The following is a 72,089-nucleotide window of genomic DNA, read 5'->3' on the forward strand; positions in this document are numbered from 1 at the left end:
CTAAAATTAACAATGAGGGGATAAAAAAGGAGAATGAAACAACATACTTAAAGCTACAAAAGTTTAAAATTATAGAAATGCCATTCAAATTTTAAAATTACAAAAATGTCTGCAATCGAAGTTTATCAGAATGGAATGCAAATTCAAGTTGAAATAGGTTGGAACGTGGAACGAAATAGAACGGGAAGGGTATGGCGTACCCGTTCCAACACCGGAATTGAATAGAAATGAATCTATGCGTAGGAGACTTCGGTCTCGTTTAGTTAAACAAACTATTTTATCTCATTTAGTTATATAATTTGTTCAAACTCGCACAAAAAATATAATAAAAAAATTAATTTTTTAAATATCAAAATAAAAATAATATTTTATTCAAATTTTAATTAATTTCATCTCATCTATATAACTAAACGAGTTTTTGTGGTATGCTCTATTCAGATCTAATGCTCAAACAGTTAAGTGCAAAGAATCTTTATAAATTGCCATTAGACTGGGGTAATTTTCTTTAAACTAATCAATGATGCTAATGCAGTACTTGTGAAAAATTCTCTATCAAGAACTTGTGCACCCTTGAGATGAATCAGGATTTTGTTCCTGGGCAACTTAATCTAATAATTAAAGAAAAAAAGGTTGACAATTCAGAATGAGTTTAAATTATAATTTTATATATATAAATATATATATATATATATATATATAAGAATGAGTCATTCCCTTTCAAGCTAGTGAGAAAACCATCGTACCTCCATATGATCCGATGAAGATCATCAAGATAAACTCTAAATTAAGCAAAAGGACATATGGAATCTTTCCAAAACAAAGAAGTCTGAAAACAGATGGAATATTGAACAGAGAAAAGTGATCAGGATACTTAATTAGAAAGCGTTAACCTGCCATTTATTTTTCTTTTAAAAAAAAAAAAAAGAAAAAGAAAAAAGGACTTATGTTCTCTGGAGGATGGATGTGATGTTGGCCGGCCGATGCTTTCGGTTCGCTAATCACCCCGGCCCGTACGCATGATTAATTGATCGAAATTATATATATCACTCAATGGCGTCGTCCTTCTTTATCATGATTAATTACAGAGTAATCACCGACGTTTAATCATGCACTCATAGTCTCACCACAACATTGAAAGCTTTTACTGCATATAAAATAAGAAAACTCGCTTCAAAATAAGCTTTTTCGACTATTTTGAATCGCCACAAAGTGATCGCAATAGACGTTTTGATCTTAAATATTACATTGCGGCGAGATGATAACCCGACAATTTATTATATATGCGGATTAGATGGAGGAGTTCAAAAAATGGTATCTTTTTGAGGCGATTTTAAAATAGCCGGAATTACCGTAATTAATTAGCTTTTCCCATTGATTTGTACGTTGTTGCTTGTTTGAGTCTTCTTTTTTTGCGCTTTTAAAAGATTTCTTAGAGGAGCTTTAAAATCAGTACGTATATAGTTCAAAACCTAATCCGACAGTATGATCTGCATATTTTTGATGTTTTATATATGTTGTGGTAAAAGAAAAAATATTAGGAACAGTTACTATTCATCACTGTACACCACACACCTTATAAAAAATATCTATATATTTTATAAAAAGCATCTTTACATTCTATAAAAACTTATAAATATGTGGTGTGCAACATGAATAGTGGCTGATATATAATAAATCCCATGGTAAAATCTTATTACCCAAAAGTTTAACTAATTGTCTGAGAAAGATACGGTTCGTGACCATTACTTACAATGGACTCAAACTGAAATTGACTGGCCGGAACCTAATAGTTATATGATTATCCCGTCCTGATAACATCTCATATGTTATAAAATCATGAAAATAGATAGAGAAATTCAAAGATAGATAGAGAGCTCAGAAACGTTGAGAGAGAACGAGAGAGAAAATTCTCTTATTGATCTGTTATTAAACTGATAAATTCCTTAAAGGATACGGCGATATATATAGGAGTACAAAGGGAACTATGCTAGCTTACTATGCTAGTACTATGTTGACACTATGCACTGTGCATATGTCGGCCATTTACTATGTCAGTACTATGCTAGCACTTGCACTATGCATTTGACGACTAGATAAATGTGGTCATACAATTCAAGATAGTTTATAACACTTCCCCTTTGGATGACCATATTTAAAGAATATGCCTCGTTAAAACCTTGCCAAGGAAAAACCCTGTGGGAAAAAACCAATGGCGAAGGAAAAATAGTACAGTATTCATGTGTATCGCCGAGTGCTTTATGATTGCCTCATTAAAACCTTGCAAAGGAAAACCCAGTAGGATAAAACCTTAGCGAAGGAAAAAGAGTACAATCAGCACAAGTCTTCAAGACATTACTTCCCCTGAAAAGTGCATGATAACAGGTCTTCAAACCTCCGCATTCCAATGTTCTGCATAATCTTCTTAAATGTTGAAGTTCGTAATGCTTTAGTGAATAAATCTGCCAGATTTTTACTTGACCGTACCTTCTTGATATCAATTTCAACTTTCTTCTCATGAATTGCAATGATCTTCTTGTGTGTATCTGAAAGATAACTCGCATCTGTACATCCAACTAACTGTGGACTTGATCCATGTTGATAAAATAATCACAATGGATCTTTCTGGTCATCACTACTCTTCTGGAGTTGTACTCTTCTGGAGTTCTTGTAAATAACACAGTTAGTGGAGAATTCATCAATATTAAACCGCTAACCTCATTTTTTAATAAAAACGGTGGCCAGCCTTTTTAAGATCAGACAAGCACCGCGGATTTTCAACTCCTCTGTAGGTGTCAGGCGTGCTGTCAGGCACCGCAGCTGTCAGGCGCCGCAGAGCTATGAAGCTATATTCCATCTCTTTTCTCTTACTTCACGAGAGATGCTGTATCATAATTTTCTCTATAAAAGAGATATTCAGCTCATCTTCATTCGCATCTCATCTTCTTCACTTTTCTGTAATCATACTGCATTTTTACTCTGCAATTTCTTTCTGCATTGTTATCCTGCAATCTCTCTCTGCAATGGCTCAGCAATCTTCTCAGGGTCAATATATGAGGTATTCGGCACCTCGTTCATCAGTTGTTCCTGCTTCTACCACAGGTGCTATCATGCAATATAATGATCTGACTCGTAGGGCAGATAATGAAGCTATCTATGAGCTTGTGAGTCTCGGTACCCGATACTCATCATCCATTGTCGCATTTTCACAGCAACTGCAATCCAGAACTTGTGGAGTTGACGATCTTCACGAGAATATTACTATACTTCAGTGACTTCTTCTGGAGTCCAACATGAAAATAGAATCAATCAAGCAAGAGAATAGGAATTTAAAATCCTTGCTTAAATCTTCTTTTCGATTGCCCACCGCTTTAGATAGGGATGCCATGCAGATTCTTGAAGAACAAGAGCATTTGAAGAATGAGGCAAAGTGCCTTAAATTTCTGTAATTCTTGCTTCAAGATAATAAAATAATATTTCACAAATATTTATATTTGTGTTTCTATCTTTTAGTAAATGTTCTGTGTGCTCCCTTTTATTTCTTCTTTAATAATGCACACTTCATATCAAACCCATAATATGAATCTGAAATATTAATTGTATTAAAAGATGGTATTTCATGACTAATAACATCATCCATCTTCCCCTTGAAGCCGCAAGGGTTTCAGATTTATATTTCAAATATGTGCAGTTTCATGAGCTCTTCTGGAGCCTCAATGACATTTAAATCATATATATAAACTGCAATAATAGCTTGTTTTCATTTACGTTTGGATTGCTTTAGATCATATAAGAATCTTTGAAATTTGATAGAATACATATTTCTTGATGTATTCAGATTAGAAGTTTCAGACATTTTCTATCATTCAGGGATTTTCATATATATATATATATATATATCATGATTCAATGATCTATATAAATATGCAGTTAATCATGCATATCCAAACTCTCGGTAACTTTCAAGCTAATAAAAATCTCAATATGATTTCAACCACTTTAAAATCATATCAATATTGTTTCTTCGAGAAACTAACTTGTGATTTCTATATCACATTTTCATATTAAAAGTTTCAGACTTTTTTATATCATGTATATAAATATCCACTAATATTTAACAAAAATCACCTCTTTAGGTGTTTGGACTTCAAGTCCATATTTATCACATTTTACTGTGTGATATCAATTCTGCAGGAATTGAGAAACTGACTCGTGATTTATATATCACATTTTTATTTCCTTTCTATAAATACCCACTGACATTCAACAAGCATCACCTCTTTAGGTGTTTGGACTATAAGTCTCGATGCATCATATTTTACTAGTGAATCAATTCTGCAGGAATTGTTTCTTTCAAATTTGGCCAATATTTTACGTCGTATTCTTCGACGATTCTTGATTCACTTTCATCATTACTTCTGGTAATGTCAATTGCCATCTCATATGGAAATACATTGTCGACAACAATTTTATTTCTATCCATAATTTCTCCATTATTCATGAAATGTAACGAGATCTCATTATTTTCAGGTACCTGTCCCTCTTCAAGGGAAGACATTTTCATGAAAAACCTCTTCAGGAGGCACTCTTCAAGAGTTTATATAGGAGAATTTTATTTGGATGAACTTTATTGCTTGTTTTGTGGGTATGGCCTCTTCAGGAGCACCAAATTATTTGTATCTTTCTCTTTTGAGATGTTCTATCTTTTGTATCAATACGTCTCACATGCCTTTAGACATGTCTTTAGACTGCTGAATTTCTTAATTGTCCTACAGGGACTTCAATTCTCGCTGGGATTTTAGCAGCTATAATATGAGACATTTTTATCTTATTGCATTCAAAATTTAATTATCATCCGAACTTCTGGTTCACATATGATAATCAAGATAACGTCGAATAATTTCATCTTATTTGCTTCAAGCAAATTTTTCTTTCCACTTCTGGTGGTAAAACTTTATAGTAAAAGAATCTTCTGGTTCTTTTATGGACGTCCATATGAAAATTATTCGACTTATCGTAATTGATTTTAGATGATCAAGATAACCATGAAAAGATACAAATATTTTGAATCATATCACCTTTTGATGCATCATAATATTTGATTCAATAATTTGTATAATATCATCTCAAAAAGAAAGCTTACAGCTTTTCCAATACGAGCTTCTGGCCTGAAAAGATATTCATTATCACGTTCAATCTCTTAGTTTCTTTGAATGAAACGCATAATTCTTTTCACTTCAGGGAATAGAATGATATAAATTCATTATCATTCACTTCAGGGAATGATGTAGATCTAGTAAGACGTGATTAATTATTCTTATAAAAAACTCATTATTTTGCTCAGTTACTGAAAGACTTGATATAAATTTAGAATATATTGTGAACGTTTACATTTCATATTGCTATTTCAGGAGCACATTCGAGACGTTCATTCAAATATATATTCTTTCCACAATTTCAATTATGTAACTTCAGGTGCATAAATCATAATGAGCTTTACGTATCACTTATTTACACAATTTCAATTATGCAACTTCAAGTGCATAAATCATAATGAACTTTTGGTACAAGTATCACTCATTTAAACTATGAGATACTCAAAAGCTGTTATTGATTCAGGACAATCCTTCAGGGATGCTCCATTCTCATTCCAAGATGAATCTTATCATCAATAATTCATAACAAGTATAAATAAATAAAACTTGTATATAAACTATGTGAATAAACATAGAATTTATCAAATAATAATAATGAATATAATCATTAATATTTACCTCAACAATTACAAATACTATATTAAAAACTTACTTAAAGTTGACGATTACTAACTTCAGAATTATTAGAATCTTTGTGACAACTTCCCGCTAGTTTCAATACAATACAAATTAATTTATAACCATAAACATTTATAAGCAGTATTAAGAACATCCGCATCCTTACTTTCAACAACTGCACCCTATTGTAGGCCTAATTATAAAGAAGAATTTTCAAGTCAAAAGTTCATACCTACTCCTGCAGCTTTTCCACAAAGTATGCTATGAAAGTCCAAAAACTATAGCCTAAAATGTATTATGTTTACACGTAGCATTGAAGTAGTAGAAAGATTGATGATTAGTCATATAATTAAATATATAAGATAAAGGTGGAGGGAAGATAAGCAGAAAATTCTGAGTCAAAGGTTTTAGTCTAGGACAGTAAATTAAAGTTGACGTGCTTACCGAGATGTAAATTGCAGAGGAACTGACAAAGGTCCAGCATCTATTGGGGCTGAAGCACAGCGCGTGGATTATCCATCCATCTCTAAACCAGGAAAGACTGTCCTTGAACTAGTCAGATGAAAAATCTCCTTTATCTCTACAACTGTTAATCGGCACCAAGAGGCTTCCTGCAACTCACAGCCACCATAGATCGACAAAAACAGTGCCTATAAAAAAAAATCGCCCTTCCGAAGCTTAAGGTAGGAAGCGTCCTTTCTGCAACTGCAAGTCCCATACAGGTACAGTTGATTTAGGAGCCATAGATCTTCCTGAATTAACTTTGTCCGTGCCGGAAGCAGAAACAAAGCCACTGGAAGTACTGGAGCTTCCCTTGCTAGCTAAAGCCACGATCTCCCTTGCCTTGTCGGCCTGAAAGTCTATGGTGGAAGAAACTCCATGGGTTGCGCATTTGAAGTAGCCACAAAGTTCTGTCTAAAAGCCTCGATTGAATTGATCTCCAATTTTGTTAATAAATCTTTAGTGGTTGCCGCCGGAAGAGATCTTTCTGGATTTTCTTTGGGTTTCGGTTTCCGAGTGATTCCAAGGCTGAGATCTTTGAGATTTCCTCTCTCCGATTCCTTGCTGGATCTAGATCGAAAAGAGAAAGCAGAGTGCTTTCAGAGCTTTCCAAGGCCTTCATCCGGCTGGGGACTAGCGATGGTGATGAGAGGGCCGGAGAGTAATCCATGAGAACAATCTAATCTTTGGGGGAGAATCGGGACCGTATGAATCGTGCACAGAGCTGTCCACGCCATTGATTTGGGGGTTGAGCTTTTTCATCCAGCCCAGCATGTGGTCGAAGGACCGATTCTCCATCATGAGCACTATAATAGTTCTGATCGGACTCGTATCAGAGCTAACAGGCATCGTTATTTTCCCGTTTGGCCTTGGAGAGGCCGGAAATCTTATGCTGAGAGAGACAACTCGTGCTGATAACGTGTTATAAAATCATGAAAATAGATAGAGAAATTCAAAGATAGATAGAGAGCTCAGAGAGGTTGAGAGAGAACGAGAGAGGAAATTCTCTTATTGATCTGTTATTAAACTGATAAATTCCTTAAAGGATACGGCGATATATATAGGAGTACAAAGGGAACTATGCTAGTTTACTATGCTAGTACTATGTTGACACTATGCACTGTGCATATGTCGGCCATTTACACTATGCCAGTACTATGCTAGCACTATGCACTATGCATTTGACGACTAGATAAATGTGGTCATACAATTCAAGATAGTTTATAACATCATATATATTTATATACCTATATATATAATTATGAGTAATGTTAGATACAAGTTTAATATGATGTGCATGCAACTCTCGTATAAATTATTTAAAAAAAGTGTAACCCATTATAAAAAAATTGAGTTTTTTCACATGAAGTTTACAATTTTTTTTCAAAGGCTTGTATAGATTTTAACATTCTAAATTTGTTCATATCATTTCTCAATAGCTCTATGCTCATATGCGTCAAACAAACTAAATACTACTAATACTTAACAATAATGTTTGCTGATACTTAGCATGGCCGGGCTAGCTTGAGCTTAACTATGTACTTTTATGGACTCACAAATGAAAATTTCTATTTTATCATTTTTTTTTTTTTTATAATTATCATACTCTCAACATTTTTTTATGCAGTATGATCGAATGATTGATCTACAAGTAGAATATAACAAACATTTTTCAATCATTTTTTTTTTTTTGAAACGAAGCTTGCATTAATATCTATGAAATCATAGCTTGAATACAAGGAGGGATGTGTACAAAAGTCGTGGTACTACCACTGAAATTAAAAGCATCCCTACTCAAGGAATGAGCAACTTCATTGGTTGCTCTTACAACATGCCTCACTGACCACGAACTAAACGTGCTGAGAATCTCCCTGGCATCTGCCACAATCTGGCCCACGTAATTGAGAGCAACTGACTGAGATTTTAGGCCTTCTACCACCAGCAAAGAGTCTCCTTCCAGAACCACATCCCGGTGACCAAGAGAACTACACAACATAACTGCCTGTAAAGCTGCGTATGCTTCTGCCATGTGAGGGTCAGGGAACAACTCCTGCACCATACGCAAAGAAGCTACCACTTTGTCATTCCAATCACGAAGAATGACCCCCACTCCGACTTTGCCCGATGCTTTATCTACTGATGCATCCCAATTCGCTTTAATTTTGCCTTGAGGGGGAGCCTCCCACGCTTGGTTGGTTTGTTGTTTCAGCACCCCTGCCTTCTTGCTCACTGACAGCTTGTGTAAGTCGTCTACCATTAGCTTTGATTGGCTTGCTACTACAGATGGATGAGTGAGGTGACCCTGGAAGATCACTTCATTCCTCCTCTTCCATATGTTCCAGGCTGTAACTGCAAACACTTGAAGCTCTTCTGGCTCCTTAGCTTCTATTAAGCCCTCTAATTTCTCTGCAAAGGAAGGGGAGTCCATGCTGGTTTTTTGAAGCTTCCTACTGCTCATGGACCACACATCCCTTGCTGAGGGGCATTCCCACAGCACATGCTCAGTGGTTTCAGATGTTTGGAAGCAAATGGGACAAGCTGAATCTGCCACTACCTTCCTTGCCTTTAAATTTGCTCGGGTGGGGAGTGCATTAAGACATGCCCTCCACAGGAAAATTTTTGTGGCGTTTGGGATGTTTAAACGCCAAATACCAGACCACGGGCCCTGTTGAATGGTGGCTCTTGATGTCTGTCCCCTTTCTCTATCTTCCATATCATTCTTCAGGTGGTAAGCTGACTTTACTGAAAAGGTGCCTGTAGATGAGCATCTCCAAAAAAAGCTGTCTGGCTTTAGCTGTGGGCTGATGGGGATTTTCAGAATAGCCTCTGCCTCCCTTTTGGAAAACATGGTGGTTACTAGGTCCCTCTTCCACTGAGCAGTATGCTCATTTATCAGAATAGATACTTTGGTACTCTCATACTCTCAACATTTTTTTATGCAGTATGATCGAATGATTGATCTACAAGTAGAATATAACAAACATTTTTCAATCATTTAATACCATATTATAATGAAATGGTGGAATGACAAATTATAGTTTTTTATTGTGTAGAATCAAGGATATACGGAAATTCTCACCAAATTATTACGGTCCGGCCCTACCATCACCATATCTATGTTTATATTCTAAATATTATATATATATATATATATATATATATAGGGCTCTCGATTGTCGCCTCATGTAGCTATTGGCCGGCTGCCGCTGCGTCATTCGATAAAAGATGTTCGAGAACACTTAAAACGGCAAATGTAGTTGGATTTACCTAATACATGCTTTATGCTTAAAACGACAAATGTAGTTGGATTTACCTAATACATGCTTTATGCTTGTAAACAAACATAACAATGGCGTGATCTCTAAGCTGATCACTCATCCATATTGTCTCTCCATTTCAAATTTTTAATAAATCGTGTACAAGCTGCTAGCTGTCCCTTTCTAACGAACCTAGAATGAGAGAACCCGCAATTAATCCAAGGAATTAGGTAGAAATTGGGGTGTAGTTTGGATTCTCCTCTCACATACGTACGTGAAATACGCATATCCGAATTGCAGATTGGAAAACGCGCTAATTGGGGCGCGCATGCACGAACACATGCAAACACCGACAGGGGAACACGTACGGAAGGTTAAAAATAAGTTATGGATACACGGGGAATGAGATAAATGAAAAATCTGTGAATGGTAGTTAAATAATGAGATAAATGAAAAATCTGTGAATGATAGTTAAATAATTTGACATGTGATATTTTATGAAGTTTTGAAGAATGAGAGATTAGAAGAAATTGAATAAAAATATTATAAAGTTAAAATATTATTATAATATAATTCTTTTAGTATTGTTTTTGTTTTGAGGTTTGAAAAAGTTGATTTTTTTTTTTTGTTTGGAAGTTAGGAAAAGTTGGAATGATTAGGTAATGATTAAATGAAAAAGTGAATAATTTGAAATTGAAAAATGTGTGTTTAAGTATTGTTTGAACGTTGAGATGGAATGTGATGAGATAAAACCATCTCAACATGATCAAATTAAACAACCCCTAATTAGTCATATATAGTAACTTTATTTTGGCCTTGCTCACGTGTTCTCCTTTACGTGTTTGAACCCACTATACATATAGTTGTACACAAATCTTGTCAGAAAATGTTAAAGATCCAGCTCGTTCATTATTTACCACCTTCATGCATGCATTTCCAAAAGCGATCCAAATATGTGTTCAATATTCAACAATTAGATAGGAAAGATTAGTAACCCATAAAGATGTGTATCTTTCTTAACTTGTCACTGGCCTTGATTAGCTGTATCATGGGCATAAAATGTCAAATTCTTAATAAAGGTATTCCTCGATACTCCAATCACCACAAATTTTGCCAAACCCTTGAAAAGACGAAATGCATGCATGCATGCACATCTATTTTTAGGATGTCAAATCCTCGCTAAGACAAAATACATGCATGTAAATCTTTCTATCTATCATTAATTCCACATTCTCTGGGTACTTCTTTTTCCTGCTTAACAGTTTATTTTTTTATTGGTCAAGGGCATGAAAAAAGTAGCACCTGGCCTCCTATTCAATAGTTTGAAACAATTGCTTTGTAATGGCTCAAGGAAAGCCCAAGCCACATGATCAAAATCTTCATTCTGAAAGAATTAGGCAATTGTATATATATTTGGAGCTCCATTAAAATTATTATAGAAAGATTTAAGTATTGTTCGAAACAAGACCTAGATCTCTCATCTGATGGGGCTGAAATTGGCTTGGAATAAAAGGGAATTAATTAAGCAGCGCACTAGCTAGTCTGGATTCTGTGTAAACAGAACTGGCACCCAAAACTTGGTCATGCTAGATTCCTTTTTGATAATCCTAAAGTATCTTCGATCTTCAGGGGAAAAGATTTCCAATCTTCCATCATTACTCATATGAAATATTAACATGCATGCATGAGTACGGTGGAAGCTGCTTTAATTAATGTCCAAACTTTTGAGTCAAAAAGCTTTCGAATTGTATACAGTACTGGAATTTGGACAACGAATCAAGTTCTGTGTACGTCCAATAACATATATATGTTCTCCCTTTTTTCAACCCCCATCGATCGTTCTCGATCTGCGCTGTAATAATCCAAATTACGTACTGCGCCTTGCTTGTAACGTTTACGATCAAGCCAAACCGTGGCTGTACTACGTGCGAAGTCGCATGTGTATATTTGCCGCTACTGATCATATTAGGTTAAAACTTAAACATTATAACACGTGTGCATGTGTGCTGACATGTGTTTATTTCTACTATCCAAATGCAGTGGCTTTGAGGCCCGAGGGTTCATCTCATAGAGCATAACATTTCTGTATGGCTACGGCCGCCGCAGGAGGACATTGAATATTTCCTTGCACCTTTTGAAGGCTAGGGATAAAATATTAAGTTTCATTCCGTGAGTTCATGCACTTTTTGGATGAATAGGTTCTTGTCGCGCGATGATCTGGTTATAATATATTTGAGCACTGCATGATGCAATTATTGTGATGGGACCTTTGTAACATATATATTTCATATCTCATCATGTTAATGTTCTGTGTTAGATCATTATCAAGAACATCAAGGGATATTGTATCCCTTTCCTACAATGAATTTGTTTGGAAAAAACAAAAACTAATGATTTTCTACTATTTGAGGGCATGGGGAAGTTGAATTATATACGAAACTGCTTAACAACCACCGTTAATGATTCTACACTACAACAAATATGGCTTTTAGTGACAGATTATAAATAGTGACGGTTTCCAAACTGTGACTAAAACGTATTTACTGTGACGGTTTGTGAGAACTGTCACTAAATGTCGGACAAGAATTTCAAAACGTTCGGACATTTCCCATAATACGTTCGAACGTCACAGTAACGTTCGAATGTTATGTATATTTACGTGCGAACGTAAAAAAATTAGCGCGAACGTTCGAACGTTTTAACTATTTACGTGCGAACGTGAATATATTAGCGCCAATGTTCGAACGTTAATGTGATAAAGTTCAAACGTTATATGTAAAATTACATAAATTAACCATAATATATATTTTTTTTAATAGTAAGGTTGAGTAACGTTATATTAAAAAAAAAATTAAGAGTAGAAATTAAGCTACACAATATATACATTAAATATTTGTGTCCATTACATATGTCGAAAATAAAAAACGTTCGAATGATAAATTTTTACAAATCACTTTCAGAACTGCTGATTTACAAAAGATCGAAACTCCTCAGTCAATGTCTCAACCTTATTGTTTAGCACATCTACATGATGTGCAAGATGTGCGACAGCCTGATCTATATGTGCAATCTGTCTATCGATCTGTCGGTCTATATGCGCCTTCATATCTGTCATCATTGTATCAACCCAAGCAGGTCGCACATCCCCAGCAGATGTAACTCCCGGCTGCTGACTAGTACTCGCCGACGGGCGAGCAACATCGGCCCCAGACTCAGTCGGGGGAACAAGATCTGGCGTAGGACCAGACTGACGCCGAGCTGAGCCTCTCCCCTGTCCAATGCTCCGGCGGTGTGTGGTTATGTCGATAGGGCTCATCTGGTTTATCACCATCTCCTCCGCCTGGAGTGGCACTCCCCGGGCTAGTAATAAGCGGCTGATGATGACTCCGTACGGGAGATTATCCGTGGTAACGATGCTGGCCTCGTAACGGATCCGCTCAAATATAACAAGGGGCAAGTCAATGGACTCACCACTTGCCAAGCCAATCAGGAACTGTGCACGAGCCCGACTGAATGTGCTCTTATGTGCCACCGGGTTTACATTTGTTGCAACAAAAATGTGCAACATGCGAAAGAAAGGCAGCAGCTGATTCTGGCTGAAGGAGTTCGGCCTATCGAGCTTTGTGCGGTCCATGCCAGTGAGGATGTAGAAATCCTGGTCCCGCTCATCGTCACCAACCTCAGCAGCAATAGGATCGCCCTCGGGTCGATCTTCTTCATGACTGGGCATAAACTCAACAGGGCCCGAAGATGAAGCAGAAGCAGCTGGATCTGCCTCGAATATGCCTGGGGAAAATGCAGCTGCTATGTCATCAGCCTGAGCAGCTGTCGACTCAGGTAGCATACGCGGAATCTGGAGCAAGTCGGCGAGAACATCCGCCGAGAACTGAAACTGTACACCGCGTACACTGAGAGTATGGGATGATGCATCGTTAGGCATGGTGGCCATCCCAATGTAAAACTCTCGAACCATTGTGGGGTAAATCTTTCCCCTCAATGTGCATATGGGGCCCCAGCCTCTGGTGACGAAGACGTCTCTCAGCGTCTTTCGCTCCCAGCTGAGCTCATCAAACTCATTATTGAGGATTTCTCGTTCCCCCATAACAGTTCGTGCCCCCAGTCGAGCGATGTCCGGATTGCCTCCATCCCTCCCTCGCTTCCTTGTCGTCATATACTGAGCCATATCCTGAAAATAAAAAAAAATATATAAGTTATAACATTTTAAAAAAATGATTATAATCACATATACATACGTATTATGACATATATGGATTATACTAAAAATTAAAATATCATCCTTATAAATTTACATAATTTTGCGAGTAAAACTTTTAAAGAAACTCACTTTTTCAATATATAAAATAATAATACCTAAAAGAAACAATATAAAAAAATTTTATATTGTAAACGTTCGAACGTTAATACAATGTACGTTCGCACGTTAAAATACGTCCGAATATACAAAGATGAAACGTTCGGACGTTTTTATCGAACGTTTCATTCAAACGTTCGATAAAAACGTGCGAATAAGTTCATTACGTCCGAACGTATTACCTAAACGTTCGGACGTAATGAATTTGAATCGTCATACGTTAGGACGTTCTTACTAGCCGAAGAAGACCAACGGATTACGTTCGAACGTTTTATCCAACGTTACGTTAAAGCGTTGGATAAAAACGTTCGCACGTAAAACTAATACGTTCGCACGTAACAATATAACGTGCGAACGTATTGAATACAAAAGGTCACACGTTCAGACGTTGTGTCATGACGTCCGAACGTTACGACACGGAATCGCTGAGTCGACTCAGCCATTACCGAAAGCTTCGAAACGCATGTTTCGAAGCCACAAACAACCAAAATATGAATTTCAAAAGATGGGAAATGTTTCTACGGTCCTATTCTATCATTTTACTGCGAATGGTGGCCGGAAATGCAAGTTTTATAACCGGGCTACGGTGGGTTTCGAATTTTTGAAACCCACCGATTAAAAGCAAGGAAATAGAAGAGGGAGAGGGCACATTACCTTTTAGTGACGGTTGCGGTGGCGGATGGCGACGGTTGTGGCGGCGTGCGTGGCGGAGAGGATGAGAGAGTTTGAGTTTCCGGACCGGTTTCGTACAAGTTATGGCCTGGAAACCGTCGTGCCTGGCCTTATATACAGTTAACGTCCGAACGTTAATTAATTAACGTTCGGACGTTAACTCCACATGCGAGCGTGCGTCTATTATGTTCGGACGTCAATCAAAACGTCCGAACGTTTTGGTTATAACATTCGAACGTTGTTACACTATATATTATATTATATATATTATATAATATATATAATGTAATATATATTATATTACCTATATATTACTATATAATATGATATATAATATATAATATTATATATTATATAATGTATAATATTATATACGTATAATATACGTATATTATATACTATATAGTGTTATACTATATAATATATAGTATATTACACTTATGTTCTATATAGTGTATACTATATAGTGTTATAGTGTATGTAGTTTTAATACGTATATAGTGTTATATACGTATTATTGAAACCGTTATTATATAGTATATATTATATAGCACTTTATAATGTTAATATATATAGTATATATTATATAGTAGTATTATATAGTTATTTAACACTATCCAATACTATAGTGTATATACTATAGTATCTATATAATAACTATAGTATATTATATAGTAATTATATAGTCTATAATATATATATAGTATATACATATAAAGTATATGTATAGTATACTAAGTATTACACTATATTTGTAGTATATATACTATATTATATACAAGTAGTATATATAACATAGTACTAGTACTATATTATATCTATAATATATTTACTATATAATATATTATACGATATTATATAGTTATTATATATAGATAACATACTATATAATACTTATACTATATTATAGACTATAATATAGATAATATAGTATATAATACTTATACTATATTATAGACTATAATATAGATAATATATTATATAATATTTATACTACATTAGTATATAACTATATTACTTTAATATAGTTATTAGATATACTATATTAAAGTATACTATACTAGGATAATATACAATTTTTCCAATATAATATATTATAATATACTTGTTATAACTATAATATATAATAAGTATATTATATATTATAGTTATAATATAATATATATTTTATATATATTATATTTATATAAAGTTATATAATATATATAGTACATTCTTATATAATATTTATGTTATATATTATATAATTGGTACAAATTATATATTAATTAATATTGTATAATTTATAATTTAATATATAAGTATATTATGAGGAATATACTAAATATATAATATGTAAATAATAATATTAACGTTCGAACTTAAATTATGACGTTCGGACCTTATAATAAATTCGGAGGGAAATTTCCCGCTTAAACCAAATTTGCACAGTACGTTCTAACGTACTATTTTAACGTTCGAACGTTACTGACAAATACGTTGGATGGACGTACATACGTGCGAACGTACTGTATAATTATTGGGCGGGATAATTTTACGTTCGAACGTTAATGCATAAACGTTCGAACGTAAAATCAAACGTCCGAACGTTCATTAATGAACGTCCGAACGTTAATTGCATAACAAGCAGAAAATAAAACTTTCACGCACGGGAAAGCAGATTCATTTCTGCTTTCCTCCGTGCGTGTTAGAGTGAGAGACAGAGAGAGTTTTAGAGAGACGGAATACTAAAGGAAGTGGAAAGCAGTGGGGAGAGAGAGTTTTAGAGAGAGGAAGAGAAGAAGTGGAGGGTTATAGTGAGTATATGTTTGCAAAGGTATTTTTTTAAGCATTAAGGTAAATGGTTTTTCTCATTTTTTATTTGTAATATACATGATAATTATCAATATTTTATTTCATATATATTTAACTAACTAGTATTGTGTATTTTTTGAAGGATCATTTGTTGTGAATTGTTGAGAAGTTGTGATTTTTGAAGAAGAATTTATTTAAAGCACAAGGTATATATACTAAACTCTATTGTTATATTTTATTGTGGATATAATTTGTGATTAAGTTTGTGTTGTTTGGATGAATTAAAAAGAAAAATTATTGTTATTGAATATGTTTATTCTTAATGTGATAATGTTTTAGTATAGTGTATGTTTTTGAATAATAATTATTTGTTAGTTTATGTGTCTATTTTAGTAATTTGTTGTTATAAAAGAATATATATAACAATTTATTTAATAAATAAATTGTTATATTATTTGTGTAAGAATAACAATTTTGGTATATAATTTATTGGATGATCATAATTATAAATTATAATATTACAATTATAACTATTATATATATAATTAGTTAAATAACTAATATAATAAATTATCACATGACCCTAAGTATCAATTATAAGGCATAACTATTTAGTATATATAAAAAATCGTATTACTAAAATTATAATATAAATAAGTATTATAAAATAATAATACTTATTTATCTAATAGCTCAATAATCCTAAATATTTTATCTAATAATATATAGTATAGAGTATATTAGTATTAATCCATAATAATAATTATCATGTAATGTATAGTATAAAAAAATGATTAATAAGAAATAGATAAGTAATTATAATAATAGTTACTTATTTAATAACTATATTTTATTATAATAATTATAATAATTTTGGCAATAATAGTAATAATTATATAATAACTGATATTGTTTAAGTGTTATCAATAATAATTTTGGCAATAATAGTAATAATTATATAATAAGTGTTATTAGTAACTTATATTTGTAATTATAAGATATTTTATAGTAGTGTTATATATTATATAGCTGATAAATGACATATAATATAATAAATAAGGAATTATATAAGTCTACAAATAATTTCTAAGTGTTATCAATCATTAATAATATAAATATTATTAGTACATCGGAATAATTCAAACAATGTGCGCTAATTTATTGTTGACTTTTTTGTTAGATATTGTATAACATTGAATAAATAACCTTAGACCCGTTTGGGAATTAGTGTACATTGAGGTGTACATTAATTCCTGAATTGTCCAGTGTGGACAGTTTGAGATTATATTATCTATATTGCACATAAACGTTATTCATACTTTGAACGTTTAGTATGAAATTTCGGTGTCTTCCTCATTTGTTCTTTGGGTATACTGTTCTTAGGGTCATAATCCCTATATGTGAACATGTATACTTGGAGAACTATGGGGAAGTGCTGCCGAAATTTTTACTAACATTCAAAGTAGTAGAGTGACGGGAATTGTGCAATATGGAGAATATAATCTCGAATGGGATAGGACCAACTACCTTGAGAAAGAGTACTTTGAACATGATGTATCATGACATGCATGTGTATTTAACTTTACCTTAATTACTAAAAAATTAGATGTTTTTAGAAATGGATAAAAGTTGGATGCGTCTACGCGATAGACTTGGAAAAGATTACATACCCTATGCGCGTGGAGTAAGGGCTTTCATTGATTTTGCAAAGGCGTCTGCTGATAGTCGTGGTTACATTAAGTGTCCATGTCGAGGTTGTAAAAATTTGTGTGCGATCGGATTGGATGAAGCTGAAAGTCATATATTTGTGAATGGTATGGATTTGGGCTATACTCGATGGGTACTGTATGGTGAGCCGTATGCTGAATCAGCGGATGACTTATTCAGTCAGCGGGAAAATTTGCACAACGTGGATGATGATTATGAGTGAGATGAGATGGAGGAGATGTTGAGTGACATTGGAGCTGGGATGTTTATGGATGAGGTTGACGACAATGGCTCAAGTGGGCGACGGAATGATTCAGATAATTTTCCAGAAATGTGGGAAGATGCAAAGCATGAGCTTTATCCAGGTTGTACAAAACATTCTAAAATGTCGTTTATTGTGCGGTTGCTTCACATAAAATCATTGTGTGGAATGTCAACCAAAGCAATTAACATGGTATTAGACTTATTTAATGAAGTGCTTCCCGAAGGATCTGCATTGCCGAAGAACTTTTATGAAGCGAAACAATTGAGAAAGGGATTAGGATTTGAGTATAAGTCCATACATGCGTGCAAGAATGATTGTGTTTTATTTTGGAATGAGAACGAGGAGAAACAAGCATGTCCTGTATGCGGAGAGTCGAGGTGGAAGGATAAGAAAAGCGTTCCGGTTAAAGTATTGCGATATTTCCCATTGAAACCCCGGTTGCAAAGATTATACATGTGTAAGAAAATAGCTCACGATATGAAGTGGCACAAAGAGAAAAGAGTTCAAAATGATGGATTTATGAGGCACCCTGCTGACTCACTTGCGTGGCAATCTTTCGATAATCAGTATCCAGAGTTTGGGATAGAAGCAAGGAACGTGCGTCTCGGACTCACAACTGATGGATTCAACCCTTTTGGAAATATGAGTACAAGTTATAGCACTTGGCCTGTAGTGTTGATTCCGTACAATCTTCCACCATGGAGGTGCATGAAGGTGCCCAACTTTTTGTTAACTTTGCTTATCCCCGGCCCGAGATCACCTGGGAATGACATTGACGTATATTTGCAGCCGTTGATTGAAGAGTTGAAAGAGTTATGGGAAGCAGGCGTCAGAACTTATGATGCATCCACATCAACAACTTTTCAGATGCATGCTGCGGTAATGTGGACGATAAATGACTTTCCGGCATATGGGAATCTTTCTGGCTGGAGTACTAAAGGAAAGTTAGCGTGTCCGACGTGTAATAAAGAAACTACTAGTGAGTGGTTAAAATATTCTCAAAAGTTGTGTTTCATGGGTCATTGACGTTATCTACCAACTAATCATGCATGGAGAACAGAATCCGCTAAGTTTGATGGACGCGTAGAAGATAGAATTGCGCCAAATGAGTTGTCTGGGGAAGAGATCCTGGAACAATTGGTACATGTGGCAGCGAACAATTTTGGCAAAGGTCGGGGAAAGAACAAGAGAAAACGAGGCGTAGTAGAATTGAATTGGACAAAGCGTAGTATTTTTTTTTAGTTGCCGTATTGGTCGTCCTGCATGTTGCGACATAGTTTGGATGTAATGCATATTGAGAAGAATATTTGTGATAATATACTGGGTACATTGATGAGCATCAATAAAAAGACGAAAGATACGATTAAGACAAGGAAAGATCTTGAGAGAATGAGAATTAAACATAATTTGCATTTACAAGTGGATGGTGAGAGGGTGGTCATGCCACATGCATGTTTTACAATGACAAGGGAGGAGAGGATGGACTTCTGCAAATGGTTGCAAGGTGTGAAGTTGCCAGATGGTTATGCTTCAAATATCAGTAGATGCGTAAGTCATGATGACTGGAAAATTGGTGGATTGAAAAGTCATGACTGTCACGTATTTTTACAGAAGTTATTACCGGTGGGAATTCGTGGGAAGCTAACATCTCCTGTACGTGTTGCCATAACTGAACTGTGTATGTTTTTTAAGGATTTGTGTGCTCGGGTAGTGAAGCGAGATATGCTGCAGAAACTGGAAGAAGACATTGCTACTATACTATGTAAATTTGAGCAAATCTTTCCACCGTCATTTTTTGATGTCATGGTCCATTTAGCAATACATTTACCTCGGGAGATCATGTTGGGTGGACCAGTACAGTTCCGTTGGATGTATCCAGTTGAAAGATATTTAGGTCGACTGAAGCGCACTGTTGGGAATAAAGCCAGAGCTGAGGGTTCAATAGCAGAGGCCTATATACACGATGAATGGTTAACATTTTGCTCTTTATATCTTCGTGGTGTTGAGACACGATTTATTCGTCAAGAACGAAATGCTGATCTTGCTGCTCCGCCTTCTCGTGAGCTATCAGTGTTTTCTCAGAATGTACGACCTTTGGGTGCACAAACGGGTTACAATTTACTTGATACAGAGTTGGGTAAAGTTCGGTGGTACGTACTAAATAATTGTCAGGAGATTGATCACTATCTCAGGTATGTCGTTGTACAAGGTTTAAATAATTCTAAAGATTATATACAACTTTAACTATTGTTATGTAAAATAATATGATAATATATACTATACAGTGAGCACATGGACAAACTTAAGATGGAAGGCGTCGAGGATATAGTGGCAAGACACGAGTCAGAATTTTCTAGATGGTTTGAACAACGTGTATGAACTAAACTCTATACTATATGTTACATGATGAAAGTTTTAACTCTAGCTAATATTTAATAAATGACATTATTTAAATTGTTAGATATTGGAACAACGTGCTCGTGATCCCGAATCAATCTCTTTTGAATTGTATGCATTGGCCCGTGGTCCATCAAACAGAGCACTTCAATACACTGCATGCACAGTTCGAGGTTATAGATTCCATACTCTGGACCGTGAACGTAATAGAAAAACTCAAAACTGTGGTGTCTTGGTCGAGGGGAGTCATGGAATAGATGATATTGATTATTATGGTGTCATTCGTGATATTATCGGATTGAAATATCTGGGTGGGTCTATAACATATGTCTTCAAATGTGATTGGTGGGATCTAAGCGGTGGTCGGGATTCGATATATAGGGATAATCATTTTACGAGTGTCAATACTGCATCTAAATGGTACGAAGATGATCCATTCGTACTGGCTTGTCAAGCTACTCAAATCTATTACTTGATTGATCCAATGAAAAGTGCTGATGAAGATAGTGGAGAGATAACTTGGCGAGTTGTACAAAAATTTGTCCCTCGAAATATATATGAAGTAGGAACGAGTGCAGATTACGATAATAGTGGAGATGAAGATGACACTCTAAATGTAGAGGCCTACCAGGAAGATGGAGGAGGGGGTATTAACTTATTTGTTGACCTCGGTGCACTCGAGTTGCTCCCCTTATGTAGAGATGACGTCCCACTCATCCATCTCGACCCGTCTTCATTAAATTATCACTCAATTGAAGAAAGTGAGAAAAGTACAGAAGAAGAGTCAGAAGAAGAAGACGAACAAGAATCCGGGGGGGAAGTGGATAAGGATGACGAACAAGAGCTTGATGATGATGACGAAGATGTTATACAGAGACATTCTAAAACAAACATGGAAAATACATCTGAAGATGAAGACTAAAAGTACTAAAAAGTTTATTCATATACAACCATTATAGAATTTTATAATAAATATAAATTTATTCTAATAATATTTTTTTGTTATATATAATCATTTCCAAGTATGCCGCCAAAAAGACAAAGGAGAAATGTGCCTCCTCCACCGAGTCCAAGTCCTGAACCCATTGAGGACTCCCCACCTGAGGAGTTTGTTCCCGAAGATGAAGTTAACATTACAGAGAACGATGCACAGTCGACACCTACCGGTAAGGAATGTTTACGTTAATACTATATATACTTGAAGATGTTTGTTTCAATAAATAATATATATAACCTTCAAAATTATACTATCATCTATTAGTTGATGAACAATTGGCTCGTCGCGGTCGTGGCTATACACGCGGCATCTCACTTGAGAAAAATCGAAGGCATGGTAAATTGAAAATCACAATTCCTGATAATTCCACTGGAGGAGTGAATGATAGTGAAGCAGCACTTTCCTCCTATATTGGCACAGTAATTCGAGCTTACGCTCCATTTTATGTGCGCTCCTGGAGAGATGTGCCGAATGAGATTAACGAACACATTCGGAGTCGTGTGCTGGTGAGTTTACTTATTATATCATTTTTTTCACCTACATTAGTTTATTATATTTTTAACGTTCCTAATTTATAATTAGGATGAATTTGACCTCGACTTTGGTCGTAGCGAGGATTTGAGAACTGTGAATGAGTTAATGGCTACACTATTCCGACGTCACAAGGGACGATGTCACGACCATTTCAAGAAATTTGAGACGTTTGAAGAGGCTGCACAGTCCCCTTTCCAGCAGATGAAATTAGATGACTGGATAAAGTGTTGTGATCTTTTTGCCTCTCCAGAATATCAGGTATTCTAGAATTATTTTCTATAATTATTTACATTTATATTTGTTGTTTATATTATATGTATGTACATATATTACAATTAACGGTGAGAATTATTTTTGTAGCACTTAAGTTCTACAAATGCAAATAATAGATCTGCTCTGACTATTCACCATCGTGCTGGTTCAAGATCATTCCATCCTCTTGCTGAAAAAATGGTAATTAATAAACGTAATAATTCATATTTTTTCTTATTATTCTTTTATATAAGTACTAATATTGTCTTTTTCAAATTGCTAATGTCATTTTCTTAGAAACGTGATGATCCTGAAAACTTTTCCCTCATTCATGTCTATGCTGCTGCTCACACTAATGAGCATAGTGAGTGGATGGATCCTGCAGCTGCAATTAATTATGTAAGCGGTGTTCCTTTTGTTGAATAAATTATGTAACATGTGATTAAATTATTTTTTATTTGTATTTCTTTTAATATGTTACTTATTGTGTGTTTTGATCTCTCAAACTGCAGGGAAAAATGATGGAGATGCAGTCAGCTTCTGGGGATTCCTCTCCTAGTGACTTGGACATTTTTTCACAGGTGTTTGGGCCCAACTCTAGTATGGCAAGAGGTTTGGGACGATCTTTCAAGCATTCCGGTTCATCTTCCTCAACCTCATTGACATCATAAATTAATAATCTTACCAAAGATTTAGAAGCTGCACGACGCGAGAATGAATATATGAGGTCTAGACAGCAAGAGTTGGAGTCCCTCTTAGAGCGACAGTCTCATTTAGAGACGAGTTTGCAGGACCAACAAAGAGAACATGAGGAAAGAATCCGTAGTGAGGTCCAAGAGCAAGTGCAGCGGGAGATGATGCTGCAAATGGAGCGTGTTATGTCATTGCAACAGAATCGTGCTGGGCGAGGAAAGAAAAAGAAATGAATCTTATTTCTGTATTACGTTTTTTACATCTAATTTGAAAACAGTTTCAAACAATATTGGTTGTGAAATATGTACTGTAATGTGAAACAATTGGTTTGTTTATTAAGTGGATGAGTTTAGCATTTCTGATATGTACGTTCGAATGTAAAAAAAATACGTTTCAACAGTATTAAACGTTCGAAAATACGTTCGAACGTAACCTTACAAAATAGTAACAAAACGTTCGAACGTTTAACCCAATTTAAAAAAGCGTTCGAATGTCAAAAAAGTTTAACGTTACAAACATCCGAACGTACACTTTACGTTTGAACTCTACTCACTTAACATTCGAATTAACGTCCGAACGTCATGATACAAACGTTCGGACATTATTTCATTTTCGTTGGATTCGAGATTCGAACGTAACGTTCGCACGTATAAACGTTCGAACGTTTACATTATACGTCCGAACTATAATCAACTAACGTTAGCTTTTCTCGTTCGGATGTCAGCTCCTCCTTTTTACGTTCGAACGTATAATTTTAAGTTCGAACGTTATATTCTGTGACGGATTCTAACCGTCACAGAAAATCATACGTTCGAACGTTATTTCAAACGGCACATCTCCAACCGTCACTAAAAATATTTTTAGTGACGCTTGTACAGTAAACTGTCACCAAATGTAATCTGTGACGCACATTACGTGACAGTTGTTGTGACGGTCAGAAACCGTCACTAAATATATTTCGTGACGTTTTTTGCATTTCTTGTGACAGTTTCATCTGTCACTAAAACCTATTTTTGTTGTAGTGATCACCATGTGAGCTAGCTAATTGGAAAACAATAGAACCATTGTATTGATGTAAAAATGCAAAGATAGAAAAATATCTGTCAACATTACATAATTTGCATTGCACCGACTAATTAGATACACGAATTAACCGTCTTCCAATGATGAGTACTAGATATATGCGACACGTACGTGATAATACAATGATGTTGTTCCAGTCATGTTCATTTCACCAGTACTAGAGATCATATGCTTCCTTACATTAATTATGGGTTTAGTTATAGTTTTCATACACAGAATCCAGATTACTAGTGGGTGGTTGTTTTTTTCTTTAAATCCAATTTCGATCGAATCGTTTTGAGGCATCTATATATATATATATATATATATATCTATCTTTAGATCAATACACAGATGTACGTACGTACAAATCTTTGATCAGAAAGAAGGAAAAAGTCAAGTCCATTAATTTTGGTTATTGGTGAAAGAATCAAAGGATCGAGCTTAATTGTCATTTGGGTATTGGTGGTCCGGGTACTGGACCATGCAGGTTATTATGGACGAAGAAAAAAACAGAGAGAAATTGCTGATCGGGCATGCAGATTGCAGATGGCTAGAAGTAGTTAATTTGTGGTCCTCAATATTGAAGTTTTGAAGAGTAATTTCTGAATGATCAATAGCTGAAAAAAGACTTGAATTTGGTCAAAGTCTTTTGATCTTTAAATATCAAAGAGATATTCGTTTTTATTGCACTTATTATAAATTAAAGATGCTGAGTTCTCTCACAATATCTATCCAATAAAACCACCACTTTCTACCTCTAATATGGTGACAAGTTGGATGATAGTTCGGGAAGCAAACTTTCGTACGAACCATAATATAAAAAATAATGATTAATTATGATACTATTAGGAAAAAATATCTCCAAAAATTCTTGAACGTTGTTCCAGTTTGGATAGTTAAAATATTTTATCTCATTTTATTTCTTTTTATTATTATAATTTTTTTAAATTTTCACATAAAATATAATAAAAATTTTAATTTTTTTAAATTCTAAAATAATAATAATATTAACAAATAATATTTTATTTAATTTTCATCTCAACTCCTCTGTTCTTAACTTACTATCTAAATGACACCTAACTTAAAGAGAAATAGTAAATATTTATTACTTTCCATGTAGATTTTTTAAATAGTTTTAATTTTTAATAAATATTATAAGATTTATTCAATTCTTATATTTATCTATCTTGTATCTAAAGTTCTCATCAAATTCTAATAAGAAATTAAAAGAATGTCGGCTCAATTGCTAGAGTTGTATTTAGAATATAAACATAAACAAAATTAAAAATTTGGTAAATGACCATACCTTATTCTCAAAAAGAAAACTAAATAATGGACTACTAAATGTACAGTTGTACGTCATCCATAAAGCGATTAAACTTCTTTATTGGTGCTTTCATGGTATGTTTGGTGCTTAAAACATGTATTTTGATGTTGGAGGAATATTAGCAAGAAGACATTAAAATGATGTCAAGTTACTATTAAGTAAGTCCTTATCTTAGAACAATAGAGAAAAAATCTTTATTTAACAAGAACATTTTCTCAACCATATGATCTACCATATTTTAATTATTATAATTACCAGCAGATATGGATAAAACTATTTTTAAGACAAAAAAAATTTGTATCCTTCACCATTAACTACTATAATCATTTCTTAGAAATGGTTTAATATTTCATATTCAGATAATCTATCTATATTCCATTCATATAATATATCTATTGTAAAAATAAATTTTATTATATATTCCTTTTCTTCGAATTACATATCAGGTGGGGCAAGCCTCAGATGATAATATATATATATATATATATAATGTAGGGATATACAAAGTGGAATCATTCAAATATAAAAGTCCCCGTCATGGGTATAAACCAAAACTTCACCTATCTTACCCAGTAGACTGTGCCAAAGAGCTAGCTAGACATTGGGGCCTCTTCACAAGAGACAAGCAGCATTAATTTTGACCGGTTGTGAAGATTGTCCTACTAATTATAAAAGCACATGCACGGTGCACATAGATAAGAAAAGGGCTTGTCCCGAAACGTTTATAACGTGTCGTTAATTTGTAACTGGGTCCAGCTTTCATTTTAGAAATAATAATTGATCGATTTATATCTCATATCACATTTATTTTTTAATTTTTTTATAAAAAAATTATTTATAGAGAATAAGTAAAAGAATGTAACTAATTTAATAAAAATAAAATAAAAAATAATAATAATATTAAAATATATGATATAAAATGATGAGAGAAAGACACGAGAAATATGGTACGTACCATGCATGTGAAATAATAATAATCAACGTGGATAAATAGAAAAGTTAGGCCTGGACTCCAAAGCTTTTTCGGCTGGAAAGAGCACTATTTGTTGTTCACATGGAGTGATAAGCACAGTTTTAGAACAAGAAATAATGCATGTGATAGGAGAGTGCCCATGGTCTACTACTAGATCATGATCGAGTAGCAAAGTCAAGGATTAATTTATCTCTGTAGAGGATCGAGGTTTTGTTGTTATTTGAATAATTTAAATGACAATGGAACCTAGCTAGCTAGCTAACATTTATATTGACATATTCCAATATTCCATACATACAACAAATGCACATATGAACACCCTCAATCTCACATAATCAGCATATAGTTTGAGTAGCTAGCGCGCGCACACGTATATATATATATATATAGAACGAAATTAGAACCAGTTTTTGCCTTTATTTTGTAGCTTAATTAGTTAAGTATACGCTATCTAAATATTAAGAGTATTTTAGATGATCTATAAATAGTAATTAAAATAATAATAAATAATTTATAATTAAAAAAATATGAGAATAGTTCAGAGCAATTGCGTTCTCAAAGGATCAAACCCTTAATATCTCCATTTTGGACTCCAAAAGCACTTGCCTACACACACGCATATATATATATATATATATTAATTATACTTTTTCTCCATAAAAAAAAAAATTATACTTTTTCATAAGAAGCAAAAATTAGTCAACTCACTACAAGAAAAATAGATTTTTACGACCAAAATTTTGTAATTAAAATGATTATTTTTGATGAAAACGTAAACTCATTTCTCTTGTAGTGGTCACTTGTCACCATCTACAAAATCAAAAGGATGATGAGGTTGTTCGGTATATATGATATCGACTACTGATCAATTAGTGGTCGTTCGTTAGCTTATGAAAGATGAGAAAGGTTTATAATCCCTTTACATATTATATAGATTTGGACATGTCAGCCACTCATGATCACCACTATCAATTAGTGGACAACTTATATATTAGTGCACAAGTTGTTATAAAATATAAACATGCGCTGATCTGTATATATAACAAAAAAAAAAATGTAACAATAGCTATATTAATTAAATGCTTATTAAGTTATATTCGTTTAATTTTGTTGGAATAAAAATGAATTTCAAATTTATTATTGAGTTCTATTTTATATTTACTATCGTGAATTCTTTTATTAATCAGAAATTTTTTAGAATTCCTTAATTGATTTCTTCTCTTTCCAATTAATTAACGATTAGTTATTTAATTAATAACTTCAATATTATATCATTTTAGTTAGTTATGCAAAATTATTAGCTCGTATTTTGTATTAAATCACATATGAACTATTTGTAATTTATCTAATTAATTATGACTTTATGTTCAATATTTGATTCTACAGACTTGGAGTATATACACATAACTAAATATAGCTTATATTATATCAACAAAACTTATATTGCAAATATTTTTTTTTAAGAGAAACTATCATCATTCATTCATTAGAGAAACTTATATCTATGATCAGATACCTTCTTAGATGTCCTCATATCAAACATGACATCATAAACCAAAATAATGCATTTGGAGCTCTACAACCACAACTTTCCTAACGATTTTTAACTTGTGAATCTATTTGTACCGTACATGTCCCTCGAGAGTTGCCAAAAAGCTGTAGTATGTCTTTTTCGACCTTGAAGAAAGCAAAATAAAACTAGGTAAAAGAAATATTAAAATTTTACCCATTGCAAAGAATTTAAATGCCATATATTGCATTAATTGAGAAAATTGTTTCCTCAACTCCTTAAATAATTTTGATATTCTCATTATAAATTATAAACAATAATGAAATTTACGCATATCTATACAAACTGAGTCAAGCCAAACCAAGCCAAGTATATATGCGCACGTTAGACTCCTTCAATGAAAAGAGCGTAGATTATGTACAAGTTGCTTTCTTCTTTATTAATTATTAAGAGTATAATCTCACATAGTTTGTGTATAGTAATAATATTTTATAAATAACAGCGAATAATGGTAAAAAGTCTGAAAGCATCATAGAACAATTATATTCTCAATCAGACCATGACATGACTTATCGAGCTTGAGTATATTAATTCATTTACACCCTAATTATTTTCTTCCAAATAGATTGATAGAAATTTACAGTTGATTCCTTCTTCTTCTTCTTCTTCTTCTTCTTCTTCTTCTTTTAAATGTTTAAATGAAAAAAGGTCCCTATTCCTGAGGTCATTCATGATGTGGCCTACTAACAAAAAATCCTGAACTGTGTCTAATTAGACATTCAAACAAAGAAATTTCTTTCTTTGAATGTCTACGGGACTTTAAAGTCCGTAGACATGCATGTATATGGTGCAATATCAATATTATTGACTCAGATGGCATATATATAGTGGCTCGAGGAGTCTTGGTTGGAATATGGGCTCATCTGTCTTTGTCATGTGCGGTCATCTAATTATTTTCAGAAAAGAATATATAGCCAAGAGCATTGTTTTTTCTACTTCGTGTTCTATGGCCACAAAATTAGTGTTTTTTTTTTTTTCCAAAGACCCTTCGATATTACGGTACACACACGAGGTAGGTGTCGGCACAAACTTCTCGTCTGTATTCTCCACAAGGTTTCAGAGAACGGCCATGATCAGCTGCTAATTTCCTTTATTATCATCGATTGGCTACGTAAGAATCGATGGATAAAAACATCACATGATATTATAAAACTTATTATAGTTATCTTACAGTACTTACTATTTATATATCTAACTTATCAAAAGTGATATATATATATATATATATATATTATACTTTATGTAATCTAACTATAAAAAAAATAAAAATAAACAAATTTAAAGAACTTAGAATATCGTAATAGAAAATTACTACAGTTACAAATTATAACAATCAAGTCACGTCAGTTTAATTTGTCAGTTTGTAAATTTAATTTTATAAAAATAATTTACGGCTAAAGTATTTCTCGTCAAAATAATTCTCACTAATGGATCAATAAGATGCGGGAGTGGGTCAAATTCTCAGGAATTTTTTCATTGATAATAACAAGTTACAACGAAGACAGACAGACATGTTAACCATTATGCTGCAATTACGGCAGACAGAAAAAAAAAAAACTGAGGCTATATACAGTTTTCATTTCACATTCCGTCTTCTGTTTTACTGACTTTACAAGACAATGGGGTTTTACCTAATTAATTTATGTTTTCTTTTTCTTTTTCTTCTTTTTTATGATGTGTAGTCGGGAAACGTTCGTCCACCACATAGATCTTTGGGTTGCTTGCTGAGTTTCTGATCGATAAAAAAAAACAATTCTCAATAGCAGACGAAATCTTTCAAATATTTGGCCGGTAGAAAACTTAAAATCATAAGAAAAGGAAGCTATGGTTGATTAATGCATGGTTGCTAGTTTTGTAATCAAGAGACCAATGATTCCAAAAAAAAAAAAAATCTTTCTTATTTTGAAATCCCCACATACGTTCCTGTTTGTGATTTTCTAGTGAAGAAATCTGCCGGAAAGACAATATTGTAGAAGAAAAAAATGAGAGAGAGAGAGAGAGAGAGAGAGAGAGAGAGAGAGAGAGAGAGAGAGTTTGCAAATGCAATATGCATGGTCATGCAGCTTCATTAGTTGAAGAATGTCCTGATCATCAAAAAATGCGTTTCAGATCAAGAGAAAGGTTGTTCCTATATATGAATGATGTGCAGTACTAACGATCGAACAACCACGTATACGTCACTTATGAAATTTTTTTCTTCCTATTTCATTCAAAGTCCTGGACATGACAGCTTGGATCAGTAATATATATGCTGAAACACGATTGTTGAGATGATCAATTGCACGAGGTTCTCGTAAGACATGACTAGCTAGCGTTAATCAACATCATAGATAAATATATACTCAACTTGACTCGCTACCAATAATAATTATGAAGACCTCTGATCCCGACTACTTCTGTTTGATTTTTTCAAATTTGTAGTACTTGCAAAAACTCGATCCTTGGGTCGCCCAAATTAATTCTTTGATCCTGCCCATCAGAATTTGACCTTTAATTTCTAGCTCAATACACACACACACACACACACATATATATGGTTGGAGTAGAAAGTTTTGATCATTTTGTAGAACTAATAAACTATTCGGTCAACAATGGCATGATCATGATGCGTACTGATCTACCTATTGTAACAAAGAAAATATTGTAATGCATGCGATTGCATAGGCTCTAAAAATCATTAATCCAGTTGAAAGAAATTAGTAAGTAAATGATACGTCTTACACGACTACTTTTATAATTTTTATACTATTTAATACAATATTATTATTTTTAAATTTAAACCTATTAAAAGAACTCAAAAAATAATAATATTTCATTAAAAAGTTGTGCAAAAGTTACAATAATTTTGTTGTCTTGTATATATTGTTTTGGAAGAAATTATCTGTTGTAGACTTGATATATTACTGCCTTGACATATATATAACATAGTTTAGAAACTGAGATAAAATAAAATAAAACTCATGATTCTTAGAAGATCTAAAAAACTCAAAAGTAGGGGTGGGCAAAAACTCTAGCAACTCCAACTCCAGCCAGAACCCGCTTTGATTCTGACTCCGTCGGATTCGGAAAAGTTGGAGTTTGGAGTTAGAGTCATAGATGGAGAGTAAAAATAGTCAAAGTCAGAGTTGGAGTTCAGATTTAAACAAGACTCTGGACTAACAACTCCAACTCCGATAAATATAATTAATATATTTAATATTACAACATAAACAAATAATGCGCAATTAGCCTAAGGGTTTCTCCTATTTTTATTAATCTTCATGAGTAGAGTTCGAGCCCACAATGCTTGATAACAAATTCTTTTTAGGCTTTTTAACTAAATCGGCACTATACCCCAACCCCAAACTTATTTCACTATTTCCCACGAAAACAATTTCACTTTCTTCCCCAATAACACCTAGTCACCCACCCTTCAAAGTCACAAATCCAAATAAGCTTATCTCAACCTCTTCAATTCCCACACCATTTCACCACAAGATACTCCCTTTTAGAGTGTTTCTCAAATAAGAAGCACTTTTAGGAAACTGTGCCATTTTGGGGTGGTTAGTTGCTCCTTTCACCTAGTGGAATCAACCAAGAAGGTGGTCGGGATGATGGGGGTGGCAACAATGCCATTAATCGCATGATTAGCAACGGTTTACACGTGGGTTTTCCCTCACATTTTTCAGGCCTGGGCTCAAACTTCGAAATTCCTTGTCCCTCTTTCTATATGCAATCCTCATTTTGTTAGTGACCATGTGTTTGAAGTTCTTTTTAACACCCATTGCATTCACACCTAGAACGTCACCTAGAAGCCCCCATAGAGCCTTCTTCACTTTTCGCCTTTTTGGTGTTGAGAGTCGAGAGAAGCATGGTGCAACAGAGATGGTACGTGCTATTCGACGAAGATGGTGGCTAAATTGAGATCAATCAGATTTATTGGCAGAGGTGAGATTGGTTTTGTTAGGTCGAGAAAACGAATGAGATAGATTAGATTTAAGTAAGATATTTCTTTAATCTTTGTTTGAATGTTGTTAAATATTGTTTGGATAGTAGGAAAGTGGGAAGAAAAATGGAAAAAAAAAAAAAAAACCCTAATTCCGAGTTGGGCTCCAACCTCTGATCGGACCGGAGTAAAACTTCGACTCCAATCGGAGTCAGAGTTGAAGCACATTTTGACCTCCAATCCTAATTAGAGTCGGAGATCAAAAGTGGGCATTCCAACTTTGTCAAAGTCAGAGCCTACCCCTACACAAAAGAAAAAGCCTTCTTTGTCAATCTTGTGCAATAACATAGATAAATTCGATGAGCAAAGTATTAGAGAGTATATTTTTGCATAGAGCCTAACCATTCACTCATGTCCAATTGATCTAGGAAATCATGATGATCTTCGACCTTTTGAGTTTTAGTCCCTTGTTTGAGGTGAAGCTTTAAATTTTACGTACCTAGATGTTTATACTAAATAGAAGTGTTAAAGCGAAAGAAATTATATAAAAATAATCTCTTAAATTAATGTAAGTTTATATAATACGTTAAATATATTTTGTGTATAAAAATAATTTTATAATGAGGAATTGTCCTTTTTTTTTTTTAATCTTTTTAGACATAAAGAAGACATTTCCTTAGAAATTAGAACTTATCATGAGATCATCTTCTCTTTAGTCACTAGTTCCTATTTAAATCAGTTGTAATCTTTGTAATTAGACTTGTCGGCAATGAAAAAGAAAAAAGAAAGCTAAAATATTAACCATTTCTCAAACAAATAATTGGCTTGGAATGCTACTGTAGCTTTTGCTTATGCCTTTTGAGGTAAGGATAATGCTTTATCTACGTAAGGTGGCCACCGATTGTATTTTTTATTTTTTTAATATATATTTTTATATTTTTTTATTTAATGATTAAAAAAATATTTTTAAATGATAAAATATATATTAAAAAAAATTATTTTACCTTTTTCGGTAGTCATCTTAGATGACGTTTCTCTATAGACGTAGGAGCGTCCTTTGGGGGAAATATAAGAAACAGGACCACGCTGTCTATTTCCTTTGCCATAATTTGCAGAAAATTAAAGATTCCGATTTACTAATGTCGATTACTTTTAGCCGCAAAATATATACACAGAAATTGTCTTTTACTCTGATCGTCTCTTTCTTTTACCATCTCCTCCCAAATTTCCAAACCACGTATTGTCAGGACTGAGCTGTCCATAAATCTGTTGAGAAACAAACATCGTATCAATACCAAAAAGGAACTTAAATAAAATATTAAGGCATGCCCAGTTTTTCTCTGCAAAAAGTACCACGAATCCAAATTATTTGCTCGTGAGTTGTGAGCTTTTACAGCAAGTTCCAACCCAAGTCTTGTCTCGTTATGTTCATTCCTTTGCTCCTTAACTATTTTTTTATTTAATTGTTTATAATATATATTCTAAAAACAAAGAAAGAAAGGTTTAAAACCAATCAATGTCTAGGAAATTTCAACTCTTGAACTGTGCGATGCAGATTTGATTTTGATTTGACTCATCCTAACTAATGGATTCCTTTACCATTTATCTGCTAACTGTTTATAAATATATATATATATATATATTTTAGTGCCCCATTTCAGTTGTAGTTGCAGAGTAGTCATCCATTGTGCCTAGCTTGTCATGTGGTGCCAATGGCATCTCATGATATGGGTCCTCTCAACCCATCCAGCATTCTATCTAACCATTTTCTTCAACTAATAATCATAATTACAACGTCGATCACTTTGAAAGATTTCATTCTCTACTCGAGAAGAAAATTGAAAAATGCAACTTTTAATTGATTTACATGTATATATACATATATAAAAGGAAAAATGCTTTAACTTTACAGTTTTAATTTTTTCTGAACTTTAGATCAGTCTAGATCAATAAAAGAGATAGACATATAAATTATAAAATGTGTTTGATTAAATTTATGACGATTATAATAAATTTCTCATACATCATTAAATGCTTTATAAATGGGATCCACTATATATTTTATTTTTCATTCAAAATCCTAAAATTCATATAGAAACTTTAGGGGATGTAAATCAAAGAATATACCAATCTATGATCATGAATGGACTTATTTTGGATTTTTTTTTTTTTTTTTTTTTTTGGATCTCTAAAAAGAAACAAAGAAAAGAAAGAAGAAAACATATAATTTATGGAGGGGTTGCAGTTGATGCAAACTAATCATGCATTATGCTTATAAATGCCATAAATTATGGGTAAAGGTGCTTATGAGCATTATAATCGATTTGGGTCCTCGTTCCAGTGAAAGTATATATTCTCCAAAACACATGAAATTTTCATTTGAATAATAATTAGAGTTATAACACCAATTTCCAAAATGTCATAATATTCTCAACTTATCTAGAAGAAGAGTAGTGAAAATAAAATATCTGAGCCGTCGACTTCAAAAACTATATGAGCATCGAATCAATCCACCATCTTGGTTATAGTGCTCTCTTTGTCACAATCTGCCTATCTAGGCCTAGTGGCAGACTACAGCTTGGTGATAGTCAAATGGAGGAATAGTGGTTACCATCATCTATATATGTGAGAAATGATCAAATTTTCAAGTGATAGCAAATACTCAAGTGATCGACTGCATATTCCAACGTAAGACTAAAAACAAAAAAAGAAAGTCTTCGAACTATACTTACGAGTCGGTAAGTAATCATAAATTATTTTTTAGAAGTTTGTGACAGTTGTGAAAGGAAAAAGAAATTCAAATACCATTAATATTTTCTTTGTCTTAATTATTGGCTGATCGAAAGGTTTCATATCAGCAGCATGCATGTTTAATATGTTAGTCGATAAACAAACTAGCTAGTGAATCACGTGGAGAAAGTCTTCGATCTGTACTTACGAGTTGGGATGCAGTAACATAAATTATTTTTAGAAGTTTGTGACCATTCATGTGAAAGAAAAATGAAATTCAAAATACCATTATTATTATTTTTTTTATCTTAATTATTGACTGATTGAAAGGTTTTCATATGGATATGTCAGTCGATAAACAAACTTGTGAATCGCATGGGACATGCAATCATGTATTTCAAACTTCAAAGCCTCATCCCAAAGGAAAAAGAATCGTACGTTGAGGTCTACATGAGTTTTGATATATCATGATATAGTAGTTCTTGATCACGAAGTGCATGATTGCATGCATGATCTGATAGGTCGAAACCAGTAGTACTAGTACCACTACTTATCAATTGTAGTGTTAGTTGAAACCAGCAGTACACCACCCATACCTTACCTTTTTATCCTTCCATTATTTCTGGTGCTTTTCCAAAACTTATCCATGACCCACGCAATAATTTAATTTGATTGATCATCATGCATGAAACACCCTAGCTAGGCCTCGACATGCCATATATCTATATAATCTAAATATAGGTTTAGCCTTTTGTAGAAGGCCAGAGTTCTAGTACGAATTAATCAAGTCACATATATATGCTATAGTTGATGAACCATTTTCCTATATGTATAGATCGTAAGCATGTCCTTACCAGCAGCTAGAGGAAAAAACTTATTTCAAGGAATTAAGAATATCCAAAGAGAAGAACCTTCTTTGCTAGCTTCCAAAATACTCCATCATTAAGTATATGTCTTGAAAAATAAGGCAATGAAAATAAGATATATGATTAGACCCTAGTTCAAGCTTCCAAAACTTTGAAGTTAGGAGATGATGATGACGGTTTTTTATTTTATTTTATTTTATTGAAGAGGATGATGCAGATCATTATTTGACCTTATATAAGGTCATATGTAATATTTAATAAACTTCAAATTTTGTTGAGTTTGGAGATCAGTATCAACAAGTTAATTCTAGAAAGAGTAATAATATCTCTATATCTCTTTTACTATTGTTTTATTATCCAACTATATTTTTTTTTTATTCTTTTGCTATTTGAATTTGGATTAAAAATCCAAGAAAATTACTTTCTTTTCTTGCATAATCTAAAAGAAAATAAATTCAATCAACTAACTCAATCATGCAATTTAATTAAAAATAAATTTAATTTTATAGAAATTGACTCATAGAGCAAAAACAAATAATGTATAATAAACTATATAAATAGTAAATGAAATATAAGGATATCATTGCCCCCTCCACAAAAATGAGGTATGAACGAGACATGAAAAGAGTATAAAGAGTTTTTTTTTTTTTTTTTCTCTGACAGATAATTAAGCAAGGACACAACAATCTAGCAAGACATTATATGCATATGCGAAATGTTATTTTTCATCTATAATCATACCAAATTAAAATGTGTCATCTCAAACGTTAGTGTGATTGAAAATAACAACATTTAAGATAATAAATAACATTTCTCATAAATTATTATAATTAATGTCACCTTTTGTACTTACCATTCCATTAACTTGAATAGAGTACTTTCTTTTGAAACTACGATCATGTTTGAGATTGTGGTAAGTAATTTAGCTTTTAGTTGAAGGTTATAGTTATAGAGTTTAAATAATAAGCTCTACTATTAAAAAGATATTTACTGCTTATTAACCATATATTTAAAATACTTTTGTTATATTTTTTTGGAAACAATATAATATTCTTTTGTCCACATTATTCTCCAACAACCCATTTTGATTTTATATGAGGTAATCAACTAATGCTATCTAACATTAATTAGGGGTTGATTGTTATATATTTACATGACTTGCGAATCATTGCAAGTTAATTAACTTATAGTTAATGAGTTGAGATTGAAGGATTTGATTGTTTAATTAAATAAGTTAGCTTATGATTGGCTCCTATACAACTTGAGCTTAATTTCAAACAAGATTAACTTAACATGTAACATTAAAAAAATGATTATTGTCACGTAACCAATATAAACATAATATGAGAGTAGTGGGTTAGGGTTGAATAATTTGAACCTTCCAATTATATGGTTCGAGTTGGGGTAACATTAAAAAAATGATTATTGTCACGCAACCAATATAAACATAATATGAGAGTAGTGGGTTAGGGTTGAATAATTTGAACCTTCCAATTATATGGTTCGAGCTGGGGTTGACTCATGATACACAACCCTAATCCGACTTGAAATAACACGAATCGAATATGAAAATGCGAATTGCCAACCTTAGCAATCACTACATATTTTGCAATTATATATCATTCTTCTTAAGAAATATCATTAATTCCATTTATGGAGGTGCTTACGAATTTCAGTGAAGTGAATCTAAATGTAGATGAAAATCTAGATCGAGCATCATCCCATTTAGATAATCATGGAAATTGAAAATGATAAGTAGAATAATAAAAATAATTATATTCAGGCATAGCATTAACTCTATGTATGGCCGGAGCATTTAGATAGACATTATAAGTGGAGGGAATCCAAATGTCTAAAGGCATTTGGATTTCCATCCCATCCGGATACCCATAGAACTTGACAATGACTTGAAGAATAATAAAAAAACAAATCTTATAATAATAGGACATAGCATTAATTCCATTTATTTTGCATTTGATTGGATGAAATCCTAATACTCGTAAGAATTTAGATTCGATCCCATGCATTTTGATAGCTTAAGTGGAGGGAACTTAGATGCTGATCATGGCAATCCCTTATTGAAGGGAATGTGGATTCCCTTCTAAAAAGTCACTACAAGAAAAATGACTTTTCATGTAACTTAAATTGGATGCGAAAAACATAAAATGGTTGCCAAAGTTTTTTTTGCAACTATTTTATATTTTTTGCATTCAATTTAAGTGACACAAAAAGCTATTTTTCTTGTAGTGAGTTTGGAATTCACATCATTTTCACCTCACTAGCTTGGAATATTTTAAATGAAAAAAAAAAGCTTATTACTTTCTTAATTAAATACATAATTTTGTTTATAAAATTTGACTTACAGCCGATTATAATATTGGTTTGATTATTTTGTTTACGTTGCTTGATGACTACAAATATAACTATGTATTCAAGTGCTTGCAAATACAAATGCGAGTTCATGAAATCTTTGTGACATTAATCTTTGGTTAATGAATTTTTTTTTTCTTTTTTCATGAAATCATTTGGATCTTTTTTATTGGATACTTTTCTGTTCGATGTTATTTGGTTTAATGAATTTGTTATGCTACTATTTGGTTAAAGAACTGTATGTTACTTTTTTAACTTGTTGAAAACCAAAATAGAAGAAACATTTGTAAAAGCTTTATATAATGTAGAGGAATATAGGGATGTTTTGAAATAACTCCTAGGATATTTTTAATGAATAAACCAAACATAGATTCTTGACAAAGAATCAAAAGTTAAAGCGTTTGTCGATGGAGATAGTAGTAACGAGAATGAAAATGCTATCAAAGAGATATTAACATAAAGAGTGATGAGGCTAAACAGGTTTGTAGCATACCTATTAGTGAATTGGGAGTCAAAGACAAATAGATTATTGGGGCCACACAAAATCAAGGACTTATTCTGTCATTGGTGCATACTATATGGAAATCAGATCAAGAAGAAGGAAGGCAAAGGGAGAGTCATCAAGGCAAAAATCTAAAAATGCTGGTTGGAAAGAAATGTGAAATATCAATTAATGTGCCAGGGGTGGTTAAAGATTTTGTATGGAAAGCAAGCAATGACATTCTATCAACCAAGAAAAGCTTATTTCATAGGAAAGTTACTGATCATAATCCACTATGGCCAATCTGGAAAAGAGATTAGGAAATAGTGAGTCACTCTTTATAGAGTTGTGTAGCAGCAAATGATGTATGAGAGAATCCCTCTAGCCCTGTTTTGGAATGGTCAAGCAGGAAGGAAGACTTTTCAAGTATATGGGAGAATCTGATCAAGAATCTACAATAGAAGAAGCTAGAATGGGTAGCAACTATAATGAGAATAATATGACTCAGAAAGAATGCACTCATATTTGAAGAATTTGAAAGCCGGAGAATGATTGTTAAAACTGTTGGTTAGGGACTTGAAGATTTCAACAAGTTCAGAGTGTCCTCAAGGAGAAACAAAGCACAGGAAGAGTTGCAAGGGTAATAGTAAGATCAAAAAAGCCAAAGCATAGAATTGTTAAAGCAAATTGGGATACAAGTCTTGATCTCAAGATAAAGAAAATAGGTACTGGCATATCATTCAGAAACTTGGAGGGGGAGGTTATGGCATCACTTTCCACAAATAAAAGGAATGTGATAGAACCTCCTATAGTTGAAATCAATGAACTATGGAGAGCAATGAAATTATGTTGTGAGCTAGGATACATCAGTGTGGTATTCTAAGGTGATGCTCAATCAACAATGAAGAAAAAGACTGGTCTTGATACAGGCAGCTAATAGATGATGTTAGAAACGTACTAAAAGGAAGACTTGATTGGAAGATTCAATTTACTTATAGAGATTGTAACACAGCTGCTCATCAGGTTGCTAAACTTGCTCTATCTTTTAACGAGGAACAACTTTGGATTGCAGATGGACTAATTGCTATTTATAGTTATGTAATACGGGATAAACTCTGTAATGATTAATTCTTTAAAATGAAATAGACTTTCGTTCTAAAAAAACCCATCTCTTATCATATCTTCCGTTAGATTTCAAGTTATACACTTTACAAGAATAGTGTGTAACACATCATCAATATCAGATCATTATATTCATAAAATGAGTCAAAAGCATTCATAATTCATTTATATAAGTTAATGTGTCTAAGTTTTCTTATTTATGTTTAGGCTGCATTTGGAAGTTGAGTTGAGTTAAATTGAATTGAGTTCTTTATAACTAGTAGTGAGTTATGCAGGGCACATCTAAGATATATTTAGATGTTAATATGAGTTTAAGTATTATTTATGAAAAATTGAAAAAGGTTGTAGGTCCCACATATAAAGAGATATTAAGTTGACAAATATTGTAAATCTTACGTGTAATGAGATTTTGAATTGAGATAAGTTTAATAATTTTGAGAGTTGTCTATTTAGATGTTAGACTCAGCTTATAATTAGACTGAACTGAATTGATCTCAATGCATTCCAACAACCAAATTAACCACTCTACCAAAAAAGATGTAACAAGTAAATTTATTATAGCAATAAATAAGAGCATAGAGATCTTAGAATTAGATCTTAACATTAATCTCAATGATAAGAAATAACAACGATTTACATTAAAAAAAATTATAAATTAATGAAAAAATAGATAATAAATAAATTTTTTCAAAATTAAAACTAAGAATCTAAAGTGGGCCCCGTAAAATCCTGCCTATAAATCTCTTCCCTTTTCATTACCTCCGCTTTTGGTAATGATAAAAAATTAAAAATCCAGGAATGGAGAGCCAAGACATTTTCGTAATTGAACGGAAGAATCGAGCCCAGGACCGTCATCCCACGATGTCCCCACACGCCGGCCTTACCCGTAATACTGGCAGAAAACCATGGGCAATATTGGTATTCCAGTCAGTAGAAAGAAAAAGTGGACGGCAGTGATCTTAGCGCCTGCTAAGTAATATTATTATATATATAATGGCGACTCCCGAAGAATCTTCACTCACACATTCCAATCCGGCCATTGAACTTTCTTCAGCTAACTCCCAACTCTCTGATTCCCTCTGTTTACTGTGTGCGAGAGAGGGAGAGACAGTTTGCATTGAAGTCTGTGAAGTGTTAACGTTCTTTTCAACTGTAATTCGTTGAGATCGGGACTCGAGAGTTTGCATCTCTTTCCTTGTTTCTCTCTGTTTTCTGTGGGAGTTCGAGACACTCAAGAATACGTTTGCAGGTATAGTTTTTCCCGAGCTTTTTCCACACGTTCATGGTGTTCGAGCATGCATGCCTTTTCAAATTAATCTCTTGGGTCTTTTAAAGTCCCTCGTCCTTTCAAATTCTTAACCTTTTGCGAGGTGCCTTTCAAGCTCGACATCACATGCCACGTGAGCTCTCTCCGTTTTGGGTTATTTACTTGATTTTTCCGGTTTCGATACTCTTCTCGTTAGCTGATACGTACTCCCGGTTTGACTGATTTTTTGTCAACCAAAACGAGTTTTGAGAGCTGTTTTGCTTTCAATTTTTCCGTGTTGACTTTTCAGCGTGCCAAACCGGGAGTAAAACTGGGATGGGGATCGAGTCTCTGGAATTTTCAGCTTTGAAGCTAGAACTTCGGTTTAGAGTAATAGTAAAACCAATCGTACTTGCTGCTTTACATTGGTTTTCAGTATTTAGTTCTCTCTGTGTTGTCTGAGAATCTGTTTCCAGGAAAATTCCGTAGAGTTGACCAAATTGACTGCCGTCAAAAAAAAAAAAAAAAAAAAAAGACGAATGATTTGAGCTCTGAGGAGACCTGTTTTTAACTACTGGTTCTCGGGTTTGGTGAACTTCCTTCACTTCTACGTTGCTATTCAATTCTTGACTCTTCGCTTGTGCATCTCTTCGAAAATTTTCCCAAGCTTTCGCTTTCATTTTTCTCGATGATAAACCTGGTCGTATTAAACTATGGTTATATTTTGTTTAACTTTTGGCTTTTGTTAAAAGACTGACAGATCATTTTGATCTTCATTCAGCTCTGTTTGGTTGCTTTGAAACCCGAGGGAAAGAAAAGAAATAAATAAATATAAGAAACGATAACTTTCGGTCTTTTGTTATAAACACTAAAGTGCTTTCCCCCCCTTATATTCCACTTCCTGTGTTTTGCTAAGATGATAATGATCCAACGCTACCATGCCAACTTGGAAGTTGTACTAAGCTTTATGCACTGGAAGTGTTGCTTTTTTGAACTTATCCAATTCTGATATAATTCAAAAGTTTGCACGCGTATGTCTAGATTTTTCATCTTTTTCTAACCAAAAGGAGGGAGGGTCTTTCAGTTTGTTTGAATTCCTCATCGACATTTGTTATTTGCTTGCGCGAGCATGTGCTGGGGACATTCGAGACACTTTGTTCTTTTTTACTACCAAGTTCAGTTCAGTAATTGCCTTTTGTTTACTTTAACTAGTGCTCAAGCTTTTCTTTTGCCTGCAGTCGAAGCTCTGTGAAGATGCTAGAGAAGATGGAAGAATTTGACTCGGAGAGAGTGGTAGAGGAATTCGAAGCAATAACGAAGGACGCTGGAAAGGTTCAGAGAGAGGCCCTGAAGAAGATTCTTGAACAGAATGCATCGGCAGAGTACTTACAGAATCTTGGTCTCAATGGAAGAACTGATCCTGAGGGCTTCAAGGCATGTGTTCCCCTTGTTACCCACGAGGAACTGGAACCATACATTCTGAGAATTGTAGACGGTGATCCTTCTCCAATTCTCACTGGAAAACCAATCACAACCATCTCATTAAGGTCTTTGTAATCTTTCCTGTTGGTTTTTCTTCTTATTTGACCTGGACTTTGAGCTTGTTCTAACAAAAGTTTATGGTTCTGAGAATAAGTTTTGACTTGCTGCAGTTCGGGAACTACTCAGGGAAAGCAAAAGTTCATACCCTTCAACGAGGAGTTGATGGAATCCACCATGCAGATATATCGGACATCTTTTGCTTTTCGAAACAGGTAATCAATAAACTCTAAATTAATGTTAGTGATTTAAAATATATATATATATATATATATTTTGTGTCCAAAAAAACCCAAACCTTTTTGCGAGTTTTCTGAGCATAGACCGTACCTTGTTGGACTAATATATGATATCCCATGATGCCTTTTTAATGTTTAATCTAACCCTTTTCTGCTGATTTGAAATGATATCCAATTCTGCAGAGAGTTTCCTATTGGGAATGGAAAGGCCTTGCAGTTGATTTACAGCAGCAAGCAGTTCAAAACCAAAGGGGGTCTGGCAGCTGGAACTGCTACCACTAATGTCTTCCGTAACTCTAAGTTCAAGAGGACAATGAAGGCGATGCAGTCCCAATCCTGCAGCCCTGATGAAGTAATCTTTGGTCCCGATTTCCATCAGTCTCTGTACTGCCATCTCTTATGTGGGTTAATCTTTCGGGATGAAGTTCAGTTTGTAACCTCTACTTTTGCCCATAGCATCATCCATGCATTCATAACCTTTGAACAAGTTTGGGAAGAACTGTGCACTGATATCAGGTATGGGGTCCTCAGCAGCAAAATCACTTTCCCGCCTATCCGTACAGCTATGTCAAAATTGCTCAAACCAAACCCTGAATTGGCAGATTTGATTCATAGAAAGTGCACAGGCCTGAGTAACTGGTATCGACTAATACCAGAACTTTTTCCAAATGCAAAGTACATCTACGGGATCCTGACAGGATCAATGGAGCCTTATTTGAAAAAGCTGAGGCACTATGCAGGGGAGCTGCCCCTGTTGAGTGCTGATTATGGGTCTTCTGAAGGATGGATTGGAGCAAATGTCAATCCACATCTGCCACCCGAGCTGGCCACTTTTGCCGTTCTTCCTAATATTGGGTTTTTTGAATTCATCCCTCTGAGGGACAACATTGAGAATCAGGATCACAATGGGATGGAGTCCAGTTTCCTGTGTGTGGAGCCTGAGCCTGTGGGTTTAACTGAAGTCAAGATCGGTGAAGAGTATGAGATCGTCCTCACCAATTTTGCAGGTACTACAAGAAATGCTGTTATTCATCTAAAGTTTTCTATTTCCTAATCACATTTAGGATTGTCTTTCCATCTTAGTGTCCATATCATGTGAGAGTAGGTGTCGGCAGAACAGCTTCTAAATCCTTTGGCAGTATTCCTTCTATCTATACAGTCTATACTGTCATGTTTATTTGGTTATTTGTTGTTGTTTAGCTGCAGTCTCAAGACAATGAGATTCTTAATCCACTAGTTGACATGACTAAACCAGCTGGCTAAGACAAATGCATCTGTAATTGTTTGAACTTAATTATTTTGGTTGGCAAAAGACATCCAATTAATTAGCATATGGCATGAATTCCTCAACTGTAACATTCAGAAGGTCTTTTTGGCATCTTTATTGTCCCCACTTAGGAAATCCAGAGGCGCCATCTGTACTCTGTTGACAAATCGATGCTTGAAAATCAGTTGTTATTAATTATGCAACAGTCAGCTTTTCACACAAGACTAAATACATTTTTGTTTTCTTGTTCAGTGTGCCTACCACTAGTTTTAAGATAACATATAATATTGCATTTATTTATTAATTTTGTATGACTATCAAACTGTTTCTTCTTGATATTACATGACGCTGTAATACAGGTTGGTTCCCTTTATATAAAAATATTAATTTATTTTAGTTATAAATTATTTAGTTGAACTTCTACATATTTTAGTTGCGAGAGAAAAGTGGGCTCTGTTATTGTTGTTTCGAGGGGTAGTTTGAAGCCTGCTTTTTAATGGAGGTCGGTCTTCTATCTTAGTTATTAGCAACTGACCTTGACTTTTCAACATTTTTTTTAAAGGGATTGTGATGCCATAGCATATACTTCTTCTTTTTCCTTAATTTAACCACAAATAGTATGGATATGAGATATGTTAGAAATGCAGACATAATACATACTTCATCAGCTAGCATTAAAAATGCATTTTTTTCACACCAGCTTGAATTCCTGTTTTTCAGATCTTTAATTTTGAAATAAACTGCAGGTCTCTACCGCTATAGGCTTGGAGATGCAGTAAAGGTGGTGGGATTCCATAACTCCACCCCAGAACTTAAATTTGTTTGCAGGAGGAACCTTCTGCTATCCATAAACATCGACAAGAACACCGAGAAAGATTTACAGCTTGCCGTGGAGGCGGCTGCCATGCTATTAGGAGAAGAAAAGCTGGATGTTGTTGACTACTCTAGCCATGTGGACTCATCCACAGATCCTGGCCACTACGTGATCTTTTGGGAAATAAATGGGGAAGCAAGTGAGGATGTTCTTAAGGAATGCTGCAACTGCTTGGACAGGTCTTTTATTGATGCAGGCTATGTCAGCTCGCGTAAGGTCAAGACCATAGGAGCACTCGAACTCCGAGTTCTCCGGAGAGGAACTTTCCAGAAGATTCTAGATCATTATCTAAAATTAGGAGCTGCTGTTAGCCAGTTTAAAACACCAAGATGTGTAGGCCCGACAAACAATCTGGTGCTGCAAATCTTGCGTGCTAATGTTGTTAAGAGCTACTTTAGTACTGCTTTCTAGTTGCATTATAATTTAAATATGTTTGCATTTGCAATTTGATGTTTCCCATATCATATCGATTTCAATCTCTGTCACTCTCTCTGTCTCTCCCTCCCTCCCACAAGGATTAGGATGACAACTATAAATTAACATAGCCACATGGGATGTTTGATTGTGGTAAAGAAAGATGTAAGTGAAGGGAAGCATTGAATTATTCTGTGGATCAACCTACAGATCAGACAAAACTATGCATAAAAAGAGGTTAGTATTTTACATTGATTCCATTCATCTCAAACCGTTATGGTCAATTTTTTTTAAGGCTCTGTTTGGATTGGATTTTGTAATAAACAACTATATATGATAGACCTTATCGAGCCAATCAATTCAGGAACATTGGGACCTCATTATGGGCCTCATTATAACCTTTCAAGGCCCAACACTCACTGCTAGAAGGGCATCAAATTGATAGGATTGCATTCAAAGCACTCAAATGTTAGACACAACTGGGCCCACCCTTTCGGCTATAGGATCCAACCATACTTCGACTGATGTCGACTAGTCTTCTTTCTCCTAGAAGGACAGATCATCATACTGTCGTCCAAATCAATGTGTGTATCAGTATTTTAAAAAATAATAATACATGAATAATTATTTTATAATATATTTACAATCAAAGAGTTATAAAAAAGATGTAACAGAGCTGCAGGTTAATCATTTTCAATATACGATGAAGATCAAAAAAATATGTAGTGGTCTATTAAAATTATTGCATTTGATTAAAATATTTAAGAGTAGTTGATGAACCTTACTGCAGAAAACTTATTTGGATTGCGTGACTGCTTTATTTATGATATTGTTTGGAAAATGTTGGGAATAAGTCTAAACCGGCGAGGAACCGCTAGCTTAGAGGCAGGGTAGTCCGGAACCCCGAGAGGAGGCGATGAATATAAAGTGGCTAAATCGTGGTGTTCAAGGAAGCAATCTTAGATGGTGACCCAGCAACTCAAAGAGAAGCGTACAGAAACAGCCACAAGGACAAGAAGCTTAATCATGGAAGAAAACTGGATTTATTGGAGGTTTGGACCTCGGTGATGACTGCTACATATGATACTCCTGGACATTGGCCTATTTCATGATCGTCACACCAACCATCCGTCTAAGTTCCAACATTTAGGGCTAAGTAAAAATTCAATTCTAAATCCGACTTCACTTCGACTCTAATTTCAATTTTTTTTTTTAAATTCTGATCAGAGTTAGAGTCGAAGGTGTCGTTAGACCGACTCTACCCAATCCAACTCTGACTTTCTAACACATGTACTCCAACTTTGCCCTTAAACTTTGAACCCAATTCTAATATTGTACAAGGGACTTCAGATCCTACTTTGAAAAGATTTTTACATCTACCCAGTCAAACACGGGATATTGAGGATTGCTTTAAGGATCTTGAAACCAAAGTAACAAGAGAGATAAATGATAGTTTGACAAGGACTTACACCAGCAAAGAGGTAAAAGATGCAATAAACCAGATGGCCCCATTTAAATCTCTTGGGTCGAATGGTTTTGGAGCATTTTTTTTTTCAAAATCATTGGTGTACAATAGGAGATGAGGTGAGCTCAACTGTACTGGCTTGTCTTAATGGTAATATTTTAAATCCCTCAGTGAACTTTACTCATATTGTGCTTATTCCCAAAATAAAGAACCCCACACACACAAATGATTATACACCAATTAGCTTGTATAATGTCCTATATAAAAGTATGTCAAAGGCACTGGCCAATAGACTTAAGAAAGTATTGACAGATATCATTTCTCTTAATCAAAATGCTTTCATGCATGGGAGATTGATAACTGATAATATTATGGTGGTGTATGAGGTGATGCACTCTATGAAAGTCAGAAAAAAATGTGCTCAGAGTAGTCTGCCTATAGAGATAGATATGTCTAAAACCTACGACAGAATAGAGTGGCTTTTCCTAGAGAAAATTATGAGGAAGTTGAGATTTTGTAGCAAATGGGTAAAGATGATTATGCTGTGTGTTTCTACTATATCATATTCAATTATGGTAAACGGCAAGTCAGGTGAGAGAATCTTTTCATCAAGGGGTTTAAGACAAGAAGACCCCTTATCGCCTTATTTGTTTATCTTATGTGCCGAGAGATTAAGCTCCATACTAAATAATTTTGATTTTAAGGGGGATACAAGAGGGGTTGCTATAGTAAGAGGAGGAACAAGAGTGAATCATGTTTTATTTGCAGATGATTGCATGCTTTTTGGAAGGGCTAGATTGGATGAATGGTTAAAAATTCAAAGAATTCTTTGTAGATACGAAAAGGCATCTAGATAGTTTTTGAATGGAGAAAATACAATAATATATTTTAGTTCCAACACCAAAATAGAAGATAAAAGGGATGTCTTAGCAGCAGTGAGGGGTAGTTTTGAAAAGTGCCTTGGTCTTCCAACGATAGTAGGTAAGTCAAAGTACAATAACTTTAGAGGTATCAAAGAGAGAGAAATAAACAACTGGAAGAACGTTTACCTATTTGCGACTGGGAAGGAAATCATGATAAAGGCAGGACTGCATGCAAGTCCAACATATACCAGGAGTGTCTACAAGATTCCAAAGAAACTGTGTCAAGTGTTGAATGTAATTTGTGCTAAGTTTTGGTGGAGAAATCAACAGAAGAGCAGTTGTGTGCAGTAGAGGAGTTGGGAAAAAGTTGAAAAACAGAAAGGGAATGGAGGTTTAGGTTTCAGGGACTTGGAGTGCTTTAATATGGCCTTGCTAGCCAAACAAGGTTGGAGATTTATCATGAATCCTAATAGTCTAGTGGTAGTGATCTTCAAGGAGAATACTTTAAAACAAGATCCTTCCAGAGTCTAAATTGGGAGATAAACCTTCACGAATATGGATGAGTGTGTGGGGTTGTTGAAAGAAGGTCTGAAATGGAGAGTGGGTAATGGACACAACATCAAAATATGGGGGCACAAAATGGTTGTCTAAACCTGTTTCCTATAAAATTCAGTCCCCAATTAGGATTCTGGATGCACATGCAAAGTTGAAGGATATTATTGACCATTAGACTTATGGCAGGAATGAAGAGTTGATAAGAAGTATTTTTATACACGAGGAGATTGAACAGATTTGCAGTATCCCCTTGAGTAGCGAGAGTGCCTAAGATAAACTGATTTGGGGCCCATTTGAGAAAGGTTTATTTATAGTAAAAAGTGCTTATCATGTGGAAGTGGATAGAAAAAAAGCAATCCAAGGTGAAACTTTAGAGGAAAAGCAAGCTTGATGGCAGATGGAAGAATATTTGGGAGCTAAATGTCCTTGGGAAAGTAAAAAAATTTCTTTGGAAAGTGGGTAATGACATATTAGCCACAAGAAGGAATCTTTTCAAGAAAAAGATTGTGGATAATCCACTTTGTCCCATTTGTCAGTTTGAAGATGAAACAGTTATGCACATGTTATGGCAGTGTCTAATAACCAACAATGTCTGGGTAGGGATGAAAAGCCCTCTACAGAAGTGGAAAGAAGCAGAAGATGATTTCTTTAACTTGTGGGAAAAACTAAAAGAGAAATTAACAAAAGCAAACTTGGAGATGACAACAACAACAATGAGGGCTATGTGGATGAAGAGAAACGAGTTAACTTTTGCTAATAAGTTCAAAAGCCCCATTAGTGTTATCATTAGCAAGGGAATCCCTTCAAGAATACCAAACAGCAAACCAGTTGCTAAAGAGGCTAATAACACAGTTACAGCTGAAAGACAGAGCTAGTTTTGGGAGAAACCAAAGGAGAATTTTGTTAAAGCTAATTGGGATGCAGTAGTGGATTTAAAAAACAAGAAAGTAGGAATTGGAATAATTATTAGAGATGAGAAAGGAGATGTAATGGCAGCAACGTGTGGTCAAAGAAAGTTCTTCCACCAACCAGCTACAGCATTGAGTTTAGCCTTATGGAGGGCAGCAGATGTGACACCCCCAAATTTCGTTTGGGATCGGACGGACATTTGAAGTATCGAGACATGCAACACAAGGTTACCTGCCCCCGTTCATGACATATAAGATGCAATGTTCCTAACATGCATCTAGCATTATGCAATATTTGCAGCGGATAATTTTTTTTTCTTTAGCAATACTATGCACCAAATTGAAAATATCCCAAATGCTTAAAACATACTTCATACATAAAGACCCATTGAATAGATCACAACACTAGTCCAAAATAGTTATGATCCAAAAAGTACTAAAGATGCAACTCCATTGTACAAGTAGTAATTTACGTTAACTACTATATTAACATTGACGTCGCACCGTCGCTTAGTCAACTGTGTCTAGTTGATCAGCTCCTGATTCTCCTTCAAGTCCTGTAACAAGATCTACCATTCGGGAGGAATGGTAGTTGGGACTACCAAAGTGAGATTTGATTACAAATTTCAGTAAGTTAACAAAAAAACTTCCACGCAAGCTAATGATGCATGCATGACAGTAAAAGCATAAATGCATAATCAAATTCATAAGTAATTAAAGCATAACTTGGCGTACAACATAGCATAATTGACATAACTTAAATTGAAACATGAACTGAACTTGACTGGACATGAACTTGATCTGAAACTTGACTTAACATGAAAAATACATACTCCACAGTTGTTGTGGCCCCATGTATTCTACGTGTAAATACATACTCCACAGTTGTTGTGGCCCCATGTATTCTACACAAACTTGACTTAACATGAAAAATACATATTCCATAGTTGTTGTGGCCCCATGTATTCTACACAAACTTGACTTAACATGAAAAATACATACTCCACAGTTGTTGTGGCCCCATGTATTCTACACAAACTTGACTTAACATGAAAAATACATACTCCACAGTTGTTGTGGCCCCATGTATTCTACGAAAACTTATTCTTTAACTGCTTAAATACATATTCCACAGTTGTTGTGGCCCCATGTATTCTACGTATCACAATTGCTGTGTCTCACGTAGTATATGCGTCACAATTGCTGTGACCCCATACATAAGTAATCAAGATGAAACGTGACTGGAATACGAAATGACTGAAACCCTGATGTAACATAACGTGACTTGAATATAACTTGAAATACATGACCAACTTGAGATAGAAATATTTCGTAACATTGCATAACATATAATAGACAACATATTTAACATGACATACTTGCAACAGTGAATATTACATGACTTGACATACATGTAATAGATGGCATACTTAGCATGACGTACTTGTAAGGTACAGTAATACATGACAGAATATATTATGTAACAAATAAAAATTGACGACAGAATAAATTCTGTATAATAGACAATTACGTGATAACTTGGCATGGTATGACATATATAATAACACACATACATACACTGTAGTTCTTTTACTTAGCACACATACACAGTAGACTGCTAGTAAGTTAAAAACTAACTTACCTCGATCTCCGCGTTTCTTATAAAACTTCAAGTGCGACCACGAGGAACTGTAATTAGTAATTCTAAAAGTTAGAACTAAATCACTAATAATTTGAAATATGGAAAATACTAACTTAAAGAATAAAATTTTCATTTTACTCTCTACATGTGGGAAAATGACCGTTTTACCCATAACTTAAGGATTTTGCATACTAACTCCAAAAGTTTCCAAAATTTATATTCCTCATGTAAATTTTGTCCTAAACTTAAATATCAACTCAGAAAAATTTAAAACAAAACACAACTATGAATAACACACTATGGCCGAAACATCCATAGGCCATTTCCCTTGATTTTTGTTGCAATTCCTTCCAACTTCAAAACTCATGCTTAAACCAAAATTTTGCAACAAACATCTTCCAATCCTAAGTTCAAAACCATACTTAAAACATCCATTTAGAAAAAGCTAATAATTAACACCAAACTTTTTGTAAAAAAAAATGCAAGCACTTGAATCACAAGTTTTGACCTTAAATCAAAACATCTCCAAGAATTTCAAAAATCAAATCTTACTTCTAACATATTCATAATATCATCCTAACATCAACCATGCTTTAAATCATCAAACTAAAGTCACCAAAATCACAAAATAACATTTGGAGTTTTTGGTTTTACACTTAGTCCAAAAACAGAAACTTTTTCATCAACTAGTTTTGATAAATCTCTTGATCTATGACTTATAAATATATGATCTTCAAACCAAACCATCACATGGTTTAAAAAGATGTCCTAAAACATATATAAGCTTCTAATTCAAGATCACATGGTTAGAAATTAACCAAAACATAAATTTAGCCAAGAATATCCACACTTTGGCTTATTTGAATATCTCTTTGCATAAAATTTCATATCTTTGAAACTAACATCAAATATCTTCAAAATAATAATATAACATGTATATAAGATACTTAGGATCCTCAAATAAAATTATTAAAGTCATTAGAATAGGTTTAGACCACCAAAGAGTTAAACTTTCTCAAAACAGAAACTGTTTTTCTTCTTCCAGTTTTTAAGTTTCTAAATCTAAGAAAATCTTTCATCAAAACCTTTAATCATGCAAAACTCCTCAACCAATAGTCACATATACATGTTAACAATACTCCATAAAAATTTCGGAACAATATCTATCCATTAGCTTGGTCAAAAACTCCAAACTATAACATATTCTCTAGTTTATCTCCCAGAATGACCTTTCTATAGTTTACACAATATTTGACTAACGAAATGATCTTCAAATGGGGAAAATAAGATATCCATGTAAACTAGACTAAAAAAGAAACAACTTATATGAAGGAGACTTTATGATAAAACACTTACAAAAGCTTCAAAATTGGTGTGCAAAAGACCTCCTAAAAGCTGTCTGAGAGAGAGTGTTTGATATTCTTTCAATGGAAAGTGTAAATGAAGATAATTTCGTGGGAAGAGGTGGCTGGAGATATTTATGGATGAGATATGGAAGAGATGAGGCTGGAGTTGAGAGTTGAGTGTAGTTTTCTCCTACCCAAAATATCTATAAAAGATTATCTCATAATATTCTATCCAATAGTATCTACAAAAAATAACTTAAGATATTTTTATCTAATAATATCTATAAAAATCAACTCAAAATAGTTTTACCCAATAATATTCATGAAAATTACCTCAAGATATTTCTTTTTATCCAATAATATCTACAGTTTTGAACAGACGTTTTGTCCGAAAATATGAAAAAATGTTATTGCTCCATAAGACTTTAAATAACCCTCCGAGTCTAATGGAACAAACCATAATACATTTTGACACTTCTAACTATCTCTAATAATCAAAAACACACTTCTGATACCATAGTAAATAATAACACTAACTATGTAGTTAGACAAAAACCTATACGATTAATGGATTAGTGAAAACTTATGGGGTTTTCACGAGATTCCTAAAGTTAATAGAAATTTTACAATTGAATTTCTAACGGGCTGTTACAGCAGAGCTATGTAGAGATTTGAAATTTTAAAAAATGATATTAGAAGGTGATGCAAAGGTAATCATAAATGCAGGCAATAGTGAAGTAGAAGATTTGTCTAGCTACAAGAACATTATACGAGAGATCAAGAAATATATGTGTGATAGAAAAGAGTGGGAGGTGAGATTTGTAAATAGAAAGAAAAATATTGTGGCACACGCACTAGCTAGAGTAGCTTTGCAGTTTGAAAATGAAAGAATATGGATTGAGGAAGCACCAGACATTATAACTAGTGGTATGGTAAAAGACAAATTTTGTAATGGATGATTTTACACAATGAATACAAGAGGTTATTTAAAAAAAAAAATCTAATATTGTACATGTGTTTTAAAAATATATGTTTATTTATATATTTATCATATATACTAGTATAGTATATAGTTATATAACTAGAATTTATATAATTAAATTCAATAATATATTAGTATGAACTAATTATTATAAAATAATATACTTATACTGTAATATAAATAGACTAATGATAGTTTGGTATATGTAAACATCATATTATTACTACCATACATAATCAAATATAGAAATAAGTTAGATAATAGTATTTAAATAAATCTAATATAATAAGTTAACAACTCATATTCTAATTTACGAAAGTATAATAATATGTAATTAGACACTAGAAAGCCTAATATATAATTAAGTTAGAAATTAGTTAGACATTAATATAATGACACGTAATAATAATTTATAATAACATGTAATTAGATACTAAAAATAATATGTAATACTATAGTATGATAACTTGTAATGATACTATCGTATAAGTATTGTATAAAAATAAGTTAGATAATAATATAGAAGTAAAATTAGTAGTGAATGATTTAGTTTTAGTTTTTAATTTTTTGAAAAATTTGAAATTTGAAAACACATAAAAAAACTCTTTTGTAAAATAGACTAAATATGAAGCTAAAAAAAATCCAAAATTGAAAGCCCAAATATTAAATTTGATATTTGTGCATAATTATGTAAAGATATTCTAAGACTATTTTATTTTGGATATTTGAAAATTATTTGAATCTGCTTTATATAAAGAGCAATAATCCTAACCACTGTAATGGCACGGCACGAATAGGGGAGGTGATCTATGAAGAAAGTTTGTGAATGTAAATTTGTTGAGTATAGAGAAGTCGAAAATTAGAGTGGGTGTGTGTGAAAGTTAGATCAAGGAGTGAGCAGAGATGGCAAAGCCGTTACCGGCGCTGCTAAGTTGGTGGGAACCGTCAGTAGTAAGGACTCGAAAAGCAAGGAGTGGCAGCCTGAAGTACCAAGATCTTTGACCAACGCACGAATGAGATGGAGCGAGGGTAAATTTATTGTGGTTGAAATTCAGAGGGTGATGGAAAAAGAATGTGATTGAGCAACGGAAAAGAAAGTAGGGAAAATGAGATTTCGTGGGAGAGAAAATGGGAGAGGAAGGTTAATAGGGAAGAGGGGATTTTAGGAAGAAGAAATTGAAGAGAAGTAGAGAAGAAACCGTCAAGGTGGGGAAAACAGAAGGGAACAAGAGCATATGTGACCATAAGGGGTTGTTTTCTGGGTCTGGGTCTTACATCCTTCGCCCTTATGAAAAGTCCATCCTCAGAATATGCTACAAGCTATCCAGATTTCAGTCAAACAAGTGTGGGTACTTAACTTGCATCTCTTCCTAAAATTCCCAAGAAGTTTCATTAGTAGCGTGATTATTCCACAACACTTTAACCAATGGGATAGTTCGGGTCCATAGCACTTTATCTTTCCTATCTAGAATCCACATTGGTTCCTTGGTATTGATCATATTCTCTTGAATCTGAAGTGGTTCATAATCAATAACGTGAGTGTGGTTGGGGATGTACATCCTTAACATAGAGACATGAAATACATTGTGTACTCCCGAAAGTGCTGGTGGTAGTGCCACCATATAAGCCACTAGGCCAATTTGATCAAGGATCTCAAAGGGTTCGATATATCTAGGACTTAAGTTGCCCTTCTTTCCAAATCACATAACTTATTTTATTGGTGCAATCCTCAACAACACTTTCTTCCCAACCTTAAACTCTAACTAGTGACAATGATTGTCTGTATAGCTCTTTTGTCGACTCTAAACTGCTTTCATTCTAGCACGAATGAGCCCCTCTTTCTTTGTGGTTTTCTGAATGATATATGGCCCCAAGTTTTGTCTTTCACCCACCTCATCCCAATATAAAGGAGACCTACACTTTCTACCATACAATACTTCATAAGGTGATATTTTAATACTCGTCTGATAACTATTATTGTAAGTGAACTAGACCAATGGTAAATGTTGTATCTAGGTACTCTTGAAATCCATAACATAGGCCCTCAACATGTCTTCCAGAATCTAAATGGTCCTTTCTAGCTATCCATCCATTTGGGGGTGAAAGGCAGTGTTGAAATTTAACCTAGTGCCCATGGCCTCCTGTAGGCTTCACCAGAATTTGAAGTAAAACGATGATCTCTATTTGACACAATGGATACTGATACCCCCATGCAATCTCACTATCTCCAATATATACAGGTCAGCTAGTTTTTCCATCTTATAGGAAACTTTATTGGGTACGAATCACGTAGTCTTTGTCATGCGATCCACAATCACCCATATTGCATCCTGTCCACTCAGTGTGTTTGGTAGGCCTGTCACAAAATCTATGGAGCTATGCTCTCCCTTCCATTTAGAAATCTGAAGTGGTTGCAACAATCCTACTAGTCTCTAATGTTCCACCTACACAAATTTGGCAATTTCTCTTTTCATACCATTTCACCAAAAAGAATTTCTCAAGTATCGATACATTTTAGTACTCCCTAGGTAGACTATGTAAAAAGAATGGTGTGCTTCCTCGAGAATTAACCTATTTATTTCATCATCATCAAGCAAACACAATCTACTTCTTAACCTTAACACTTCATCCTCTGAAATGCTAAACTTAGATTTATTCCCCTTTCTGAATTCTTCCACTAGCTTCACTAACCCCGAATCGCCTTTCTGTGCGACTTTAATTTTGTCCACCAAGGCTGGTTGAACCATCAAACTAGCTATGAAAATCTACTGCTCACTAGTGATAACCTCAATACTTGCTCTTTCAAATTCCATTAATAACTGGTGTTGGTTAGTAAGACTTGCAACTGATGGTCCCATATACTTCCTACTTAATGCATCAGCAAGCCATTTCCTCTGCTTCATATTTAATTCCTTTTGGGTGAAGAAATACTTCAAGCTTTTGTGGTCTGTATAAATTTCACACTTTTTCCCATATAAATAATGTATCCAAATTTTAAGTGCAAAAATGACTACTGCTAGTTCCAGATCATGTGTGGGATAATTTTGTTCATATGCCTTCAGTTGGTGTGAGGCGTATGCTATAACTTTCCCGTTTTGCATTAATACACACCCCAAACCCAACCTTGGTGCATTAATGTAGACCACAAATCCTCCTCTAGTAGTGGGAACAGTTAAAATAGGGGCTATCACTGACCTTTGTTTCAACTCCTAGAAACTTTCTTCACACTTTGTTGTCCATTCAAACTTGTTATTCTTCTTGATGAGGGCAATAATTGGGACTGCTATTCTGGAGAAACCATCAATGAATCATCCTTAATATCTTGCCAATCCTAAGCAACTTCTAACCTCAAGCACATTCTTTGGCATCGACCAATTAACAATTGCTACTACTTTCCTCGGGTTTATTAAAATGCCATCTTTTGAAATTACATGCCCCAAAAATGCAATTGACTCTAGCTAGAATTCTCACTTCTTCAACTTAGCATACAACTTTTTATCCTTGAGTGTCCTGAGCACCAATCTGAAATGCTCTTTGTGCTCAGTTTTGCTCTTGGAGTATATCAATATATCATCAATAAATAACACCATAAACTTATCCAAGAAGTCGTAAAATACTCTGTTTATTAAATCCATGAATACCGTAAGGGCATTAGTCAGGCCAAAAGGCATGACCAAGGATTCATAATGGTTGTATCTGGTCCTGAAAGTTGTCTTGGGCACATTCCCTCCCTTGATCTTCAGTTGATGATATCCCAACCATAGATCAATCTTTGAGAATACCTGAGCACCCTAGAGTTGATCGAATAGATCCTCTATACGAGGTAGCAGTTATTTATTCTTCATGGTTACTCGGTTAAGTTCCCTATAATCGATGCTAAGTTCTCTATAATCGATGCACATCCTCAAAGTGCCATCCTTCTTTTTCACAAACAAAATTGGAGCTCGCTATGGTGACACACTGGGCTTGATAAAACCCTTGTCTAATAAATCTTGCAACTGTTCTTTGAGTTCTGTGAATTCAAATAGTACCATTCAATAAGAAGCCTTAGAAAGTGGTGTCGTGCTTGTAACTAAGTCGATGGCAAGCTCCACTTCTCGCTTGGGTGGTAATCCAAACAAGTCTTCAGGAAATACCTCTAGATATTCTCTCACAATAAGGATCTATTCCAACTTCAACTCTTCTTTTGGTGCATATACCACACAAGCTAAAAATATCTGACAACCATCACGTAATAATTTCCCAACCTGAACAACAAATATAACTGAGGGAAGCGAACATACTTTCGACCCCACAAACCGAAATTCACCTTCCTCTGGGGGCTTGAATACTACTCGCTTTTTTAAACAGTCAATACTGGCGTGGTAGGAGGCCAGCCAATCCATATCCAATATCATACCGAACCCGACCATGAGAATTACTACTAGATTAGTTGGCATCATTCTCCCTTCAATACATATTGAACACCCATGGAGAATCTTGTTTCATGTTATTGAATTCCCCTTTGGAGTCAAGACTACTAACTTGTAATTCAACCTTTCAATTTCCAAAGTGTAGAACTTAGCATAATCCATAGAAATAAATGAATGTGTAGCTCCAAAATCAAATAGCACTGTAGCATCACTAGAAAACAGGGAAGGGTTCCTGTGGTCACATTTGGAATACACCATTGATTTAAGTGGGTGTAAGATTGTATTGAAAACAATGTTTATTTTTCGAAAATGAGAGAGATAATACTTATGATCACGTCATTTCTATCCTCAGCCTCTCCATGCATCAATGCAAAGACTCGAGTTGGCCCAGTCATGCACTGGTTGTTTCCTCGCACTGTGGTGGTGATCTGAGCATCTTGTTGCTATCTAGCTGCAACGGGCTGTCCCTGATGTAGTGGCCTAGCTTGCTTCAACGGAAACACAATCCTACCCCTTTCCTGCACTCCTCGGATGCACTTGGTTGAATGTCTTGCACTGATAGGTCTGTTGGTTCCTCTGTACCTGCCTCTAGCTAGAGTTATTGCCTTTGTTCCTCTTTTTCCCTGGGTCTTGGTCCATGGTAGAATAAGACCCCTATGGCGCAACCCTCTTCCTCTAATCTTGAAGTTCAAAGCTTCTCTTAAGGCTCTACCCGAGTATTATGGCCTTATCTACTAATTCTAAGAAACTATGAATCTGAAAGGCCACCACTCGTTCATATATCTTGTTATTCAACCCCTCCTCTAACTTCTGAGTCTTCCTCTCCTCATCGAGGATCAAATATGAAGCAAAGCTGACAGCTCAATGAATTTGTTTGCATATTGGTGTCTTGTCATGGTTCCCTACACTAGGTTGGCAAACTCCCTAGCCCTAGCATCTCTAACTGATCTTGGGAAGAAAAGATCAAAGAAGATCTATTTGAAATGGGGCTAGTTAACTGTTCCTCTCCCATCAGCTTCTCTGATGGTTCTCTTTGAAATCCACCATCATTTCGCCTCAACAATAAGCTTGAAAGTGGCATATGACACCTTCTGTTCATCTATGCAATTCAAGACTCAAAGTATCTCCTCGATATCCTGAATCCAGTCCTTTGCTAGGGTCGGCTCTCCTCTCCAATCAAATGAAGGGGGTGCATCTGGTTGAACCATTCCATGATACAACCTCCTTCATTATCGTCATGATTGCGACTCGGGAGATTCTACATGAGCTGCTCTATTAACTGTTGCGCTATTGCTTGAAATAATTCTGAAGCACTTGGATTTGCTTCTCCTTCACCAACAATCGCGTTTAGCTCTGAAATGTTTTGTACCTGACGACGAGGTGGTATCCTGAAAACTTGGATTTATAATAAACGTTTCAAAATATAGAGTTCATATAAACATATGCAAACAGTTGTAATCATAAAACAAACAAAATGAGCCTACACCTCCAAAATCTAAACCTTCAATCTTATCACAATCATTTTGTAAAGTCTATAGAATGAGCCTACATAATGTAAACCTTCAATTGTTATGAAATCTGCAAAATCTAACACTTCAGATTTCATAGGACATCTTTCCTACAGCTTGCAGATTCTAAAACCTTAAATATTAACAGAATTATTTCTTGAAGTCTGCAGAATTCTAAACATCAAATCTAAAAATTATTTCCTAAAGTCTGCCGATAAACAAAACCTCATATACCATAGTCTGTAGAACCTCAAATATGGCTCTGATATACCAATTGTAACGCTCTAATAGAAGGTCCAAATCACATGACCTATACTCTAAAATAACTAGTTAATAATACAATTAGAGCCTAATTAGAACCTTATAAAGATTAAAAAAAAAAAAAATTTATTCTCAAGTAATGCGAGATCTCATATACCACTTACTGTTATATTTATCAAATGAGGTATAACAATTATCATAATTAAAGATTAGTTTTTTAAGAGTATAGTACTTTTCATTAAAATTTTATGAAGAGTTAGTATTTTTTAGAATAATTTTTTTACATTGGCCAATTTTTATAGTGGTATTTGTTTTCCACATGGAAAGTCCAAAACTTAATATCAAAAGCCCAACCGGTCCTAAATTTCACACAATCGTAGCCCCCCCATCCAAGCCGTTTATACATAAAAATTAAAACCCTGCCCCCCTGGCGGCTCTCTCTCTATCTTTTTCAACCCTTCCATCTCTCTATCTTCCCTTTCTGCATCACTGCTTTGTCTCCAAAACCTAAAATTTTCCTCTTCTTTCCATCCAAAACCTAAAATTTTCCTCTTCTTTCCATCTCTCTCTACTTCACATTCTTCCTCTCCTCCACCGAAATACTCTTTTATTTTTCAAAATCATATCTTTCTCTCTTCCTTTTGTCTCTCACTGTCATTTCACTGTCTTGCCACTATTAGTCACTGCGATAAATCATCACCACCGCCTCCATTGCCGACAACGTCGAGAAAATCTAGGGTAACTTTTCTCTTCCATATATGTATATATATATATATGTGTGTGTGTATGTCTCTCCCCGTCACTCTGTCGGATTCTCTTCACTCCTCTCTGTTTGGTTGGTATTCCACCAACTCCCGACACTAATTTCCACAAAATCAGAAGCAGCTTGTGTTTGTTAAATCCTCTCAGCACCAATTTATTTAGATCCAGGCATATGTTATAGATTGTGTTTACGTTGTTTTTTTTCTCATGCCTATGTGTACTGGTTCTATTATTTGGACTCGAATATAATCCAAAATTTGTTTATATTATTTGGAATCAAAGATAATCCACATGGTGCCAGAAAATAGAAGGAAGACGAAGAATTCTAACGCCAACGAGAAGAACCAGGGGCAAAATCGTAATAACAGTTGTTTACAGAAGGGCATAAGCAGAAAGTAAAATACAAGAGTCTGAGACAAAAATGTAATAATAACCAGTTCTACAGGGCCATAAATGGGAAATAAAATATCAAACAAAATTATTGTAGATTCTTGTTCATATGCTCGTAGCCATAATAGATATAATTATTATATTACCTTAACCTATGGGACAAACTTGTAATATATTCAGTGTATAAATAAATAAATTTAAAGATAGAATTTCACTCTGAACAAACCGCTTACAACAAATGAAAATTAAATGACATCACCAATTGCCAATGAGCAGTGCTACCTCCTCCGAAGATTCAGCGGATGTAGCATGTGCTCCGTCTTGATAAAGGAATAAAAAAGTTTTTTATTTTTTTATTATTTTTTTATATTTTAAATTTTTTTAAACAAAATGATAATATTATTAAAAAATATTTTCTTAATCACTAACTAAAATATAAATAAAGGACCCGATTCATGACCAACATTCGGTGATTATATTATTTCTGCCAATTAAATCCATTAGGACGACCGGACGAGTCACATCTCCTATCAATGTGGAGGACCATTTGGTTACATTGTGTGCAGTGGAAGGTAGCCTGTTCGGCTACATTGTGTGCTGCGTACAATTTGCATTAATGTTCCTATTTAGTGTTTTCGTAGCCTTTAGGATTTAGGACAATTTATAAAAGAAATGCTTTATCATATCGTATATTTTTATAAAAAATTTCATCTTATTTCGTCTCATTTTATCTAATCATTACAATTGTTTTAAATTTCTATATAAAATAAAATAAACAATTCAACTTTTTCAAATTTTAATATAAAAATAATATATTTTATTCAATTTTCAACTTTAATCTCAACTCATCTCATCTTAAAAATATGTTATAAAAAAAAATTACAAATTGAAATGTCTTGATATGAAATGATAAATTGTAAAGCTACTTTTATTGTAAAATAAATACAATGTGTCATATGAATCCATATCAATTTATGAGTTTATTTTTGTGAAATCTTTTTGTAACTGTATCACTTCTCATTTATGAATGTAAAAAAAAAACAAAAAAAAAGTTCTACTTTTTTAAGTATTTTGAAGAATGTTGGAATCATCATCATCTTCAAAGATTAAATTCACCTCATAGTTTTAGTAAACCCGTTAACCTAATTTTGAAGTATGCTTACGCGCTTGCCCTAATGACTTGTAGCCAGAAAGGAAAACTCGAAAAATTTAGTGGGGAAACTTCTAACACTTAAGTTAGCGAGGAGTTAAGCTCTTTCATTGACAAATAGATAGTAAGTTTTGAAAGCCAGCATAATTAATTTGCTTGATTTGTGCGGGGATGAATAATTTCAATGACACAACTAATTTAATCAGATGGGTTAATTCCAATCATATTGATAATAGTTTCATTGAGCCTAGCTACCTGTGCTGATTATTATGAACCTTCTTAAGAGCATATTATGCATTAGGTGGTGCAGTACTTACAAAATTAGGAAAATTCTATACTAAATACTATCATCTTATTTTCATCCTATTAAATAAGATGTAGCATATTTATCACCATTGATCAATGGTGATAAATGTGTCACATCTTACTTAACAAGATGAAAGTAAAATAAGAATGCGGTATATAACATTACACAATAAATTATAGGTACTGAGATGCTGCAACAGTAATTGCTTGTAGTTGAAATTACGTTAATATTTAAACAACTGGATCTGTCATATTCTTCGCCAAACATTAAATTATTTGGTTTTCTTGTACTACAGGCCGGGACCAGGCTGTAATTTAAAAGGCAATAACATCCTCATCAGATGTATATTCAGCTCCTTGTTGTATGGATTTGTCCCTCCTAAATAATTTACTTGTTTACCAAACCAAGTTGCCCAAATTAAATGGCCAGTTCAAATTTACAACTCAAGGAGTACTTTATAAGAATCTCTTTAATATTGGACAAAAACATGTATGTCTGTCTGTCTTTCTGTCTGATCTCTCGTAAAAACTCCCTTTGAACCTAAGAAGGAGCAAAGAAATATTCAAACCCAGATGCGAAAAACGTTGAAAGGAAAAGAAATTGAAGAAGGAGGAGGAGAAGAAGCTTTAGCAATATGGGATTGTGGCAGCCCTCTATATGACTCGTATGAGTTGGTTTCACTTGCTCATATCATCGAACGGCATCTGATGAAATTGCCAAATATTAGCGGTGGATCAAAGCGTTTCATCGCCCGATCATTCTCTCGTGCAAATAACCGAGTCGCCTCGATGGTAGCGAACCCAACCAAGAAGATGAGCAAGGGAGGAAAAGATCACCGGGAAAATCCTGGGAAGAAGAAGGAAATTACATGGTTTCCTGGTTTTCTTAGAAGGTTTGGTTTTCAGAAGAAGAGAAAAACACACGATCGATATCGTGAATGAAACAGGTAACTTGATCGGTACATGAAGATCATGATTTTATGCACCAAAATTAATATGCTCCTTTTTTTGGTTTCCTTCGTCTGTATTAATAATCATGTGGAAGTGTTTTTGTTCAATATTCTTAAGAAATTGAGAATTCACTTTCTTATTCATGAACTTACCAGCTTAATTACACTAAAAAGGACATTTAAAAAAAAAAATTAGTTTTCTTTTTCAATCAGCTTCTTCCTAATAGTGACGAAATCCAGATGCATGCATTAGCTTCGATATCATTTATCTCAATCTTCTGATACTTTAGGAAGAAAAAATGTTTTGTGAAAAAAGTGAAGTACGTATATATGTACTATCTATATGAATTAATTATCTATAGCTATCAACTCATTCTCGCGGTGTGGAATCAACAGATTCATTATTTAAAGTTCGGTGTGGAATCAACTAGGATTGTTCATACAGGCCGGATAAAATCCGGCCCGACCCAGAATCCGGTTCTACCGGATTCCGGCTCCGGGTTTCGGCCCGGATTTAATCCGGGCCGAAACCCGAATTGCAAAACCTGGACCTATGCGGTCCAGGTACGGATTTAAAATCCGGGTACCGGATTAAAAACCCGGTACCCGGTTCCCTTATCTGCCCCTCCATTCTAATCTCATTGCGCTCTCTTTCTCTCTCTCTCTCTCGTTCATCTTCGCCTTATTCTCTCTCCCTCAGCAGGCGTAAACGATGCCCTCCATCACATCCCATGCAGTACATTGACGTTAAGTAGAAGCAAACTGGCTCCATCACATCCCAAGTAGCGCACAAAGACATCGGCCTCTTTGTCAATGGCCGCCTTCTGCTTGTCCATCTCCTCCAGGTCCTTTTGTCGCCGGTGACCCGAATTGGCCGGCTCCCGCTAGAGGAATCAAAGGTTTTGTTATCTGCAATCAAAGGTTTTGATATACATTAATTGAAAACCTTGATGAGAAAATATGGGATTTGTTTATAGCTTTTTGAGAATTAGATATATCCCCCTTCATGGCCTCTTCTCCTGTTCCAAAAATTCATCCATTCTCAGTTAAGTTGCAGCTGCTAAATTAATTCTCCCTTTTCCCTTGATTCCCGAAATGAAGAAATGGACAAATAGAAAGAAAGCAGAAATTTTTACCTGCTCAGGCCTTAGGAAGACAGCGTTTCCCAAGACGATTACGGTTCCGTTGTGACAGGGGTCGGGATCGATGGAGGCTAGGATAGGGTGGCTCCAAACCACAGAGGACAAAGAAACACAGGAATTGGCGAGGGTTTGGGCGGAGGCCTTGGTTATATTGAAGAGACGCCGAGCTAGAGTCTTCCTAGACGCCATTGATCGTACAGAAGTGAGGAAGAGTTGAAGTGCCATTCGACATACAGGGGAACCCGGAACTCGGAATCCGGGTTTTACAAAACCCGGGTTCATCCGGGTTCCGGCCCGGATCTGACCCGGGCTAACCCGGTCCGGGTTTCGGCCGGATTTCAAATCCGGGTTCCGGGTTGGGTATACCCGGATTTTCGGGTCGGAACCCGGATGAACAGCCCTAGAATCAACAGATTCATTAATCCAAAACTTTAAAGCCAAGCGTATGGCTTGCTTCAGTTGCTTGTGGGCAGTACTGTTCTTGTCACGGGGGTTTGAAAAGTAAATTAATTTATAAATTTACATTGATAAATATATATAAATATATATATAATATGATACGTTAAATATATTTTATAATAAAAAATTAATATAATGTAAAAAGAATTTAATATCAAATCATATCGATTTGTAAATTTTAATCTTATGAAATATTTTTGTGGAACAGTCATTTATTAGGTTTTGATTTATTTGATTCCGAGAGGATCTAATATAAATTTATAAAAAGAAAATCTTATTTCAAAATCGGTTTGGATGACTCACCCTGCATACTAGCACTGACATGTTAGATTGAAAAGATTTAGGAGTTGTTTGGACACAAAAAGTTTCTAAACTTATCTTACTTATCATTACAATTTTTTCAAATTTTTATACAAAATATAATAAATAATTATACTTTTTCAAATCATAAAATAAAAATAAGATTAAAAATAATATTTTAACAGTATTCTTTTTTAAATTTTAACTTTCATCTCATCTTATCTTAACTCACTATCCAAATCTCCCATTATAATTTATAAGGGTCCCTACATCAAGTAGTACTTGTGAGTAGGATAGCTCTTATAAAAATATATGCAATTAATAACTTAAAACATGCTGGTTCAACTCACCATCAAACTCTAGACCACATAGAAAATTACTATTTGTTCAATTAACTCATTATTTTATTAATAAGAGAAATGATATTTCGATCAAGAAATATCATTGAGAAAAGTCATTGTGACGCCCCCAACTCTCATGTAAGGACACGTGAAAATCGAGAACGTCGGGATGATGACAACCCGAGTCACGCATCCCATCACTAAATGTCAATTGTGTGTACATACAAAAAGTATACAACAAAAACAACGCAGCAGAATAAATAATGTCAGTCTACTAAGTACCAGAATTTGTTTAAATACAAATCTCGCTTAAAAACAAGCGTAGAAAAATATTGCAGCTAACCAGTATAAATATAATACAAACCAAAATCAATAACCAAAAGAGGGAAATAAAACCCAACCCACGAGAAAGTGATCCCCGATCACTCCTTCGGCGGAGCCGTATCCTCAGGCTCAACATCCTTGCCTACACTAAAATCTACGATACCAAAAAACGATACTGCAGGTAAGTAATATTCCAAACAAACTACAAAATAAAAAATACATTTAAGCAACAACAATATGCATGATCATGATAACATATGCATGAGACCCAAAAATAACCATTTTCTGAAATAACCAATTTTCCACGTAAGCCAAAATCTCATTTTGGCCCAAAAACATATCCATTAAAACATAGCCGCCATTTTCCTAGAAAATGGCCTAAAAACCATCAAAGTATTGTAGGTGGAAATCACATGCGGGACTCTACCACCATCCTTACCGCATGCACCGTAAGCGGAAATCACAGGCAAGACTCTACCACCGTCCCTACTTACCGCCATCCCTACAGTACCTCTGACTCAAATTATTCAATCCATTCGTTTCAAATATACCCAATAATCATTTCTCACTTGAAAACCCCGTTTTCATTTCCAACACATGAACATGCATGCAATTATATGAAAACTCAATTTTCATTTTACAAATATGAACATGCATGCACAATGCAATGCATATGATAAGATACAAAAATATCCAACAATAAAAAATTTCAACATCAATCAATCATATACACAGTTCCGTCCTCCAATCCATCCGACCCCCATACTCCTCGGACTCAGTCTGGCACAATCAACCAATTCACAAGTATTGTTAAGGCAAAAATATATTTAAATCTTAAAAGTTATTTGAAAAATACTTACAGCGCTATAAAATAATTTTTGGATGATTAATGAGCTGCAAAAGGTGGCAGAAAGGCAATGTCATAGTGCAAAATGCACTGTGGCCGTGGGCCACAAAATACCAAAATTTGAATGGGATCAAACGAAGAATAGGGAAGGCTAGAGTAGGGCTTAGGAGCATTGGTGAAGCTAATAGTGGTGGTAGTAGTTGGCCGTGAGTGGCAGCACAAATGACAGTTGAGAGCCAAAAAGCCTAAAACGAAAAGTGGGATGGTTAAACTTCACCAGTGGCGGATCGGGCTAGGAATTGGTGGTTTAAGATGCTAGAGGGGCGGTGATGAAGTAGTGAAGAAATGGTAGCCAATGGCGGCAAGATAGCGGCACGGGGAGGGTAAGACTGCGCGGCTTGAAGCCGTGCGTGGAGGAGTTAGGCGATGCGAGAGGGGTTGAAAATAAAGAGGTGAGGTCGTCAGTTGATGGGGAAGAGACTGGGAGTAAAGGCAACAGTAATGGGCAACGCACGGCGGAGCTGAAAGAAAAAGAGGTCGTGGCTTGGTGGTGCGCGTGGAGGCTAATGGTGGCCCAATGTATCTTGAAAATGGAGGGGGAGGGTTGCCAGCAGGTGGAGAATCAGGTGGGAGGGGCGATGAGGTACATGGCCGGCGCACGGTGGCGGTGTGAAGAAAACGACGTGGAGGGGGAAGAGAAATGTTCGTGTGTAGGAGAGAAGCAAGGGAGGAGAGAAAAAAAAAAAAAAAAAAGAGGAGAAAAAGAAAAAGGGAAAAAGAAAAATGAAGGGAAATAAATGAGGTCAAAACCTCATAACTTGGGTAACAAAACTAATCCAACAAAAATTATTTTTAAAACAACAAGTTAAATAAAATAATTCAAATACAGTGATTAAATAAAATAAAATAACAAAATCCAACAACACAATAATTTTAAAGCCCAAAAATAAACTAATTTAAATTAAAAAGTAATTTAAATACAAAATAATAATAAATAACAAGAAAGCATATTAAAATAATTTTACAACTTAAAAATCATAAAATAATACAGCAAAAATTACCTTTAATTTAAAATAAGGAAACCACTAGTTATAATAATTTTAAAAAATCATTTAATAAAGAAAGACGTAAAAATGGGATATCGCAGTCATCGATTGTATTATTTTTTTAATTAATGGTTAATGACATGTCTTTTAATGAGTTTGTGATTTTTTTTCTTTTTAAAAAATATTAAAGAGTTTAGAAAAGTGTTCGTGAAAAAAAATTTGCACGACTCGGTGACTTTTTTCAGTGGTATCAATCGACGGGTGTAGATCCCATGCTCTCGCATCTCTCTACCTCAAAAATGAGGATAGCCCCTCACTATAGTCTTTTCGCTAGTTTCCAGAAACCCCAACTTTAGACTTTCTTTTTGTAGAAGCTTAGTCAACCCCTTTAACCCAAATATCCTAGAGAACAATCCCTTACCAAATCTTCCCCTGTTTGTTAGAATTTCCAGTCAACCATCCCAGTTTCCCTTACCCATCATTAATCGAGCCACCAACCAGAAACTTCTTCCACTTTCTCCTTCAGGCACCATTTGCTAAACCTCTTAAACAAATCAAGCATTATGTCAACGTCAGAAGAAGAAATCAATGGTCTCATCAGGCAAGCAAAGGCTCTCTCATGGGAAGATCTACAACTGGAGTCAGAGATGATCACAAGTTTTCAAACCTGTCTCTGATCGATAAGCTTGTTTCTGCAAAGCCCCTCAATAAAAATACCTTTCATGTGACTAGAAAAGGTAGTGTGGAGCTTTGTAATAGGGCTAATGATTGAGGATATTGAAACAAATACCTTCCTTTTTACATTCCCCTCTCAACAAGATAAGGAAAGGGTATTAGAGAACAGACCATGGAACTTTAAAGGGTTTCATATGGTCCTGAAAAACTGGCCACCGGGGTTGAGCATCCAGGAAATACAGCTAAAAACTTTAGTTTTCTAGGTCCAAATACATGGGCTGCCCTTAGAAATGCTCACCAATCTAAATGCAGAACGTATTGGAGAAGTTCTTGGAAACCTGCTTGAAGTAGATAGAACCTCCATATTTGGTGTAGCACTGAGAAGGTATTTGCGCGTGAAGGTGGAACTATACATAGAAAAACCTCTTCCGGATGGTTTTGACTTAAATAGGCCTGGGAGAATTCTGAAAAAGATACTGCTGAAATACGAACATCTGTCTGACTTTTGCTGCTGTTGTGGCACTCTAGGTCATGTTGCTTTAGCCTGTCCTTTTTATGCTTTGATTCTAGACCAATCAAGGTATGAACCCTGGATGAGAGCTGAAAACTCTAACTATCGACGCACTCCAAGGCAGCTAGTGGAACATCAAAATCAGATTGATGCGGGGCCCCTTTTTGGGAATACAACTGCCAGTAGTTGAAGAAAGGCATGAGGTACAATTCACTGAAGTGCAGGAAGCTCAAATAGGAAAGAGGGAGCATTTACAAAGACAGAACGCCTTCAACGTCCATGAATCCAGGACCAACCGAATGCAACTGGGTCCACGCACAACTCTTCCTCCAGTAAGATTCAAGGAGCCCTCCATCAACATGTACCACTCTAAAGCGTCAACTGAGAAGACTTTCTTCAGTAAAGGGAAAGGAAAAATGTTCATCGACAAAGTCAATTGTTATTCTAAGCTTCAGAATAGTGGGAATACTATAAACATTTTTGATGGGGTCTCAAATACTGATGCATGGTCTAACCAAGCTTGTGGCAAAGCTCCAATGGAGCAAGAAAGACACTCAAATCAGCAAAAGCAAACTGGAGAAGAAGATGAACAGTGGGCTGAAAAAGCTACTGACAATCCAATTAATTTCCCAAGCCCAATCTTTACTAAACCTGACAAAGGACCCATTTCGAGCCTACCCCAGGAGATCTCTGGCCACCCTGCAAATTCTTCAATGCAACAGGCCTCCAATTTACTACACATCTGCAACAACATGGCCCACCAACAAAACTAGTCGACTAAAAGTCTACTGACACCCAATAAATTTGTGCCTACTATTCCAAGTCCAAATCCTGTCTCGCCTAGACAAAGCCCCTCAGTTTACCAACAATTATTGAAGAACTTTGACTTCTTACAAGAGTCAATGGGTAAAACATGCATGGAAATGAAATCGCATAAAACAAAAGTTTGCTTCACTCAGGCAAATGGGGCCCCATCCATAATGGGCCCAACATCCTGGATCCAAAGAACCCCAACAAAAAGCTACCAACTGGCCCAAACAAGGAGGTCCAAATGGAATATAAGGACCCAAGCCCAGGTAATAGACGTTCCCACTCAATCTAAATGCTCTCTAGTCTACAATCTCTCAAGCCTAAACGCAAAGCCTAAAGCCAGCCCAACAATATGCCTAAGCTCAGATCAAACCGAAACAGAGAAAAGAAATGAAACCCGTTCACCACCCCCATCCCAAATGACTCCATCACCACTAGTAAACCCAAACCCAGACTTGTCCCTCCCCCTCAAGAATGCTGAAACTGAACCTGTCCCCCTTCTAGAAACTTATGAAAGGACTTCAAAAAGGAGGTTAACTCATTTTGGATGTGGAGATCCCACCAAAAAAGCGAACAGCTGTGCTGAAAGTAAAGATTAATTGTCCCAAACTGCAAGGAGAAATTGGAGACATTGAAGATGTTGATCAGACTCTAGCAACAATAAGGAAGCTGTGTGGGGAAAGGAAAATGGTCAAAGATGAGAAACTGTCAGAGAAAGCAACTGAAGCAGCGGGTAACATTACTACTTTCTCTGTTCAACCATTTTCATGTGTCGATCCTGTAGCAGAGGTGGCAGGTCACAAGCTATCACCTCCTCAATTATGAAACTCTTATCTTGGAATTGTAGAGGTATTGCCCGACCTCTAGCAATTCGAAGTCTGTGGGTTCAAATCAGGTAACATCACCCTGATTTAATTTTCCTGTCTGAAACTCTTTTAAGTGATGTTAATACGGCTAGTATTGTTCATAAGTTTGGATTTTCTATGTATCTACATGTCCCTCCCTTGAAGAAATGGGGAGGTCTTTTGTGTATGTGGCAATTGGGTTTGGAAGTGGAACTTGTTTATGTAAATAGTAATGTAATGGCTTTATTTGTGTACTCGGACCCTGCTCATGTGCCTTGGCTTCTTTTGTTGGTTTACTGTCCTGCACAACCTTTAGAAAAACAATCATTCTAGACTTTGGTAAAATCAATAGCAGACTCATTCCCTAGCCCAATCTTAGGTTAGGTGATTTTAACTCAGTTATAAGTCAATCAGAGAAATTGGGAGGAAAACCTGTCTCTTCATCTTCGCGCCCTACTAGCCTTAGTCTTTTCATGAATCAATTTGGATTAGGTGATTTAGGGTATGATGGCTCCAAATTCACTTGGTCGAACAATAGATTTTAAAGGAGTCATATTAGGGAAAGATTAGATAGAGCAATAGCAAATTCTGATTGGACTCTTCTTTTTCCTAACACAAAAATTCTACACCTTCCAATTCACACCTCAAATCATGCTCCCATTCTGCTCAATACCTCTGTTGCAAGGAAAGCACCCAGGTCCTTCAAATTTGAAGAATTATGGGCCAGAGATACAAATTGCCTTGGAATCATTAAAAGAGCTTGGGAGCAATCTTTCACAGGTTCTCCTCTCCTTATTCTCTCACAAAAATTGAAGTCTATGAGAGTTGCTCTCAAAATTTGGAATAGAGAAAGCTTTGGACATATTCAATCCTCAATAAAAACTCTAAATCTTAGATTGTCCCAAGTTCAGTCTGAAAATCCTTTGGATGAAACAATTCTTCTGGAACAACAATTGAAATCTTGTTTGTCAGAACAATTGAAAAGAGAGGAGATTCTATGGAGGCAGAAATCGCGTCTTCAATGGCTTACGACCACAGACCTCAACACAAAATTTTTTCATATGACTTCCACTATGCATAGAAGAAGGAACGATATCCAATTTCTCAAGAACTCTTCAAATCAATGGGAAAATAACCCTGCCATCATTGAAACCATGTTCTTAGAATACTTCAATCAAATTACCAATCCTCCAATCCAAGCTTCCCAACCGATCTCGAATAGCTCTTTCCCCAAAAGATCACCTTAGAAGACAATAATTTTCTTTGTAGTATCCCTTCGGAAGAAGAAATCATGGCAACCATCAAACAAACTCATTCCTCTAAATCCCCTGGACTAGATGGCTTTACTGGCTTTTTCTACAAGCATTACTAGGATGTTATTCGTGAAGAGGTCATTCAAGCTATTAACCACTTTTTCAATACAGGCATTCTTCTGCAAGAGCTTAATCATACTCATATTGCATTAATCCCTAAGACTGATTCTCCCACTAAGGTTCATCAATTTAGACCAATCAGTCTTTCTAATGTGTGTTATAAGTTCATTGCAAAAATTCTAGCAAATAGGCTCAAACGGGTCCTCAAGAATTTTATCCCTCCATGGCAATTTGCTTTCATCCCTGGTAAAGTCATCCAAGAGAATACAATTGTTGCCCAAGAAATTTTTCACTTTATGAAAAACACTTGAACAAAAAATGGACTAATGGTTATAAAAATTGACATGGAGAAAGCCTTTGAGTTTATGGAATGGGATTTTCTTCTAGAAGTCTTAAAGTGTGTAGGCTTTCACACAACATGGATTAATTGGATCAGAACCTGCATTACCACTATTTCTTTCTCAATTCTTATCAATGGGAACCTTGTGGGAAGTTATATCCTAGCCGAGGATTGAGATAAGGAGATCCATTATCCCATTTCCTCTTCATTATTGGAAGTGAAGTCTTGTCTAGAATGATTGTTAGAGAAAAGAGCATTGGTAACATCAAAGGCATTAAAATGGGAAGCTCAGGACCCATAATATCTAATCTCCTGTTTGCAGATGACCTAATTCTTTTTGGAGCTGCTTCTAGCAA

General features: G+C 34.7%; 1 protein-coding gene across 1 annotated transcript; it reads left to right on the forward strand.

Annotated features, from left to right (window-relative positions):
• Window positions 1–40,642: 40,642 nt before the first annotated feature.
• Window positions 40,643–45,251, forward strand: LOC122310967 (jasmonoyl--L-amino acid synthetase JAR4-like). The gene is made up of 5 exons (XM_043125274.1): window positions 40,643–40,890; window positions 42,126–42,434; window positions 42,540–42,641; window positions 42,849–43,672; window positions 44,679–45,251. The coding sequence occupies exons 2-5, from the start codon at window positions 42,142–42,144 to the stop codon at window positions 45,215–45,217; spliced, it is 1,758 nt and encodes a 585-aa protein (XP_042981208.1). The 5' UTR covers window positions 40,643–40,890; window positions 42,126–42,141; the 3' UTR covers window positions 45,218–45,251.
• Window positions 45,252–72,089: the final 26,838 nt, after the last annotated feature.

This window comes from Carya illinoinensis, chromosome 1 (genome assembly GCF_018687715.1).
Source record: "Carya illinoinensis cultivar Pawnee chromosome 1, C.illinoinensisPawnee_v1, whole genome shotgun sequence".
NCBI lineage: Eukaryota > Viridiplantae > Streptophyta > Magnoliopsida > Fagales > Juglandaceae > Carya > Carya illinoinensis.

Excerpts from the sequence above, each read along its gene's own strand:
- LOC122310967 (XM_043125274.1), top strand. The coding sequence starts at position 42,142 with ATGCTAGAGAAGATGGAAGAATTTGACTCGGAGAGAGTGGTAGAGGAA. Across the intron at positions 42,642-42,848 it reads TCTTTTGCTTTTCGAAACAG|AGAGTTTCCTATTGGGAATG; the intron begins GTAATCAATAAA and ends CCAATTCTGCAG. Across the intron at positions 43,673-44,678 it reads CGTCCTCACCAATTTTGCAG|GTCTCTACCGCTATAGGCTT; the intron begins GTACTACAAGAA and ends AATAAACTGCAG.